We start from the raw sequence: 72,089 nt of genomic DNA on the forward strand, positions 1-72,089 counted from the left end.
TGGGGCAATGTGCTTTCTGTCCACATTGCATGTCCTGCACGAAGGACTAAACTTTGTTGATCCTCTGTCCAGCTAAAGAGATTATATTTCATGGCCAGCTGGTGCCCTGTGAGGCAGAATTTGGCTCCTTAAAAAATATTACTTGTCTAGAGAAATGTTTAAGTTGTTTAACCTAAGACATAAAATCACATTTTCTTGGTAGTTGCTCTTCACTTTTCATTAGTTTAACTGAAATTATTCTTTTATTGTTCCCCCTAAAGAGCAGTATAAAAGGACTTAATATGTATTTCTGAGGAAGAAATTCTTTTATCATCATTCATAACACTTCACTCTTAAGATTGAGAATATTATCATTATAGGTCTGGGTTATTGGTTTTTCAGTCACATACATATTCTCAACTAATTTGGGGATAGACTGTTTCCTTTTTAGTTTATATATTTTTGCTGTTCTGTAGAACTTTTCATACTCATCTTTCTCCCTGTGTACTTAGAATTCAAAAATTTAAATCCTAATAAAAAACCTAAAGAAGTACATCTGCTTCTAAAGACCGATAAACATCTCCCCGAGGCCTGCAGGGAAATCATTTTGTCTATAGCAGGGCCCCGTCCATGATATGCATTCTGTCTTGCTTGTTATTTGAGTGAAAAAGATGTAAATAATTTTGAATTCTCTGCATCAGTATCCTCAATAAAAATGGATCGTCTTACCAATGCTTTTCATAAATCTTTTATTGTGAATTGTTTTGACATTTATGCTGCTCATTTTCACAGAGCCCTAACTCACACTGGGAGCTGAATCCTCACGAATGCAGTGGACTCAGATGTGACGAAGCTTCAGACTGTGTCATTATATCCAGTTTGCCTGGTTTCACATAAAAAGGGAGCTGGGAAGTGCCAGACTCTGAAGATCAGAAAGCAGCCGCCATGCACCAAGCTAAATGAGACATCTCTGATTTTCCAGGCACAGCCGAGCCACATGGGGCCACAGCTGTGCAAGGGGAATACACAGTGGGGTGGTTATGGGAATCTCTGGAGTCAAACTGCCTAGGTCCAGGACCCAGATATTCCCAATTACTTACCATGGACTTCGGGAGAGTCACTTAACATCTCCGAATCTCAGTTTCTTCACTTGTAGAATGGCGATAATAATAGCATCTAACTCAGAGGGTTGATGTGAGGATTACATGAGCTCATGCTATTGGAGTATGCGGGGCAAGGCCTGGCATTGAATAAACACTCAGTGAATGTTAGCTGTTAAGTCCTTCTGTCTGCCACCACTACTCATCAGGTCTGAACTATTAAAGCTCTTGGCATGTGAAATGCTCATTTTGGCACTTGATCACACATTATTTCATTCATCGCCAACTATTGAGGCAATTTTAATATCTCTTAGATTGCTGAATATGGCCTAGTACTTGAGACAGTGGACTGCTCATTTTAGTGGCATTCACAATTAAACAGACCTCTAATAAATATTTATTCAAAGTTCTAGATCAGTACTCAAAAAACTAAATGAATATTTTTTCTCATTAATGAAAAAAGGTGTCCATCTTATAGAAGCTCTGTTTAATTTCTTACTGTTAGAATATTGAGTCATTATGGAAATCAACACCTTAAATTATACCAGTAGCAAAAGGCAACAGGAAAGGATAATTTTTTTCATTGTGATCTTTATATATATATAAAACATTCTTTGAACATATCTACTACCTCCTCTCCATCTCTGATATTAGATGCTGTTGGAAAAGTTTGCACATTTTAGGTTTTGATGTGTATCAAGCTTTAGAATCCCCACGATTCAGTCAGGTGTAGTTGCTACTCCACTTTAGTAGGCCTTACTCTTGCAGCTATTATCGCTTAATTTCTAGGTCAGCTTTATCATTCTTGCCTTTTTTTTTTTGTTTGTTTTTGGTTAAGTGCTTCTTTCAAGAGGCTCCTGAGTCATGACTTGACCTGGCTCATGAAGGTTCAGTACTTCTTACCTGTTTGCCAGAGGGCCCCTTCTCCCAGTCTCAGTAGGCTCTAGATCAAAGGGATAGAACCAGCTGGGACTAGCAAACAATTGATAGCCAAGGCTAGGCCTTGAGGTGATAGTGGGCAGGGGTGCTCTGGGGTGGGGGTAGGGGGGAGGCCAGAGCTGTTTGGGAGCATGCTTTTTGTTTGAAGATTAAATTCCAGTACTTTCCTGCTAACTGTATTGTGTTTTTAGATTGACTCACACTTTGAGGATTCTCCGAAGTGATTTTGCCATTTAGTTCCATTTCAAAAACCAGTGCAAGAAAGGAAATGGTTTATCTACAAAGTAATCTAATGCTGTGTGCTACACTCATCCTGTATTTGCTTTGGGAACTGAGCATATAAATATGCAGATCAAAACTATCAGTGAAAGTGTCCCAAACTGTCTTCTTTCTTCTTTTGTGACCTGATGTTTGGAACTCCAGAACTGTACGTTTAAGAGAACAATCACTTTAATTCTATTTCACTTTTCTTTCTAAAATTGGAGTGAAGTGTCATTCTAGACTGTTACTTGTGGATTTGCTCATCACAATTAGATCCCCTGTAACTTTTTCTTTTGCTTTTTAGCAACAGCTAAAATTCATGCAATTATAGGAAATGTGATGATTTGATGTGCATTTCAATTTGAATACTAACTGGAAAAATATGAAACACCAGGTTTTTAAAGGAGGAGGTGAGAAACTGTTCTAATGTGTAGCTTTGATTTTCACCCATCCCACAGTAATGTTGTTTTGTGTTGTGTAAGACTTTCACTCACGATTATTACTGCAGGTTTCTCTTTCTCCCTCTCTTTCTTTTTTAATCACAACAACTAATGGGTAACAACAGCTGCTAATGTTCTTGGTTGTCAGACATTTTAGGTCGTTTTCTCTTTTGCAAGATGTAGTTGTGTTGAAAACACCAAGCTGTGTATATGTTGAGGTTGCCACCCGCTGGTGAAAACAGAGCATTTCCATTTTAATGAGTTTAAAAAAATTGTTTTCTGTTTTCAGAGAATAAATTTGTATGTTGAGGTTCTTTAAAAATTATGTTTCAAAACCCACTCGAAGCATAAGGAATTTTTTATTAGAAGCCGATTTGAGACTCTGCAGGAAGAATTAAGGAGTCGTCATTATGAAACAAGTGAAAGGGCTCTGATACCACTCTCATGGGCTCCAGAAAGGGCAAAGTGAAAACACGATGTCACAGAACTAAGTGTGCCAAAGCGGTCAGTATCAGTACTGAGGACTGAGCAAAAGGCTTTGAACTAATTTTTTTCTTCTTTATATTTTTATTTAGTTACTTTTTTGGTGCTACAGAAAGCTTGCGTTGCTTTATTATTTATGTTGCTTTTATTAGTACTTATTTGCAACATTCAATAATCACATTCATTGCAAGAGATCGGTCCATGTACAGAACACCTTTTGGTTCCCTTCCTGTCTTCATCTCTTTTCTTTTTTCCAGCATCAGATTAATTTATTTATCTTATAAGACCTTACAAAGCTAATTATTACATGTACAGGTTGAGAATCAGACTAATAGGCCAAAGAACATATAAAAATATAAGACAATTGTACCAAGTCAAGGCTTTTAGGTGCCATTGTCTACACTGGATTACAATATTTTCTCTGTTTTTCCCTATTATGTCTTTTATTTTGACATAAACTTATATATACATATATATAGTTTTTGTATAGATAATATATATTTGCTTTTATATGTGTATAATTTGTATATTATATATAGTTTTTGATATAAGAGAACCACGTGATAGTTAAACTCATGTGTCTGAGTTACTTTACTTAACATTATGGTCTCAAGGTACATCCATTTTCCTATAGATGATTCAGGTTTATTCCTTCTATGGCTTATTCCTTATGGCTTTTATGACTTTTTATTTTAAAGCGAATAAAACCAAGCAAAATGAAACAGAATAAAGCTAATCAAAACAAACCAGTATGACACAGAACTTCACAACAAAACAAAATCCATAAAGGTTACCATAATTCCTCTTGGTGTCTTTGAAATAGCTGCAGATACCTTTAGACATAGCAAAAAATCACACAAAACAACAGAATAGAACCAATAAAAATTAAACAATAAATGCAGTAAAGGACCTCAACACCAAGTAAATCCAAAATGGCTATAATGAAATAGTTGCCTATGCCAATGGATATAACAAAATCAAACAAAGCAAAACAGAATAAAATCCAACCCAACAAAGCAATGAGAATGATGCAGGACTTCAAAACAAGATAATAGGGAATTAACAATGGCTACCACCTTCAGAAGGAGATCCTTCCTAGCTGCCACACTGTGCATTGTTATCCTCTGAATAAATAAACAGACCATTGGCCCTAGACCTACAAAGTCAGTAAAATACCAAACACCATGAGCATCAAATTGCATTTCACCTCAATAGCCATCATCGCAGCCTGTGTTTCTCCAGATCAACCAGTCACTTAGCGGGTGAAGGTGGGATTGGGATGGGTTTTTGGCTCTTCTTCTTTCCCAGCCTGCACACTGAAAAGGCCTGGGATCTGGCTGTCCTTCCAGAGGCCCGTGCATGGTGCTGATTCACAGGGAGGGCTTGCTTCTTGGTGACTTCTTGTTCTCTTCTCCCGTAGTCCATAAACAGCACTGACTCATGCAAAAAAAGTTGGGATCTGGCTGTCCCCTCCAGTGGGGGCGGTCCACACGTTGGCCTGTACTACACTTTTTAATCCATTCATCTGCTGATGGATATGTAGGTTATTTCCAAAATTTCAGTCTTATGAATTGCACTGCTATAAACAGGATATGCACACATCACTCTGATTCCATGTCTTTAACTCTGGGGAGGATAATTGGAAGGAGAATTGTTGGGTCAAGTGGAAATTCTAGTTTTAGCTTTTTGAGGAATCTTCATACTTCATATGATGCCCATAGTGGTTTTATCAGTTTAGAATCCATTGACAAAGGGTAAAGGTTTCTTTCTACCCACAATCACACCGACAGTTGTTATTGGTTGATTTCTTGATGGAAGCCATTCTTTCTGGAGTGAGATGGAATCTCAGTGTTATTTTAGTTTGTGCTTCTCGAATGACCTATGATGCCGAATATCTTTTTTACATATTTATTGGACATTTGTATTTCTTCATTAAAGAAGTATCTATTGATACCTGTTTTTAAGTAGACCTTTAAGTTTGGCGCAGTCTAATTTTTTTGAGTTCTTTGTATATTCTAGATATGAGTCCTTTGTCTGAGGAGGAGCTAGCAAACTTTTTTCCCAGTTTGTAGACTGTCTCTTCACTCTGCTGGTAGTTTCGTTTGCTGTGCAAACAAATTTGATATGATTCCATTAGTATATTCTTGGTGTTATTTCTTGTGCACCTGGGGTTTTGTTCTGAAAGATTTTGCCTATACCTATGTCTTTAAGAGTTTTACCTATTTTGTCTTCCAGCAGATTAATTGTTTTTTTTCTTCTAATCTTTAGATATTTGATCCATTCCAATTTCAGTTTAGTGCATGGTGAGTGATTTGGGTCGAGGCTAAGCTTATATTGTTTTAAAAGAAAACATAAATCTGAAGAGGAAAAGTGTGTGTGTGTGTGTGTGTGTGTGTGTGTGTGTAAACTGAAATGTAAGTGTTTAATGATGGTGCTTAATGGAGTTGAAGAAAAAAGTGCCACTTAGATCAATTGCACATTTAACTGAGCAGCTAGGAAAAGGACAAAAGCCTAAGGATTGCATGCAGCTTTCGTAGCTAGCACAAATGGAACTCACAGGGATAAAGATGCCCTGTCAGACCCACATGGGATGATGCTTTCTCGCTTCCTATTGTATGCCAGTTAAATTCCAAATGTGACATTAAAAATCAAATAAGTTTCAAATACATAAACTAAAGAGTTAAGCTGGGCAAAAATGACAAAACACTTTTAACATCACAGCAGATCAAGTGATGGTTATTTTTTTTAATTTGAAAACAATTTATCTATAAAATTGACCAAGGCTTTAAGTATTTTAATATACCCTTAACATGGAAAATTCCCCTGTCACATTTAGATTAAAATTAGTTTGAGAGGGCCGAAGGTATAGCTCAGTGGCGTAAGCTCCTCTCTGGCAAGCGCAAGATCCTGAGTTTGACTTCCAGAACCGAATAATAATAAATAATTCCATAATGCTGCTTTGTCTATATTTATCTGTTCAGAAGTATTTCATTCGAAGGTTTCAATACATTCCTAGTTATCATTATCAGAGTTTCTTCATCATTTATCTTTTAACTTTTTATGAATAGAAAACTACAAGTATACCATTGCTTATTAAAAAACTTTGAGTACAAAATAATGCATGTATTTTAGTTTTTATTTTACTAAAAATATGTGCGTATACATGTCATTCGTATTTTAAAATTTAAATATGCACGTTAAAAGTAGTGTTACACTTTTAAAGGTAATCACATAGATACTATGGCTATAGTTAGGTGTAGGCTATAGGTGGCTAAGGTGATTATTTTCCTCATCTTTTATTTTTGTAAAGATTTTACTACTAATAAAATGTAATGATTTATGTTACATCTTGAAGACGATTTTTAATTACATGGAAAGAAAGTCATGAGAAATTTAGTTAAACATAGGAGAACAGTGCAACATAATATCTGTAGTTTGTTCATAGTTGTATTTACCATGCATATGAATAGATTTAAAAATTTCAGAGGAGTTTGCTTTAAAATTTTAGTTATGATTTTCCACGGTAATACGAACATGTTAGATTTCTTTATTCATCTCTATCTTCTATCTAGAAACAATTAAGTTCAAACATGCTTTGCGTATAATCATATATGTAACACTTTAAATATGTGCAGCTTATTGTGTTTCAATTACATTTCAGTGAAGCCATTAAAATTTATAAGGTGCTGGCCAATAAAATACAAAACAACCTTTATTTACTCTTTATAAGGAGGAAAATGAATATTTAAAAATGTAGACTGTTTCTTTCTTTCTTACTACTGTTCATTTTTACCCCATTACAGAGTGCTGAAGACATTTAAAGAACTTTCTTGGTTGGCACCAAGCACAATAATAAATAAGCATTTAAAAACACCTCACATAGTTTGCCCCTGTGGATTCTTCCAAGGATGGAGGGAGTGACTCAGCATATTTCTGCTTATCAAGATAAATAAGTCCAGCAAAAGAAATGAATATCATATCCAAGGAGCTGTAAAAAAATTCAGTTATTTATTTTTCAACATGTGATACTTTCTCCTGAATAGAAAACTTTAGCAAGCAAACAAACATGGTATAAAGTTTCAGAAAGAAGTAACTGAGATGTTAGTTCTCCCATGAGCACATGCTGTGCTTTGGCAGTAATTTTATTGATTATGTGACCTGTTAAATAGTCTATCTGCAATGCAAATGTAACTGTGAAATTGAAAAATCCATCAATTTATTTTCCTCAAGCAATTTCAGAACTAAATTAAATAAAACCTTTGATTTGAGGCACTCAGCCTTTTCTGATAAAGCTTTCAAATATCCAGCATGTTAAAAGTGTGTTGCTAGGTACATGAAAGATGATACTTGACAAAGAATGACACTGTCTCAATCATTTTTTAATAAAAGAAAATATAAAGCTTTCTTGCACAGCTGCACCCTGCACGGCTGCTGGGCAATGCTAATATGTGTGCGAGGATCTGATGATGAAGCCGTGTGTCTCCCGGAGCTGTATGGAGCTCTCCTGCACAGATGCTCTGGGTGGCAGCTGGCTGTGCTGGCCTGTCTTTCCTGAGAGGCTCCCAGTCTTGAACACAAGCAGTTAATTTTTAAATACTAATGCATAGCACAAACGTCAAGAATGAACAGAAATACTCACGCCTGAGGCATGTCATGAGTTGATTACAATAAAAATTGCTTAATTATTTATTAGTAGTTGCTTTATAAATTACTCTGTTTTTTCTGAAAAATGTGAACTGTGAGGCAGGAGAAAAAAGCTCTGGACGTTAAAACTGACAGGGGACCCCGTCGTTAGGGTTTCCCAATACCGCACCAACACCTTTTGACTTGATCCTGTAAGGGCTGGGGAAACATATCTTTTAACATAGATTAAAGGGTCAGATTTGTGGTTTGATTTATTTATTACTTATTTATTCTTTCCTTTTTTCCATGAAGTGGAAGAGTTGGTGGAATGGGATGATAAAGAGGCAGATAACAGTTAAGACTATAAAAACTTGAAGTGAAAAGTATCAGGGTGTCTGAAAATGGAGGGAGGAAACCTCCAAATAGTTGCAAAGCAGAACACACAGGAGAATTATCTGGGAGAATTTGGTACATGACGGATGGGAGATGAGGGTCAGCAGGAAAGCAGAGGACCGAGTTAGGTTTCCGCTCTGGAAAGCTGCATGGACAGCAAGCGCCTTCATGAAATCACAGGTGCTGATGCAGATTAAAGGGAAACATAAGTGGCTGATTGACCCACTTTTCTAATGGACACGTTCAGTCACCTAGAAATTTTACAAAAGCAAATTGCATGGACAAACATAATAAACAATGACAGTAAAATTACAAAGTCCTCCAACCAAATCACAAAAGGCCAGGAAAGGATACGAACCATTTCTAAGAAGCTGATGTCAGGGACACAGACAGAAAAGGAACAATTAGACTGTATTAATTGTATTATGTTACAGTGGGAATGGATTTACTCGCTTCACTAATGAGCAGTGCTGCAGTGGGCATTCGCTTTGTGTCTCACCTATTCGTTCATTAGAATGAGGTTTTATTTTTGTGCCTTTTACCAAGTCAGTATGCAATAAGATCAAGTAAATTTTGATGATTGCAAACAGATGGTGAGGGGCTCAACTTCAGGACCATCTGATCTTTTGCTTTTCAATTCTTTCCGGCTGTTCTTTCTACTTAATTACTTTCCCCTCGCTTCCTAAGCCCATCCATGTAATTCTACACCAAGATCGGGTCTAGCACTCTCTATTAATTTTCCACAGCCTACACTGTTTTCTGATAAGGTATTCTTTCTTCGTAGCTGTGTTTCTAGTGGATCTAAACTTGTAGTTATTATGAGTACCAAATTATTATGGCACCAAGTTTCTGAAGACAAATCTGTCAGTATATGGCCAATGATTTAAAAATGTTTATACTTTTGACCAGTTATCATTCCATACCTGGGAAGGTATCCTAGGAACTGAACTCATGATTTTTCTAAAGACTTTTAGACAAAGAGAGTCCTTTGAAGAGTTTTTCATAAAGCTGTAAGGCTCCTAGTTTTCTGTCCATCCTTCAAGTCAGAACAGCAGATAACTACCCAACACAGCGGTTCAGGGCAACCTAAACAGGGAAAGAGAGCTACACAGGTTTGAGCTACAAGCCCTAGAATCACAGAAGTAAACTTTTGGAAAGTGCCATAGCTATTGGCAACACCGAGCCAGGAAGGGACTAACACACAGCACCTCTCCAGCAGTCCTAGCAAATATACTCTGACCAAGTCCAATCTAGCCCTCCAATAAGGGTCATGGCAAAGAATCCACAAAATCACACCGAGAGAGTAGATTAAAAACTCATGTTTTACCACCCCAGTGTAGACTGGTTATTGCAAGTCACTGCTCCTCCTTCCTGTACCCTGTGGGCACTAGAGTGGCACAAGTGCCACAAAGAAAGGTAGGAAAACAGCATCAAGAATATGTGTAAAATCCAGGCATGGTGGTGCACTCCTGTAAACCCAGCACTCAAGAGGCTGAGGCAGGAGGACTGTTGCAAGTTCGAGACCAGTCTGGGCTACAAGGCCAGCCTGAACTGCATAGAGAGAGCCATCTCAAAAATAAAGGTGTAAAAGTAAGGAGCAACTCTCACATCATAACGCAGTACAACAGTTATCATGGCCTTATTTATAAAAAACATTGGAAATTAACCAAATGTCTATTCATAGTAGAGCAAAGTAGACAGGGGACATTCATATGATGGATTGCCATGCAGTTATTTTAAATGTTCTCAAAGTCTACTTAATGATATGTAAAATAATGATAACTGCATATTCAAGTAAACAAGCAGAACGCAGGAGAGTTTCCCCTGCTTGCAGAAGTTAGTTTTAAAAGCAGCCTGGGGCAGAAACTGATTTTATAGGGAGTCAGGGTTACGCTGGCGGATCTCCAGGTTACAGACTAAACACCATAGATTCAATATGATTTTTCTTTTCTGTTATAATGGATAGCTGTTCTGCGAATGAACACCCAAAAGCAGTTGGCTCGAGGTTAGACCACGTAAGAAAATCAGACTCATAGTCACAGAAAGACACAGAAATTGGAATCAAAGGAGGAGGCAGTATGTTCTTGTCTCCCATTTCCTGCTTATTCTTATAAGCAAAATGAAGGGATTTTAAAAATCTACTTAAATTGCCTCTCACACACTCAGAGTGAAATTTACCTAAATTAAAAACGTGTAATGATTGCCCTTTTAAATTATTATATGTCATATGAACTCACTTTTGTTTAAACATAGATATGCATAGAAATCCAGAAAAGATGTATGCAAAAATATACAGAGCTTTCCTCTATAACATGATGGGTACAGTCAGGGTTGAGGGTTTTATTTTTTATCTTTTTGTATTTTTAAGAAAAATTTAAGTAAATATATATTGGCTACATTATCAGAAATAAAAGCTGTTTTTTAAATGACTAAATTATAAGTGTTTTTAAAATTAAGCTTTATTTCATGGCAAATGCTTAACAAATGTAATTTTTGATGTGCAATTTCTCTTTCAAAAGTGGAAGCACTTGTTTAAATTACTATTAAACAGCACAAAATCTGAGCATATATCTATGATGTAGCGTGCTTTGATCAGCAGGATTCCATTGGTCTACCTTGGTAAAGCATGGTTCTTACAGGCTATTGAAATAGCCTCCTTAGGTTGCACTAGACATTAAAATGTACTTGTCAAGGGAAGGAAATATTCTGTCTACACTGGACTATATAAATATACATGCAAAGTCTATAGGAAAGTGCCTTGAAGGGTGCTTTTTGAGCTTCCATAAATTTGCTACCTTGGAGGTGCTTCCCTGAAATATTACTAAAATACAGATTACAGCAATACTTTCTCTCCTCCATTCATAAAAATCATACAGACACATTTATGTAATGAAGAAAATTTCTTACTGAAATGCATATATCACTATAAATCTGTTTTAAAGATTGAAAAAAGATAAATGTCTCATATCCAAAGGATTTAAAAGACAGGTCAGTTAAAATAGTTCTTTGATTATAGAAAATTACTAGTTCTTGAGGCACTGTGTCAGATATAAAATGAGATTAAATTATAAGAGTAAGTTTTAAATTCTCAGCATTAAACTGGATTAATAAATTGAGGAAAGACATGGTTCAAGGAGGATTGAAAGTTACGTGAAAGTGATATTTTGGCTAAATCCTTACCAGCACTGTTATTTTCAAAGGAAGCACAGTCATAAATAAAATGAGACTTTACTCTGTACTTTTATTTACTAATGGAGTTGAGCATAAATATTTTGCATTTCAATGGCCCTTTGTCTTTTGTTATTCATGTTCTTTGTGTTCCCCCACCCATCATAAGCATTTTAAAGCTGTTGCCTAAGAACTCTGTAAATTTATATCTTTATTTAAAGATAATGCTCAAACCCGACGAGGTAAAATGCCTATTTTTAGGAGCCAGAAGATAGGAAAAGTGTGGCAAAGGAAGACAGGCAGCAAACATTCACACAAAAGTCTTTGAATTAAATAATCTTCTGTTTTACCCAGAAGATTGTGGGCTTTTGCTGTGGCTTGTAGGAGGATGTAGCAGCCTCTCCTATGCTCAGCTCCTTTAAAAATTGCTCCACCCAGGGCTTCGGAAGTGAGGTGGCCACTTTTTATACCACAGGACTCTGGGGATGGGATCTCTACCCAAAGGTCACCAGTTAATAGGCTGCCTGGGGATTTAGAACTGTGCCAGAATTTCTCACCAGGAATTAGAATGGGGGGAAAGATGGCCAATTAGTAGCAGGTCTGAAAGAACAAACACACGGAAGGCAGGCAAGTGAGCCAGATTGGGAGTGGAGCGAGGGTTCCACTGCAGAGATCACCGGAGCCATGGCCACCTTAGGCTTTAGTCTCAGGAAACAGAAGCTCTTTCTTGCTCTTACTTTTTTATGTGTGTCTCATTACTTGAGCTTCGGTGAATGGGTCTTTGTTATTTATAATTAAATTAACCAGAACAAACAGGCTGATGGTAAGGAAAAGTACCTAAATTATGGTATTAAAATTATTTTAGTTACTGAAATTCCGTAAAGACCCCAGCAGAACCGTTTTTATAGTTCTTTCATTTAACAATTGCTCAACCTAAAACCAGTGTGTATACAAGTCCTTATTATTTATTGAACTGGGAGTAGCTTTGCAGAGATGAATTCGACAGTCTCCAGAAGCATATAGTTCAATAACAATTCTACATAGCATGGTTGTTCATTACTGCAGCTTGTCAGATCAATGGTGACCAGCTAGTTGCTAGGCAACTTGACAGACAAGGATACAGAATGGATGCGGCTTCATTCTGATATGAATTTCTTTTTTTTTTGAAATATTTGTCAGAAATTGCGAAGTATCTGAAATTTTCTCTACTTTAAAGATGGTAGCCTGCCACAGTTTCATAGATGTTGTTGGCACATGACATGTGATTTCTAGGTCCCAGAGATGAAAGGCTTTATTATAGCAAGGCGAGGAACATAAGCTTTACACCCATAAGCATTGGGTTCCCTTGCCCTTACATCCTGAGCAGGCCATGTGGAGAAATCTGAGTTCATGTGTCATGGTTGGTAACCACCCAGCACAACAAAACCAAACCTTCTAACTTCTGCAAGTGACCCTGCTTGACACTTACCCATGGGGAGACATTATCTTTATTACGAAGGACAGTACCTTGCCCTCTGTTCTGGAGGGGAACAATATTTGTGTTCTCCTAGGTGTTCACCACCATTACACAAACATCCTTGAACAGAAAGTCCCTGGGCAAGCGCTGTCAGTGTGTCCACTTGGAGAATAATTCCCAACAATATTCTCTGCTTGCTTTTTAAAACTTATCATTCACAAATTCGGCTTTTATTTGCTTTGTCTACTTACGCTAAGCTTGTCCTGTGTATCTTCATTTTTGCCGTATCCTGTTTATTGGGTATATTAGTTAGAGCTATTTTAATTTTACTTCATTGACATTGACTTTCTTGAATTTAAACCCAAAGGAAAGTTAGCAGGATAATGGATTATTTCTTAATTCAAAGAACTGCCAAGTACCTAGTACTGTTCTGGAACCTCGCCTACCAAGGTTCATGGCCATTTCAAGAGTGCGGTCTTTGACATGCCTTAAGATTAGGTCCTTTGCACGTTCTCCACTCAAAGTTTAAATTCTCAGATGAGAGAAGTAGAGTAGTCCAGCCTGGCCACAGCTCCTCTAGCTTTCCAGTTAAGCCTAGGAGGGGAGGGTCATAAAGATGCAGATCTAGTAAATCTTGGCTGTCCTTACAGAAAAAGGGATGGTTTGTTGGCAGTTTTGGAGGCCTTCCCAATTGCTTTCAATTTTATCTGGATTCATTTTAATTAATACTCCATTGCTCCTAAAAGAAAAACAGTTGTTTTGACCATTATTTCATTTCATTTTTTAAAAAAAATTAAGCACAGTTTCTGTGTGTGTGTGTGTGTGTGTGTGTGTGTGTGTGTGTGTGTGATTTTCTTGGCCATCTTCTACCACTTTTCATTTTTTTTGGAAAAACATTTTAGAGTTATTTTGTGAACCTATCTTAGCCAATTTAATGACTCAAGAAATATTGGTAAATATAAGTAGCCTCTGGAGGTGGCAGGTAGATAGGGTTGTGGTCTTTTCGTGTCAGTTTTGTTGCTGAGGGGTATGCTACAAGTAGTGTAAGATTTAGCCCAAATTTGCCAATGTTAAATATTTATTAGCTAGCCATATAACTCCAGGAACATTATTTCAACAATGAAAACATTCTAACTTTTTATGCTAATTAGAATACCCACTGAGAAGATTTGAGTAATGCTGCTTTTTTTTATTTAAATTACTTTATTTGTTATTATTAAGAAGAAAAGGTAAAACAAATTTTCACAACAAAATAATGAAAAAGTAACAATTATTGATAAATTACACATCATTATCTTTAGTCACTCAAGTACAAAATATGGGCATAAAAATTACTTCAATCAATATTAGCACAACCTTTCCTATTCAGTGAACTAAGTGACACTAATGGTATAACTAACTTGCATTTTTTTCTTTTTCCTTCTATCCTTTCTCTTTTCCCCTATCTTAGTTTCTTCTTTTTATTGAACAGTTTCCTCCCATTTCACAGTGACTATTGTATATTTTGAACCTTATGGTTTCACATGTGTCACTGTGGTGTGATGTTTTTCAATCCTTCTGGGAAGATACACAGAAGGGGAATACCTGGGTTGAATGGGACCTCTAATCCTAATTTTTAAAGGAATCTCCACACTGATTTCCACAGTGTTTGTACTAGTCTACTCTCTAACCAACAGTTGTAAAGGATTTCTTTTTCCCTACAGATCCAGCAGCATTTTTTATTGGTTGATTTAAAAAAAAAATTAAATAATTTTTTAATGAATAAGGGAGAGGATGAGATAAAAGGGGGCATAACAACATAACAATACAGGTTAAAGCATGACACTTTCAGCAACCTAGTGCTTCGCTGTTTGAAAGGACAGAGTAGCCACCCCTAAAGTTAGGGATTTTCCTAACTGGGATATTTCTAAGTTTAATCAGTCCGGAGTGCAGACTCATATGTCCTTATTTCCCACGAGTCCACACATACATGACAGCTCCTAAAATATTTTTTAAAAGTAAATTACTAGACAGACAATAAAATGAGCCAGAATTTAGGCAGTTAGTCATGCACTCTTGCTAATTTCCATACTCCTTTGTAATTAACATTCCTCCTGACTGGATTAATTGGGTTTGCAATAAGTAATCACATTTGTAATACCGCAACTGTTCCCAAATTAATTGCTCATGTGTTCAATGAGGCATTACATGTTCTTTTTTAAAAGCTGCTTGGAGAGCCCACAATTCGAGTACTATGGTCCTAAACATTTTTGGGGTGTATGACACAGAATCATCCAGGAATGTGATGAAAATGATAAACCATTGGTCCCTAAATATTGAGAATATAGGTAAATCACCTTGATTTACTACTGAAAAATGCAATTATCTTAGTGAATATTAAGTTGGGTCTGGAAAGACTTTGAGAAATACTGTATGTATTGTCTTTCTGGGAAAAAAAAGCACATTGTACATACTTCCTTCTTTTCCAGTGATGTAAAGGAGGCAGGGCTTCCCACAGGAGTAGCAGCTTTTCCTCAGATATGCTGCAAGTTACAATTGCTAAGACAGCTTTCACAGTATTTCAGATCAATTAAATCATAATGTGAGTGGTATAGTGGTCTAGGCTGACTAAACCATCTGCATGATTTCTTTATTTTCCCCAAAACCTAGGATGGAGACTAAAGATCTTTCTCTCAAAATATCAATCTATTTTTACTGAATTAGACTCGAGTGGCAGATACCTTGCAAAAGTGAGAATAAAAAATATCATAATCTTCCATAAATCTTACAAAATACACAATTTAATTCATTTATTGATGAGAAAGCACATCATTTTTGGCACTGATTTTCCTTTCTCTTTAAAGGTTCAAAGGATTTAATGGATTTTGTGCTGTTTGGCAGATAACTTTCCCCAATTTGACAGAAGAAAAGCAGGCTTAAAAGATAATTATATTGGCAGGCTATTTATTGTGATATTTTAGTTGAAGAAACCCGAGAAAATATGTGAAACTTAAAATTGATTCTAGATTAATTATATTTTAATAATATGTTAGCTAGTAATTAAAAGTAAATATTCATTATGAATATCTCAGATAAATTTGTTAAATGAACAATTTTCTAGATGCTATCTGAAGAAAAAATTTAAAAATTTCTTTGATTTGGAAACCTTATCACGATGAGCAAAATAGCAGATGGACAGTTGAGTTACATTATTAAAGTTTTAGAAATTATTTGAAACTTCTATATTATAAGGAAAAAATAGATCTTTAATCAGCCATAGGAAAACTATGCTAAAAATGACTATAATCAAAATGTCCTCTGTTTCTCTGAAGTGGATCCACTTACAATATTACTCATATAAAAGCTCAAAGCACTGGCAATAATAGGTGATTTAAAAGTGTTGAGAACCCTTCAGTAATTCCATACAGCCCAAGGCTTTCTCTGAGGACATGAATTTAGTAATTATGGTTATTGTGCTGATAACTTGTGACAAAATTTTAGAAGCTCAGATTGTAAAAATGAAGTGTCACGAATTTGAAAGCTTCAACCCGGGTGGGTCATTGTCTAGTTGTGTGGAAGAACTGGTTCTTAGTAAGCAAAGCTAAGGAAGTTTTCATTCCAAAACTGGCTATTCTTAATGGCACAAGGTGGTGGCAAGGTAGATGCAATACATTCTTTTTGTCAGTCTTTTGCTTTTTAATTGTGAAGGTGGGATTGTTAGTTTATTTTTGTAGAAAATTGAAAAGATTCCCATTCTTTGAATATCTGTTTCCATCCAGTTGGGCTCACCAAGTGGTGGGAATTTAAAACTTTGCTAGAACCTGGAGCTGAGGGGAACTGAGAGTGATGGACTGGCAGGTGTGTTATCCTGCTAGGCCACTGTGGCTAGAGAAGGTTGTAGTCATGGATCGGCGGCTGAAGGCTTCTAGGAGGGGCCTGCCTTGGGGTGGTGGCAATGGGCCTGATGATGCGGAGGGCCCACTTCCCTCCAACTTTATGAGTTGTTGATAATTTCTATCTCTGATCCTAACAGCCATATAATTAGTAGTGTTAACATCATCATCATTTTACAGATGAGGAAGTCAATGACAGGATTAAAATCTGTGCGGTTTTGCATCTGTAAGCCCTTGTTTTTTCTGTCACATCTTTTATTCTCTGTTCCAGACAGTCTCTCAAACATGCTCACTCACTTTGCTAAAATTCTCAAAGGTTGCTCACTGCGTTTTTGGGTCACCATGAAGACAGCCCTACTTTAAAGACTTTTCTCTGTGGAACTTGTATTTGTGACTTCCATTATCAGCTCCATGGGAGAGAAAGATGGGTCACGGAGGCAAGGAGAAGAGCGCGCCCTGCGTCCACGAGGTATACCACTACATAACCCGGAGAGGAGCCAGTGTGTGGGGGACAGATAGGCAATAAACACAGGGAGCGATTCTATTTTCTCCTCCTAATTGAATTTTCCTTCTCTGTGAGAGCGTGAGTGGCCCCGAAAGCACTGGGGTGTTCTATTATCCAGCCAGCAGGGGGAGCAGTGAACTAGAAGTGACCACCCGGTGGGAGAAAAGGCCATGTGCTCTGGGAGGCCTGAGGGTTCTGACCCTGCAGCGAATAGATTCTATATGAATTCTGTACCTAAAAGATCATTTCTGTCTTTTCACATTCTGTTTATGCTTAATTAAGCCACAGGACTCCAAGAGCAATATGGTCCTAGGAAAAAATATTCACTTTGGTGGTAAAATGCATTTCGTGTTCATGAATTTCACTGTAGTTTTATGTTTATGCAAGAATCTACTAGGATTGTTAATTCTGACCAAAATTATTCTAATTCGGGCTTGGAATAATACATTTGCTTGGGAATACTCAGATGAGGAGACTTGGTTTTATGAGGACATTTAAGATCTATAGGAAGCAATTATTGTCCTTCTAATCTGTTGCTGTGCTGGGTACTGTGGTCCCTTTTAAGTTAAAGCATATTGCTCTTCTTTAAAATTTAAGTAAGAAATTCATATTCTATCTAAAAGAAATTGCTTATTAATTAACCTCCAAGATTTAGTTTGCTTGCTCTTGAGGTTCTCTGGGCAGTTTAAGTGCAGGTCATAAAGTCTGACACCTATTAAGGGATAGTGTAGAGGGCTTGTACTAAACAAGAGGAGAAATTAAAACCAAACCTCTGTTTCATTTTGAGCAGGTGAAGGTTGGTTTTGGGGTATTAAGATGGGGGAAGCAGCATGGTTTCAGTAAGATACTCAAGATCAGTCTTAAAAATCTTAGTTCAGAAGTGAAAGTCTGATAAGAAGCATGTGTTCAGTGGTTCCTAATAAGTTTTTGGGTCATGAAACACTTAATGGTATTTGAAGACAGTTGTGAACCTTCTTCTGAGAAAAAAGAGAACATAAAAATTTTATACAGTGCTTCAGGCAATCATTGATGAAGCCTCTTGAGCTCCAGCATGAACACTTCTTTAGGTCAGTAGTCTTTAAAATTGCAGATGGGGTGGGTAAGGGTGCAGAATAACTCACTGAAGTATGAACTCTTTTATTTGTTTTTATTTTTTCCTTTTGCATTTGTTCCTGTAGAGGTTTTAATATTATACATACTATATTAATACTATAGAAAACCTATAACATCTATACACAGAAAGCTTCAGTTATTTGTCAGAGCTCAAATTTTTATTTACAGGGAGGCACAACTTAAAGTTGATAGACTATCAATTTAAAGCCTCATGCTAATCAAATTCTAGACTTTTTTCCCCTAAATGACAGGGCCATTGGTAGGAAAGTAAAGCAAGAGTTTACTGCCAGTGACTTGACAGTTGAGACTTCACAATACAAAGTCATTTGTGCTTCGCAGTGTGCCCACAGGCATGCCCCATTCCTCCCGCCCCCCAACCCATAGTTCTGGGAGGTAGCTAGAATGGAAATCTCTGAGACCAGGTGTCTTAGTTACCTTTTACTGTTGCTGAGACAAAATACCCGAAGCCCAAAGTTAGGGATGGAAAAGTTTATTTCTTACAGTTTTTGGAGGTTTCAGTCCCTACTCAGTTGGCTCCAAGGCAGCATGGCATGGCAGGGCCGCAGTTCATGGCAGCTGCAAACAGCAAGGTGGAAAGTGGCAAGAGAGAGACAGACACACACCTTCTTCCCACCATTACATCATATCCTGGCTCCACCTAGGTGAAGGTAGCACTCACATCACCAATCTAGGCCCTGGACAATGAACCAATCACAAACACATAATTGCATGAGGCTTGGGGACCACTAACATAAACCATGACACCAGGTATGTTAATCCAATCCATAGATAATTTAGGAGACTTTCTCCAAGACCCTTGTCTAGTCAGTTAATGGTGGAGCTGATGTTGCTAACCACAAATTCTGTGCTCATTTCATTGACCTGCATGGATAATTCAGTGATCATGGGCTGTCAGTGGCTCCCGTGCAGTTACTGGTGTTCTCTGAGGATGCAGAGTTGTTGAACCCCGAATGATCTAGGTACAGGGCTGGGAACATATTTTATCTACATGATCAAAGGGCCATGAGGCTGAGCTAATAGTTCAGTGTTAACTCTCTCCTGTTGGTACTATAATACCAGCATATTTCAAAGCAGATAGAGGGCTTGGGAAGGGTTTAGATACATCTATGTACAAAGAAAATTTACAGTGGGTTATTAAATAGGAGTTCTGAGGCTAGCTTCACTATAAATGCCAAATACTCTTTCTCCCAAATTTTCCCCGATACCACTGTCAAAGGCAAAGTACTCATGTGGATAGATTTTTGTTTTGACCTGGAATGACATTTTCAACTTTTCTTATCTATAATCCAATTTCTGAACTTCTTTTTCAGTGATGTTAAGTGGAACAGCTTTTAAAAGTCCTTTGGAATTAAAGATAATAAATGTGTTCAGCACTGCCCAGGTGTGTTTCCTCTTTGCCAATGCATTACCTGTATTGATTTCAGAACTTTAGGTGACCCTTTTTTAAATCAGATCTGATTACTATCCCCTTATTCCTGCTTCTTCCCCCTTTTGTGGTCCTCTTCCTTCTCATACTCATGCGAGTTAGAGGTGATTGACCTTCACTCAGCCAAGGGTAAGGATCCTCATGTGAAATAATCCTGGTAATTGCCTCAAAGGACACGCCTCAGAGAGGTCAGGTCTTTAGGACATTTCTCTATGTTGATTTTCTGACTGCAGGTCTTGGGAACAGTCACAGAGGACCTCTCAGTTTGGTAAATACTGGACTGTTCTCATGTGTGGCTTCTGGGACAGAAGTGTTTAACCAGACAGAGGATGGCAGAGGAGCTATCCAGAGAGAAAGGCAAGTACAATCCAAATATCCTTGTATTGCACGAGACTAAGGTTAATTTCCTGAGAGTACGTCTAATTAATTAACAGTGTCCTCTGCTGTCCTTGGAGAGTTTTTCTTTAAAATTCTATTCACACATTAGTTTATTCTGTTTTTGAAACTGAACTGTGGGAACCCTGGTGCTGCTGCTGCCTGGCCCAGCTTTATACACCCTGCCCCAAGACTCCTCAGGGCAGCTGGCACACAACCGTGAGATTTTCCTCCTCCTTTAGGGGGTGGGTAGGTGGGAAGCTGAGCAGATTTTCTCCGGAGAGCCACTTTTCCACAAGGATTGCTATCGCTTCTTTTCATTATATTTTGAGTTATTTTGTTGTAAATGACACAAGTAATAAAAATATACTGTAGAAAGTTTGGAAGATTTTATCATAAAAATCATACCTGACAGTACTACATTAGAGTACCTACCCTTAACATCTTTTAAATACAGGTTTAATATATTTCTAATGACACTGTGCTTATTACTTTTTTTTTTTTTTTTGGTATTGGGGATCGAACTCACAACCTCGTGCTTGCCAAGCAGACGCTTATGCTGCTGAGCTAAATCCCTGGCTTGATTATTACATTTTAGAGACTGAATATTCCATTCGAAGCAGTTTTTCTTTTATTCAAAGATGCCATAGTATTACAAGGATATCAATAGTTGATTTCACCATTTACCCTATTGTTATCTATTAGACATCCCACAGTATGTTTTCCTGTTGCTATACAGTGGATATATTGTAGTGTATTTAGCTATTTGCATTTAGCTTGAACCAAGGTCTGATTATTGTTGTAGTGAGGTGTTGGGTTAGCATGTTGTAGTTATTTCCTAAATGATAGTTTTTATCCTTTATACTATCAGCTTGAAGGTATGGTTTATATTTAATCTAGGCAGTCCTAATTGTTTTATCTTACAAGTTCATCCTATTTCAGTTACTAATTTGTAGGGAGTTTTAGCACTCTGATTCCAGAGGTTTGGTTTTCATTATTTTACTCGATTAGCTATATTGATTGATTCAAGTCAGACGAAGAATGTTAGAGCTACACAAGGACCATGGAGATAACCTTATCCAGTGGTTTCCCAATTGGTGCACATCAGACTTTCACAAAGTGTTTTATGAATACCAGTTCTTGAGATATGAATTTGATGGATGAAGGTCTTGGATCTGTATTTTAAACAAGGATTCCAGTGTTCTGATTCTGGTAGTAGAAAGACCATAATTTGAAGTTACCATTTAGTTAGTAGATCTTACTAACTTTTTCTAGTCAGTGTTAGAGTTTCATCATGTTCAGTCATTTGTTTTTAACACTAATTGAATCTTGAGATGACTAATAACAGGAGACAAATATTACAATCACAATTATGTTCAGCAACAGGAAATAAGTTCTAAATGAATCTTAACATTTTACTTGACACATTACTACGTTTAAAAGTATTGAAGATGTCACTGAAAGGTGCAGGGGAGGAAAATGAACTTGATTTGGCAGGTGGGTGTTCATGGTACTATTATCCACAACTGTCTGCACTGATTGACAGCACACACATTACCGCTTAACAGGCATTGTACTCAATTGCATCACATTTAAGTGTGTGGCATTTTTATTGAATATTTGAAACTGTTTTAGTTAATAATATTAATTGCACATGGACCAACTTTCAGCCACAGTTACTAAGTGCTTAAGGGATTAAAAAAAACCCCAAACTTTCTACGGACCTATGCTTATCATAAGCCTAGGTTAACAATGTGACATTATTTCTGTGTTACCCTTTCTCAATAAGACATGTATAATCATGCAGAGAAGAAATCTTGCCCATGTTATAGATCTGGAAACTGAAACACATGACTCACAGGTTAAGATCACTAGAGCCATAAAGGAATCTCAGGTCTCCTGTGCCCTTGTTCTCTGATCTTTCCACTTTAGCAAAACACCATTTGCATAATTTCTGTCTAATGGGCACTTGGTCTTACGGCTGCTGGTAGAGATGCACTTTGACATTTCCAAGGGCACTGAAGCAAGGAATTTTACTCAATAGTTTCTTTTGGAAAACCAAACATGCTTTATTTCATTTGTTCACAATTTATTTAAACATCTCACATATACAAAATAGGTACAATTTAATTTTTCTGCTTGTTTAAGTAACAAGGCTTCTTTGGAACCAAGGAAGAGAATGGAAATTAGACTGGCAGAGAGGAAATGCTGAATCTAAAGAGAACCACTCTGGGCAAATGATCTGCATGTATTTAGTTGGGGATACGATGGCAAATATGGATGTTAGTCTAATTTTTAAAACCACACAATACAACGCAATACAGAAGGGTACTTCTTCTCAAATTATTCCAGCACCATCAACATTCTTCAAGTATCTGAAATACTGCTAGTTAGCACCTTTGTGTTATGAACAAAACAAGTACCTCAGTTCATGTCTGTCTAGGTTAGCACCTAATGAGGCTCACACTCACAGGAAAGTCTTTTGAGGTAGTTTAAACCTTTGGAAGTTCGGGTTTTAAACTTCCCTCTGTGGAAGATATTCAGAAGCCACAAGTGGTGTGAATGTTCATGGTTTTTATTTTATTTTTCAATTTTTATTTTGGTTTTCTTACAAAGTTTGACATGTTCCACAACAGGTGTCTGATTGTTGAAAAGTATTTCCAAATCTTTTGGGAAGGGGTTGCAGGGAGGGAGTTAATTGAACTATATTGCACAATGCTCTGATCAATCTTTTCTCTTTTGCTCACAATTTAAGCAAGTAGATTGTGCAGAAGAAGTGGAAGGATTCAGCTTTCAGTTAAAACGAACAAGAAGAACAGGAAGGAATGGCAAAGAGAGAGTTTGTTCAGGTTTCTTTTTTTGGTTTTTAATTTAGGTTTGAGTTCGTTTATTTGAAACAGACTGGGCCAACATCTACACGGATTTCTTGGTCAGCATCACCGATGTCCAAAGGTGCAATATCAAGGAAGGGCAGGCGAGAAGGCTTGTTTGTTTTGTATTCAATGATCGTCTTCTCCCATTCATTTGTCTTTTTCTGTTTTAAAAAAGGAAGGGAAAAGATACATAAAGTAGCACTATTTCTGAGTCTGATTTAAAGGAACTACTTTTTGGCTTGTTCAAGTCAGTCTGAAAATATGTGTCTCAGATCAACAAATTATCTCTGGATATGAAGTATGAGGGATCTTCAGGGTAACAGCTTCTTGTTTAGTCTCTGTTAAATGTAATTAAGTATACATCCAAGTGGATTATTTCTACAACATTACTTTCAGGATTGGGTGTGTGTTTGTGTGTGTGTGTGTGTGTGTGTGCGTGTGTGTGTGTGTGTGTGAGAGAGAAGAGGGTTTCTGATGGATATGCAATATTGGTGTAAGTGAATGTTAAATTATATTTATAGCATATTAGAGGCACTACATTATATAATTTTCCTTTATAAGGAAAATCATATAAAGAGTTGAGTACATGGCATAATAAAAAATAACAAAATATCTTACAACTATAACTTATATCTTATGACCTTTTTTTTTTTTTTTTGTCTTTTTCATTTTTATCGGTACCAGGGATCGAACTCACGACCGCCTGCTTGCAAGGCAGGTGCTTATGCCGCTGAGCTAAATCCCCAGCCCCCTTATATCTTATGACCTTTAAACTCAAGAAATTTTAAGTTCTTGGCATACGTTACTGTTTATGAAACTCACATTAAAGTAAAAAATATCTAATGCATGGAAAACCAGTCATTTACATATTTAAGTGTACTTCAGAAGGCAATATCTGATAGGAACTCTCTGGATTTAGTACCAAAGTTTAACTAAATATATTTATGCAAAAGGATCAGTAAGTTAGGTCTCTTATTCATCTGCTCATTTAATGGTCTAAACTAGGACTCCACCTGCCCCACTTCCCCCAGTACTTCTCTATTTTACTATTACTTACAGAGCAGCCATCCACAAGAACAGTGTAAGTGAATCTGCTGTTGCCCTCGGGAATGAGTTCGACATCATTAGAGCCTTGAAGAATGACAGCCTTGTTCAGGCTGCCAGTCTCCTCATCCATGTAGGCGATGCTGTTCCTGCAGTGGTAGGTGATGTTCTGGGAAGCGTGGTTGGCCAGCAGGCGCATGAAGGCAAGCTGAGTGGCCATTTCCTTGGAGGTCACTCCTTCCATATTGTATTCAAACTACAGAGCAAACAGTATGGAAATTCTAGTTAAGAGGAGAAGGATTCAGACACCAAACATCCAAACATCTAAACAGTCTGGAATAAGAAGAGATAATGGGCTCATATTCAAGACTTCAGAAAAGGTGCTTTGGAAGGAGCTCAATTCAGGTATGTTTGAAGCCCCACTCATCTGGGTCATCTAAAAACACCCATTTCAGTTAAGTGTTAATGTGCTTTGTCAGAATAAGAGAGCACTGAGATAGAGTCAAGTGTCTTTCTTTTTCTGTCATTCTGTAATGTAATGCATTCTAATAGATATTCAGTAAAATTGGTGAACAGATTTGAGTAGAAATTCAGAAAAACTGCTCAGTTTTTGTAAGGTGCATGGTGTGGAGCTGTGTAGTGGCCAGTAAACTTTCACACTACATGCTGTTAGCTTGTTTTGTCAATAATTATCAAGTAACTCAAATTTGAATAATAACTGGATTATGTGGCTATGTCAAATCACATATTTTCAAGTCGATATATTTTCAAATCAATTCATCTTTTAATGTGCAATCTAGGACACAGCTGAAACCTGAGAAAAGAACAAATTCTTTTTTTAAAAAAAAAATAAGTCCATTTTGGTAAGGGATTAACACACAGATAACTAAAAAGCAAACATTTCTAAGGAAATAACCTGCAGTAGAAACTGGAATGATTGGGATTTCCTCACCTGGCTACCACCATTGATAGTTTCTCCCAACCAGATGTGTTTCTTGGGTTTGGAGTTCTTGTACCAGCTCTTGGGCATGATGGATTCAGGTTGGGCCCGGATACAGGTCTGGCCAGTAGAGAAATCACAGTATACTTTGATAGCATCCATAGTGCATCCTTGGTTAGGGTCGATCCAGTAGTAACCTTTTCAAAAAAAAAAGATCCAGATTATACAACTTCTCAATGAGCACAATACACATTCTAATAATAACTAGTCAATGATGTTGATTCCCATGAGAAGCATTTTGATTACACTGTTGTATTGTCTACTCCACACTTAACAGGAAGTAGGTGGCTATTTTTAAGATTAGACAGTTTTTTTCTCTGTTCTTCATCATTCCAAATCAAACCAAGGTATTCACTGTTACAAAAAGAGCAAAAATACATGTGAAGAACAGCTTGAGGATGGGTGCTGATTGGGAGAAGAAACTGATGTTTCATTAACTGGGTGTGATTTCGTGTAAGGTGAGTTCTGCCCAGAGCCATCTGCATTTGAAATGTCAATGGGAAAGGATTCTGAGACACTCTGTCTGACCGCTTTGACCTACCACTGCTCCACTCTGGGTGGCTGAGCCGAAGATCACGGCATGTGCGAGCGGGGTTCTTCCTAGAGCCTTCAGGGGTGAGAAGGGTCTCAATCTGGTTGTTGAGAGACTTCAGAGTGGCATCGACTTCATAATCCTTCGGTCTGAGAGCAGGTGCTGAGCGGGGCTGGTCAGCCCTGTAGAAGTCCCCATCGAAGCCAAAGTCATAACCACCACCACTTGCACCAGCAGGCCCAGGGGGACCTGGGGGACCAGGAGGGCCCTGAGAAAGTCAAAGAGGAGAGGAGAGACTTGGATTTGGTTACAGGAGAAAGGCATCAATGGCAGCATATTTTCAATTGAACTTCATACACAAGTGTATTTTAATAAGCAGAAAAGAACCAAGTTCATGTGAATGAATGACTTTCTTTCAGGCACCCCTGCAGGATGAGTTTAAAAAGCCCACTGAATACACTTTTCTTGACTTCCTCCCCACCTTCTCTCTCTTTTTATGGTATTGGGAATTGAATCTAGAGCTTTTGCACTGAGCTACATCCTCAGTCCTTTTTAAAATTTTGAGACAGGCGTTTGTCAAGTTGCTAAGTTGCCCAGGCTGGGCTCAAACTGTCAGTCATCTTGCCTCAGTATCCCAAACTTCTGGGGTTACAGGTATGTACCATACCCAGCTTGGATCTCATTAATATACTGAAGTGGGTCACCTATAACCTGTTTTTAACATTGCCTTGTGTGAGTCTGAAGAAAATGTGCCTTCAGTCACTGATATTTTTCATTATTTCCCCAAATCATACTCACAGCAGGTCCTTGGCTACCCTGAGAGCCTCGGACACCAGCAGGTCCAACAGGACCAGGTTGTCCAGCGTGGCCATCTTTGCCTGCAGGACCAGAAGGACCAGCAGGGCCCTAGAGAAGAAAGACACCAAGAGAGTGAGCAAAATCCTGCAAAGTTTGTCAGCCAGAACCCATTTCAGAAATGAGCTGTTTCTTAGCTTTACCTACCCTGGGACCAGCAGGACCCACAGGGCCAGGAGAACCTTGATCACCATGTTGACCCTTAAAAGAGAGAACAGAAAAAAAAAATCACACTTTCAGAATGTGTTGTCAATAAACGATAGACTTCTGTTTTCAAATTAAATAGAAATTTTTAGTTTCAATGGACTCTGGATTAAGAAAATTGAAAATAAACTGGGGGCTCTTTTCTCCCATTACGTCTATTATATTCAGTTAATTTTTTCAAAAGATATTTCCACAGTCATTCATCTAATTGTATTTATTCTAAGTAGAGCTGAAGGACATTGTTGCCAGGGGATTGTAATATATGTATGCTTCTTTCTCCTTTAATCCCTGGCTTTTCATGTTGGGATGAAATAGTGTTATCCTTGGGAAGATGAAGTTGGCCAGAGAATGGGAAATGGATATGAGGTAGGATGTTTTAGGAGAACAGCAGGGAACATCTGCAGAGGGCCCTTCTGAGCTGAACGTTTCTAAGGCCAGTTTGCACATGGGATAGTCACATCTTACTTACAGCGAGACCAGGGAGACCTTGCAATCCATTGTGTCCCTTAATGCCAGGAAGTCCTCTGGGCCCTTTATCACCAACCTCTCCCTTGTCACCTCGGATGCCTTGTGGGCCCTATAAGGAAACAGAAGGACAAAGAGGACTTTTACCTTTTTAAAAATATAACATCCGCTTTTTCACAAATATGATATGATCCATTTAGAAAGATAAAATGAGATATCCAAGGGTCTGCATGGGTTCTCATCATTTCTGGTAATCTGTTTTAGTTGAGCTATTTGTAGATCCTGATGATTATTTAATACAAACTAGCTCAAAGGCTTTAAAACAGACCAAGTAATGTCTACCAATTCTCAGCATGGGCTTTTTTCTTTTTGTTTTTTAAAACAGGATCTCACTATGCCCTCGCACTCACAACAATCCTCCTGTCTCATCCTCCCAAGTACTGGGAATACAGGCAGTATGCACTACCACACTTGTCTCTACCTACTTTTTAATTGATGGTTTGGAGTGATTCTTATATATTAATTTGTATAGAAAACTTCACCATGTACATACACTTGGACCTCTTGGACCAACAGCACCAACAGGACCAACAGACCCAGCAGGACCCTGTGAATCAGAAAAGAAAAACACAACCCATCAGCGAAGTCCAGGATCGTCCTCTGGTGAACCCTCTGTTCCCAAGCCCAAGAAGGAGACAACACGAAGGAGGTGGCATTTATAGACTTACAGGTTCACCGCGGTTTCCATGTTTGCCAGTAGGACCCACGGGGCCGTGAGGGCCAGGTGCACCTGCAGCGCCAACAGGCCCAATGTTGCCAGGGTAACCGCGCTCACCCTACCAAAGACAAAGTGAAGCTTAGCATGTCTGGCTTCTATTCTCACCACTTCAATATGAGAGAGAGATGAAAAGTGTAGTCACCTTGTGTCCAGGTTGACCATCACGACCTGGAGGACCATCGTTGCCAGGATTGCCCTGCAGAGACACCATGTACATGAAGGCTTTTGTTCTGTAGCTACCTTGCCTCCACCGTGCCATGTGAACCCCTTTCAGACTGTTTAACAGTAGAACTTATCAAGCAAGACATTTTGGGAGGTATTTTTAATAGTTGGGTCCAAATTTAAACTGTGTTAGATATATTCCACATCCCAGGTAAATTTGTTATTTTCTATACTCAGGGCATTTCTTGCAAATATTATGGAGAAAGACTGTCTAGATCAGAAACCTGAAGCAACAGGACCTCTGCTTGACACATGAGGTCACACACAGTGGAACTCTGCTTACTTCCATTTTATAAACAAAGTATTGGACTCACATCGCGACCAGCTTCTCCAGGAGGACCGTTGACTCCAGGACTGCCCACATTACCAGGGGGACCACGGGCCCCAGGAGGGCCTGCAAGGCCCAGAGGACCAGGCTCACCCTAAAGAGGTCAAGGAGATAAAATAACAGTGCTCTTACTGGATTGAATGCTAACTCATCCTCCCCAGATGACCATGACCAGGAGTTTCTATTAAGATGAGAGAAGGTCAATTGAATGAAGGTGCCACCAGAAGGTAAGAAGTGTCGTGCATGTCATCCTTGCCTTCCCACTTCGCACTTGCAAGGCCAGTGTTGTGTTGTTTTGGAATGTAACTCTCTGTGTATGGGACGCCTAGCTGCATCCAGCATATCCCAAGTAAAGTGAATTCTTAAGTTGATAAAGTTTATGGAGATGAGATGGTGCCTGGTTGCTGTCACAGAGAAGGTTAAATGAAATGATTCAGAACTTCCAGTATTTCATTCTTCCTGCAGGATAAATGATGCCAGCATTTCATATTGCAGAGGAGTAAATGCAATTAGAGCTTATATCATTCTCAAGCTTGCAGAAAGAACAAAAATCATTCTGCATAATGTTATGCTGTGTCTTTATAGTGTGTGTCTAAGTAAGGTGGTATTAAAGCTTCTTAGATAAGTGACATGTGATCTGTATAAAGAAAATGCCATGAATAAAAATCTTAAGTGGAGTTATTCAGTGATCAATCTGTCACACTGAAGTGGCAGCTTTTAAAATCTTTTATTATGTTAATGAGAATGTCAAACACTTACCGAAGCACCAGCGATACCTGGCAGACCACGTTCACCTCTAGAGCCAGGGAGACCCAGAATACCAGGAGCACCAAGAAGACCCTGAGGACCTGGGGTTCCAGGGGGTCCCTAAACAGGAGAAAAAAAAAGCTGAGTATCACTGAGAAGATCCTAGCTGATGATACTGGTTAGACTGAGAACCTTGAGAGTGAGTGGTGTTTATAAGGTTTTTATTGTAAGACCCCTCCCGTTAGAGACAGATCTTCTTTTCTCTGGTGACAGCAATGAGTTTACATCTTGGCATGAATTCTTTTTTCTTCTTTTTTCACCCGAGACCAATAGTATAACATTTTAAAATATGTTTTAAAATTCATGAAGCCATTTGGGAGAGGGATAGTTTTTATAGATTCTATGCAAAGAAGCACATCTTAACCTTGGCCTTGAAGGTCAGATAAAGGCACATTTTGAGTGCAGCAATCCTACTGGGCAGTCTGTGCTTAAAGGAATTAATAGCTTACTGGGACAGGTTGATTTACAGTAGGACGGCCACAGCAGTGGGATTCTGTTCTAATGCTGGCTACCTGAGTGCTCTCAGTGGGGCCGCTGTGGTAAATAGTGATTCCTTCATCGACTGTCATTTCTATGATGTGCCTTTTTGAACATCTGCTTAGCCTATGGCATCCAATGTGTGCTGGATTTTCTAGATCAACTGAGTTCTACCTCAGAGCCCATAACACTCATCAAAAAATACGTGCCACTGGAGGATTTGTGCAGGGGCTTTCTTTATTCTTTAACTCAGCATAAAGTATTAAGAGAAAGAAGCCTGAAATCACTTACAGCAGTACCAGGCTCTCCAGAAGGACCCTTCTCTCCAGCAAAGCCAGGAGGACCACCTGCCCCTGTATCTCCAGTTCGGCCAACTGGACCTTGGTCACCACGAGGACCTCGGATCCCTTCTTTACCAGCAGGACCAGGGGGACCAGGGGGGCCAGTGATACCCTGTGAAAAAAGTGTACAATGTCTTCTACATCTGCTAACTATCATACACCTAGAAGACAGCAGCAGAGGTTCACATAAACAACAAAGCAATATCTTGGCCATTTTGGGGAAAGAGTTAGGACTTTTTAACATTGTCATGGAAAGGAGCAACTCCTGTCTTACTTCTCCTGAGGAGGTAACAAAGCAAACAGTTGAGTGACTGTCGAGCCTCCGTGAGGAGAGGCAAAGCCTTGCTGCTGGTACTCCGGCACAGTCAGAACTATGTGGAGTTGTGAGCGTGAGATTCAGGTGAGTAAGAGCTGCGTTTTGGAGTACTCTGCCCAGTTCTTTTTGAAGAAAGCCAACACTGGCATTTAGTTCATAATTGAGGAGTCACATATGCTCTCAACTAGGTTTAATTAAATGCCTACGGGGAATGAAGATTTTTGCTACAAACCTGTAAAAGGGTTCCAAGAAGTCAACATCTTTGCTAATTTTTCCCTGAAACTTTAACCAGAAGACTTAATCCTCGGTAATTAATTAAATTCTCTTGAGTCCTGACAGGAGAGTCTAAATCAGAATTAAATTAGAGGCCAACCCACCTTTAAATTCAGGAACAATTGTACCTTAACAACAAAGGCAGAATGCTAGCCATAAAGGGTAATTACATATAGAAATATCTGATATGTGACTAAAATTATTCTTTTTTAAAATTTTGAACAAAGAGATCATGCCCCTTAAAGGGGACTGACATTTGCATAAATAAAAGCCTCTTAAACTGACACTATAAAATATAATTTGTGATGGTTTTGCCTTAATGATTCAGGAAAAAATTGACTGGAAAAGTAACAGCAAATATTAGTGATGTATTTTCATAGGAAGTTTTTTTTCCCACTAGTCTACCAGAGGGCAGGCCTTTTGGTAGGAGGAAATGAAGACTTATGTTTTGAGGGATGAACTTACAGAGGGTCCAGGGGGACCTGTCCGTCCAGCAGCACCAGGGAAACCAGTCATACCCTAAGAATGGAAAATATAAAATTCCACAGTCAAACCAATGCCAAAGATTTGGATAAGACAGGAATTTCTTTCTTTGAAAATCCTTATAAACTGAAGAACAGGCAGCCATGCAACAGCTATCTTTTAACCAAGACCCTGGAGGCTCTCCTTCCCGTCAGCTTCTTTATCTGAGGGCCAACAGCTGCCATGTCTGAGTTTTGCACTAAGGTTTGATAGTCTCCTTTGAAATATTAACATGTCATCTGATGGTTTACGAGCAAGAATACTATACATTTTGTTATTTAGTACACATTATTGTGCATCCATCAGCGACTCTCTGAACCATCTGGCTGGGTGCTAGGGAAATGGGTGCTGGATAAGTGATGGTGTGCACAGAGGAAGGAACAAGTGACCTGGAGCTCAAATCACTGCTCCGTGAATGAGTTGGTGGAGGACCTGCTGGGAAGCTCTGGCTCTCCTGAGAGTCAGGGTAATTGCACTGGATGCAAAGGGGAAGGACCTGGCAACCCAGAAAAAGGGGAGTAGTAAGAAAATGATCAAGGGGGCCAAGGAAATGCTGTACCCATTTCACAGTTAAACTGCTTGAGGCTACTTTGGTTCTTACCTCAGGGGAAGCGGCAGTAACTCAGACTGTGCTGAGTTTTAGAGGGCACTGACAGTCATGTAATGGACTTCAATTCCAATATTGGAATGGCTCTGATCAGAATAAACCTGAATCTCAATGTCTCCTTGTTAGAGTTTGAATTTACCAAAGATGCCAGAACTTTCAAGTTGTCCCTAATAGATTCTGAAGGGTGAAAAGTGATTCAAATCCACCATAAATACTCACAGGGGGACCTCCATCACCACGACTTCCAGCAGGGCCAGGGGGACCATTTGGACCCTAAATGCAAGTAAAAAGATGGGGTCAAATCTCAAAACACAAAACTCTTGTAAGTCATACTCCTTTATTCAGACTCATTCCCATATGTAAAATAAAATTCAGAAATGCAAAATAGTTGTCTATATCCTATGAAATATTTCTATTTTAATATTGTAACATGGATTCTTGAAGAATCAGACAATATTTATAAAATTTTTATATAAGCTGCAAAATGGTATGCAAGTTTTAGCTTTTCCTTTTTTAAGAACATCATCTTCAATCTATATATTCCTTGCTATATAGTAGGTACTTTGCTGATGAATGTTGAACCTTAAAATCTCATGGGTAGCTACACAGGCTGTGTTGACCACCAGGGAAATCAACTTACAGATGGGCCTGCAGCTCCAACAGGGCCAGTGGGGCCAACAACACCATTTTCACCCTTAGGCCCTTTGGCGCCTCTCTCTCCTTTAGCACCAGGTTGCCCAGCAGCACCCTGTGGAGAACAAACAGTTGCAGCTTGGTATTCAGACTCATTCTACTTGCATTGTTTTCAGATTGATCTCCATTATGTGATACTCACAGCAGGACCAGCAAATCCATTAGGGCCAGCAGGACCAACTTCACCACGCTCACCCTGGGTAAAAGAATGGGTTCAAAATACCTTAGCAACTCGAAGTCCATGAACATCTAAAAGTTTCAATGTTTTTGTATCCAGATGACCCAGATTTTTACTTACAGGGCTACCTCGAGGACCAGCAGGGCCTGCAGGGCCAGCAGGACCAGCTTCACCCTGTGATGGGACCAAAGTTGAGTTTATTAAATGCCTCACGTACATGCTCCAGGAAGCAGGAAGGAGCAAGAACATTGGTGGACAGATGTTCTTGGCTATGGTCAGAGTTTGTAGTTGCCTTGAGAGAGATTACACATGCACATCTCAGAGTATCATAAAGTGGATTCTTACTCCACTTAATATTGTATTCATCATAAGGGTCAAAGTGGTATGGGTTTTACACTTGCAAAAATACCACAAATTGGTACCCATTATATTAGGAGGAGGACATTTTAATTTTGAGATGGACACAGGGATGATCTATTTACTGCCAGTTTTGTAATACAATTAACAAGGTCTATTTTTAGTGGGCTGTTTGATGCAAAATGGGCACACTATGTATCTCACTGATTTATTTTTACAAGGCTTTGAGAAGGCTTAGTGCATTAGGATATTGTAATGAGCACCAGAGAAAGTCTTTAAAAGAAATGACAGGGATTAAATTATAAATTAGATCACTGGTACACCTATAAGAAGCGAAAGAGAATCGTAAACACACAGCATTTGTTTTCTGTTACCCTATCAGAATAGTTTTGTTTTTAAATAAGTAGACTTTATTACAAGCTGTGAGATTCCTGGAGTTCTTGGGATTAGGGCAGGTAGAAAAGTTTAGATAGTGCTTTTCACTTAGAAAGGTACAACTCAGTGAAGATGCAAGCTTACCCGGTCACCTGTGGCTCCAGCTGGACCAGGGGCACCTATAGCACCAGGAGCACCCTAATACCAAAAAAGAGACGTGTCTAATGAATAGCACTTCGAACCATTAAAAGTACATGTTGCCATTCCCACCTCAGTGCTTTTACAGTATCAGAACACTTTTAATACACAGTTTGGTTGGACATCAAGGAGACCTTTAATACATTTCAATACATTTCAGTTCTAATTCTGAAGACTACTAGAAGTCACTTTCAGAAGGTACGTGAATTCCGGAAATACAGGTTATGGAAACATCAAGGGCAGATTATGAATTTGGGAAATTTGAACTCTCTGCTCTTGTAAAATTCCCTAGAGAGAAGAAAATGAGTAGCCTCACCAGGAATTGTTAGAACAGTGTCACTGGGGAAAAAGACCATTATTAGTACAGGGCTGCAGTTAGTTAGCAGCTCCCGGGGAGAGGTGAAGAGAAGAAAGTAAGGCAGACTGTGGCTTGGAAGCTCCATGAGGTGGATACCCAAGCAGAGCAATTATTCCATATGGGATTATCTTTGGCATCTGTAGGGCATTAACAGCTAATCTTTGGGGCTGTTCTTTGATAAACTCCTGGAGCACACTTTTACATGACTATAGACCTTGTTATGGGGCCTGGGATCTAACATGTCAGAGGATTATTGTTTTGTTTTTAAAGCCCATCAGCGCTTAACATTCTGCTAAACCTAGACTTTTTTTTGCCTATCATTTGTAGCTGGTATATTTAATATCAGCAAAGGTAGAAAATGCAGGTTATAATTTTCAAGTTGTTTTGAAATTTTCTTTTGGCACATGTAAAATGATGTTACTAGTGATAGGTCCAAAAACAAATCTAATAGTTTTTCACTAACCTTGATTCCTTTCTTCTGGCTCTATTTTGAAAACTTTCTCAATTGAAACTGAGTGAAATGTGAAAACCAAACATCCAAGGACAAACACACATAAAAACAAAATTCTACTTACACGAGCACCATCCCGGCCAGTGTTACCGGGTTCACCTCTGTGACCAGTTTCTCCCTGAAAATGTAAAGCAAGAGCACGTTTTTGTCTTCTGACTAAAGTTTTGAGTCTCTAAGAACCTAAAGTTTTCTTAGAGAAGATATTATACCTTTTGTCCTTTAAGATTTTTAGTAATTTCTACCTTTTTATAAGATGTCGAATGAGGGGAAAAATCAGAGATAAAATTCAGGACTCTTTCCAAACTGTTGTTGAATGCTTGTTTTCTAACGTCCACACACCCCTCTGCCACATAATCAAGCCAGGTACAAATTCACATGGACAGAATGGTAAGGCACCATCCCAATGGGCCGCCGTGCCTGATCACTCGTATGGCATAGCTAATGCGGCAGCACGGTTGACAGCTGTTCGATACAGCTTTTTCCCATTAATTAGGGCAGGATGAGGCATTATTGTTAGTGGCATTAAAATGAGCCTCATGTATTACTCAACACCATCTGTTTCCATGAAATTCCATGGTAGCAAGGAATTTTGCCAGATTAGTGTGAGTTTAGAAGTGCGTAGGTGCTGGGTGGCAGAGGGAAATGTGTGTAGATACATATCAAAATGCTAGCAGACTCCCTGCCAAGAATTGTAAGAAATTGGGCATCCTTGCGCTGTAGAGTTCATCAACAGTGTGCATTAAGGTCCTGTGCTAACGGTAGAGTTTACCTTCTCTCCCTTGCCTCCAGGTATGCCAGCAGCACCTCTCTCTCCCGGGAGGCCTCCAGGACCAGACGCACCAGCAGTGCCAGGAGCACCAACCACACCGGGTTCACCCTTGAATCAAACACACGGGAAGTCAATTATTTCAGTGGCAAAGGAAGAAAATGAAGAACAAGGCCTTGATGGATTCCAATCTAAATGTCTCATAGCTAGTATTTGTGCTTGCTTAGCGACAAAAAGGAAAGCCATTGAAAAGCAGGAGGATGGCCTGGGAGGTGTCACTAAGGATGCCTGAAGAGAAGAGAAGCCAGCTTCCAGTCTTCTCAGGGGTGGTACACGGGTGAAATGCATTTACCTACAAAACTTTCTCAAAGATACAACTCTCCATGGAAAGAGACCTCATCAGCGGAGCACGTGTTTGAGTTTAAAGTTCCGGAAGGATACACACTCTACCTTCCATGTTTACAGAAACCTTTAAAACACTCCACACTTCAGGACCATTGAATGGCTTCCAAAACAACACATCCCTTTGAAAGTATCATCTAACGCGAATGTAGTAGTTCCTGCCTTATTTATTCTCTCCTTCTTACCTTATCCTCATTTTTCTCTTATAATATCTTTCCTCATACTAAAATAGCTTTTACAATTTCTCTCTACATTTTTAAATTTGAAGGTAAGAACAGGAATAATATGAGTTACCTTCTTTTTGCTGTGGTTAAAGTGACCTGTTTTTAGACAAGCATAATTTAATTGATTTTAATCTAAACCCTGTTGTGTTATTTTGGAACAGAAGTTTTCAGATTTATGATTTTGAAGCAAATGTAGTATTCAGCTAATTTTCATTATTATACATTATTCTATAATTAAAGTTTATTTTAAGAAATTTTACTCTCTGAAGGGTGTTAACAAGGTAAACATTTGTAAACAAAAATGTCCAAAATGTATAGGATAGTTCTCAGTTCAAACAAAAGTATAAACAACTTGATAAAAAAAACTTGACACCGATTCTTTACTATGTATATAACACTGAGATCCCTCTACTTCCAGTTTTGTTCTGGAATTATTCAGATCCACTAGAAAAACTGAGATGAAAACTGTCATAGACCTGAATATAAATAAAAATGTGGAAAAAATTATTCTCTTGTAAGGGTTCTATTTGTTGAGGGACAGATTGAGGTGTACTGGCAATCCATAAAACAGAGTTTTACCTTGTTTCCATCAGGTCCTGGGGGTCCAGAAGGACCTCTGTTGCCAATGGGACCGGCGGGACCCACAGCACCGCTCTCGCCTGGGGGACCACGTTCCCCCTGAAAAACAGCAGTTAGATGATTGTCACTTTCATAGATACTGATTTACACACCATAGATTTAGATTTTTAGTCTGGGTTTGGCCACTTTTTAGGGAGTTAAAAAAGTTTTTTTTGTTCTTAATTTTTATTTTTTTGTTCTTAATTTCCACTCACAAAATGAAGGGGTGGCATGAGATAATCTCCAAAGTTTCATTTGGTTCTAATGCTCTGAGACTACAGTTTCAAAATTTGTTGTTTATAGACTGCGATATTTAATCTTCAGCATTTACTTTCTTGTTTATTATTTACTTGTGGGATAATCTTGTTTATTAATTATTTACTTTTCTGGGATAGGTTTATATGGACAAAACACACATGCCAATTCTTTATAATAATAAGGAAATGGCTGTAGCATTTTAGTTAAATAGTAATGTCAGGCGCAGATAAGTAAACTTATATATTTTTATAATGTCTCCTTTTATAAATTTGTGCAATAATGGTATAATGGTTATAATATTTAACACATATGATATGTATATGTGTGTGTTTCTAATTTATCTATTGTATATCCAAATATCTCCCAGCTTCCATATAAGTATTTATTGCACAGGTCCACACTGCTGGTCCACATTGCAGGTCCACATGATATCAAAAGAATTTAAAATAATGATTCTATGCTATTATGGTTTTTTAAACACTAATTTGGGGCTTCCTATGCGTATGATACCTTTGTAACATAATGGGATATGTTAGTAGTAAACTAACATTCCAGTTATATCCACAAACTAATTTTTTTCTTTTTTGTGATTTCTTCAATGATTTTTTTCTTTTTTTCAATTTTTAACTTTTTCCTAGTATATGTTTACAGTACATAAGGATTACATTTCTTGTGGGGAGTTGGTACTTGTACATGACACAGTTTAATTCTTTTTTCACCCGTTTCCCCTCTTGATTTCCCCCTCCTCCATTTTTAACTTCTATTTAGAAAATTAGGCTCATGAGTTCAGTTTTAGAATTTAAACATCAAAGAAAGTTAAAAAGGCATTATAGTCTCAGTAAGGTATTATATTTCTTTTGGCTCAAATTAAGCCACTGTCGTAAATATATCATGTCTGTATAAATTATTAACTGTGATATATATTAGTTCATATATCTGTCATATAACTTTGTGGTTATTGAAAAGGAAATACGAACAACTAAACAAAGTTCATTGTCAGATGAGACTGGGCATGTTCAGGGTGTCGTGGATGTACAGTAAAGTCCATTAACAATTTAGGTATCTTCATGGTCTCTGCAGATCACATTTGACTACAGAAGAGAGTCCACAACTTGGTGTGAGGAAGACCATCAGTGACTTTGGAAAATGCACTACTTTTCAGAAAGCACACTGCCAAGGTTTTATGAAAGTTAACTAAATAACACTTACTCTTGCACCAGCAGGACCAGGGAGACCGAATTCACCAGGGAGACCCTAGGCAAAACATGAAAATAAATTAACTGCGAAATGTACACACACTCTTTAAATTCATGGAAGAAAAGGATGCCCGAGAGGTTCTAATAGAGTGAAATAAAGCTGCCTGTGCTCCACCTACAAAGAAGCCTCAGTGTACAGACCGAGAAGTGCAATAGAATCTCCCATTGTCTATGGAAAAGTACACACAAAGAGAGAATTCAATGGTTATCAAAGGTAAATCTATCTTAGAATTTGGCATCAGAAAATTTAAGTTTCCCGTTTGGTTTATGGCTTTTAAAAAAGTGACAAAGCAGATTATCATCTTCGATAATATGAAAAATAATAATGAACACTATCAGACATTGCTTATTTTTAGCTATATAACAGGCTGGCTTCTTAATAGAAATTATCATATTTTGTACATTATTTAGTTAATTGTACACCCAAGTGTATCTCTTTTATTACTGACCAGCTGTCTCCTTAATGTGCCCCGCTGTTGACAAAGGAGACGAGGCCACAGAATGTAACTAAATTGAGGTGCATTCATCACAATTACAGAGAAAATGACTCAGAACTCATGCTCTGATTGTGGATAGCAGTGTCATGTCTGAATGCCAAGAAAAACATTAAAAGCAATTTTTCAGGGTCTAGTTTGATGGGAAATCAGTGCATTTGCGTTTTCACTATGGAGAAGAAAATAATTTGTATTTTAACACTACCAAGAACAAAACAAAAAGTAAGCTATTACATGAAATATTCATTGATAGATTTTACTTTTATAATGTGATGTTCCACTCAATCCATAAAGCAAAGTAGTCTGAACTAAAATAAATGACTTTGTTCATTCACTCAGCATCAACGTAAGTAGAACACTATCATTAACACAAGAAATAGGAAATTTCCTTTTCTATATTGTGATTGTGCTGTCCCAGGGCATTGAGCAGAGGGAAATTCATGAGTTGGAGTGGATGTATTCCCACTCATTTCACTTACCCTTTCTCCTGGTTTGCCGACTTCACCAGCTGGACCTGAAGGGCCAGGCAGACCCTGGATGAAGAGAAATACTGATCTCAATTCGATGGTTATATTGAGGGAATTTGCTAATCCTTGGTGAAGGGGGACTGATGTAAAATCAACATGAGCAGTATTAAAGCCATTAAAGCATTTACTGTGAAAAAGATATACCCTGTGCTTCTGCTGTGAAGCTGTGTTCCATGTGGACACAAGGAGATGGAGGTGGATAGTCTGGCAAAAGGCCATATTTCATGTATTTGTTGACTCACCTGGAACCCTGGAGGACCAGCGGGACCCTGTTCACCTTTACCACCTTGGACACCCTGAAAAAAACAGAATAAACAGCATGAATAGCAACGTTTGCGACCCTTGCTGTCTATTTATTTAACTTCTGAACTGGAAAATGGAGATGATTGTTTTTTGGGACTGGTACATTCCAGGGCAGAAAAGCATAGGAGTTGGAGAGATACTGACCTGGGGTCCAGGAGGTCCCTGAGCACCATTGTTTCCATCAGGACCGGGAGCACCCTAAAAATGTTGAGTAGAAATGCTGATGGTTAGCTGCAACCCTTGCAGTTGAAGATGTCTCAAAGCTTCTATTAAAGTTAGTGCCTCAGTAAACATTTGTCCTTTTGGCATGAATTAAACTCATTGTGGGTTTTTGCCCATGCCAGGATGCTGCCTACAAAATTTCAATCTGGTGTAAGGGAACTCCACAGATAAAAGGCAATTTGTAAATGCTAAAGAGTATAACTACATACTCAAGCTGCTTTAATCACAAGGTGAGTGAAATAAAGACAAGGGCTTCTGTAAGTATCTTTCACTGAACATATATTCTGATTTGTTATAGATCACTGCCTTATATGTGTGGTTAAGAGAAAGAAGACATTTTATGATGATAAAGGATCCCTGGGGACAGAATAATATCACATAGCCTCAAGGGATGTATATTTCTGGATAAATTCTATGCAAATAGGTTGGACAGAAGGTGGCACTTACCCGAGCACCAGCAAGACCAGGATGACCTTTATCACCACTTTTGCCAGGATCACCCTATAATGAAAATGTAAGACAAAACAAGACAGAAAATTTTATGTATTTAATGTCCAATTAGTTATGACAAATTTGAAATTTCTTGCTGATTCCCAGTCCTGGAATTCTATTATCCAATGTACAATCCATCATCATGTAGGCTCTTGTCTCAGGAGACTGATTTTCAACACGTATTTAAGGGTATGTGGGGGGAAACTATAGAAGCCCAGAGTTTTCCTAGGTTTAAAGGATCCTTCTTCCCCCTTGAAGTAGACTGGACTGATAAGCAGACAATGCTTGTTTTGGTGAAGTGTGGCACTACATTGCTAAGGGGAGGGAGTCATGGCAATTCTTACAGTGGGGCCTTTGGGTCCAGGGAATCCGATGTTACCAGCTTCTCCTCTTGGACCAGCTGGGCCAATTGGACCAGGTCTGCCATCGATGCCAGGGAGACCCTGAAATCAGAGTACATTAAAATTTTCTCAGCATTAACATGGTCTCCAAACCTCAAGCTTAAGATGCTGCCTTGGGATGAAACAATAATTTTCTGCATACCCAGAGTTTCTTGTATAAGGTGTCAGTAAATTACGAATTCATTTTCCTTTGCTAAATGGGATGTCAATATACAAACAGCCAATCCAATATCATATGTATGCAATTTCCCCTTCTCCCCTCCTTGTCACCTCTTTAATTTTCCCTGCCATATTTTTCTTTGCCTTTCTCTGTGTTCGTTTGGATCCATAATTACAACCTATTACTTTGTGTTCCCAGATGATGTAGGTGGCTGATATTTATTTTCAATGTATTCATGTATACATAAGCCACAAAATAGACTTGATAAGGGTGCAATAAGTGTTCTTGAACATATAATGGAAAATGAGCAATACTTACCATAGGGCCTTCTTTACCAGCTGGGCCAGCATTTCCAGGGGAACCAGGAAGACCCTGTAAAACAAATGAGGATGTTTCATATTAGCACTTCAACTCACACGCAAGTCTCAAATTAATTGGAATCTCACAGAAGCGTTTTCCTCTACTTTATTAGCCATTAGTCAGGAGGTGTGAAAAGAGACCAGCAATTTTTCCTCTATTTTTTTTTGTGCATTTCCTTTTGTTGAATTTTAGTGCAGTGGATCTAGTTACAGCTATCACAAGAAACTGTTAAGCCACATGATACACAGGCAAAACGCGTCATGCTATCTGTCTCATAATGGAAAACTAATACTTTTAGTAAGCAATTTCCAAAGTGGTTTTTTTATTGCTATATTTGGTGTCTCTATTACTTGTTTATGATACAATTACAGTGATACTCACCCATAAGAGATAATGGAGCAAAAAATTACTCTATTGCTATGGATTAGAGTGTCTACAGATCTAAAGGTCATTTCCCCCTAGCTTGTGTGATGCTGAATACATTATACACCTTTCGATTGCTGGAAAACTGATTTCATTTATGAATCTAATAAACTAATAATGTATAGCGCTGATATATTTCATGAACACCTTATATAAAACTCACAAATTTAGATAAAAGATTCATGCTGATAGGAGAACCAACTTAATTTGGATATATTAAAATAAATCTATTCTTCCAAAGAATAGATCAAGTCATTGTATCAAGTAATAAATAGGAAATATATGAACTAACTAAATACATGAAAAATATCTATGGAGCCTTGATGAAGTTAAATTAAAAAGGCAACTGTCAGCAAGTATACTAACAAATTTACTTCAGGTGTTTTTATTGTTATCATTAACATTAAGCAACCCATTAAAGAAGAAAACAGTGTCAGATGTGACTTGCTTGGAGTCCACCTGAAACTTACTCTGGGTCCCATGAGACCAGGCTCTCCTGGGCGACCTGTATCTCCATTGGGGCCTCGGACTCCAGCAGGGCCGGTTGCACCTCGGCTACCAGGAGGACCCTGTTAGAAAGAAAGAGTGAGGAGGACGATGCCAAAGCCCATGACCAATGCACCAGAAAGAGGGTCACATTCCTTCCAGGGACATGAGTAACAGACAACATACCATGACGCCAGATCTGCCATCAGCTCCAGGAAGACCACGAGAACCAGGAGAACCCTGCAAGAAACAACATGGAACAGAAGAACATTAGAGAAAACCTATGAAAGTTGTAAGGTAGATTTTATTAAAACATGGCACAGATAGAGCCAAAACACTTCACTCAAATCCCAGCGGAATGTGTGGCTGAGCATCCTGCCAAAGTAGATCAGCATTGTTTCCAGACCAATTTTATAACCTACCAAATTGAGTCACCGATTTAAGAAAAACAGATGGAAAGCAGATGCTTCTTTCATCCAGAAATGCATGCAGTGATTTTGAACAATCCCCAGTGAAGTGGTGGCACCGTTGCCTCTAGTGTGTCTGGGTCTGTCCGGGGCAATTAGAACCTACTCTCAGCCCAGGAGGTCCCGGGGGTCCGGCAGATCCAACTTCACCATTAGGGCCTCTCTTTCCTTCTTCACCACTGGGACCAGGAGGACCTTGGGCTCCAGCAGAGCCCTGTGTCACAAGAAGAACAAGAGAGGAAAAGGAAAAAACGATGTTATATCCTACCTTGCTCCAGAAACTGGATTAAGGATACAAACTCCCCGAAATTGTGATTATAGAACTACTTACAGGCTCACCCTTGTTTCCACTTTCTCCTTTGGAACCAGCTGGGCCAGGATCACCCTAAGATCCCAGATAAAACTGTGGTCAAATGACAAATGTTTGGCAGAATTCTCTAGTGGACAAACCTCTTGGAACTTCTATGGGTTATGGTAAAGACAACCTCAAGTTCTCCAAGAAATCTACATTTCATACTTCATACTTAAATGGCTTGCTTGGGAATGGTGGTGGTGGAAAGGCAGAACTTAGATTTTAGAGCTTTGTCCCATTCATCTTTGCACAAGCTCCTGAGCTAGCAGGAGAAACACATCTGTGTGCTTGTGAGAATGTGGGGAATGGCATTCATATACACACACTTACATAGGAAACACAAGCTAAAAAAGCTAAGGAAACAAAAGTAGAAAAAGAACAAAAACTGCAAGAAGACTAGACAATGATGAAATGATGGTAGGAATAACATTCTGGGGCACTCAAAGCCATTGTTTTGACTACTTACAACGAGTCCCCTGGCACCAGTAGCACCGGCAGCACCAACGGGTCCAGGAATACCTCGGGGACCAGGGAGGCCAGGAGCTCCAGCCACACCAGGAAGACCCTGGGAAGGAGCACAGGGTGGTCCATCTCAAGGTCATGGGCTACAGAGGCAGCACTCATTAAAGGCCTTTGCCCCCATAGAAGCATAGGTTGGCAACCCGGGTCTCTACTCACAGTAGCACCCTTAGAACCAGGAAGGCCATTTGCACCAGGGTTGCCCTACGAGGAAAAAGAAACGAGAAAGTCACCTGTTAACTGGGATAATTCTGGTCTCTTTTGACCCTAACTTGTTCTTTCACCTCTTTCCCCAGCACTCTGTTCCATGAGGTTAATGACCATAGTTACTTACAGGAGGTCCAACAGGGCCAGACAGACCTGGAAGACCGACTTCACCACGGGGACCCGCAGGGCCAGAAGGACCTGGGTTACCCACAGGGCCAATTTCACCCTGAAAAAGGAAATGACCCAGAGGAATCACACAGTAAATAATGCAAGTCTATGTCTGTTGTTATGACACCAAGTTTTAAAAAATTCTCTTCAAAATAACAATCATTTTTCATATCTGGTTTGCGTCAAGATTTGGGGTTGGTTTGTGACTTTTCTAGCTTTGTCCACCATTGTGATTACTATGGCCATCTCCTCTCTAGCTCTGTCACTCTGCAGCTGACACTGGTTCTCAGTCATTGCTTACTAGTTAGGGACTTTATCCCACAGGAGTCCACAGAATCAGCTTTCTGCTGCTATACTTATGCTGCTGGTGCACAAGTGCAGAGATACACTCTGTTTTAAAGGTGGAGTGAGAACAGGTCTTACTCCAGGGACTAAATAAAATATTTTTTCTGTAATTATCTTTTTCCTGCAAATACAATTTTTTTTTTGCAAATACAATTTTAATCTTCACATGACTATAAAAAGTTCATCAGGGAAATGACAAATTCCCCGGTGTTTTTACCTTGGCACCAGGGGCTCCTGGGAAGCCTGGAGGGCCAGCAGCTCCAATGGGACCCTGAAAATAGTAAAAAATTTTCTCTGTGTAAATTAAGACGACAACCATAGAAGATGAAAGTAGCTAAGAATGTCACCATCTTACTGGATACTGACAATGGAAGCACTGACAGGTAGCACACTGACATTAATGTCTTACCAAAGAAAACATTCAAAGTATCTTAAGATAGGATGGTCTTGATCTTATATTGCAGTCTACAGCCCCAAATCCTTACAAGCCCCTATAATACTTATAAGCAGTAACTTCAAAAGACCTCAGAAAATGAAGTAAAGTATCTGAAATGATGCTATTTTACAGGAAAGTAGTGAAGGAGGTGGCTCCCACCCGCACTCTTGAGTCCTCTCAAGTCCCCCAGTGTCAGAACTTACGGCAGGACCCACAGGACCGACACTGCCATCGCTGCCACGGGCACCCTATGCAGAAAAAAAAAGGGGAATTAATTGACAGTAAGCAGAAACATTTTAAAAGGACAAAAAGGAGCAAAAATTTAGATGCTTACAGTTGGACCAGGGGCACCAACACGTCCTCTCTCACCAGGAAGTCCACGAGCTCCCTGGAAGCAGAAATATGTTCATTAGAATCTATAACGCTAATTTAAAAATTGTCACAAGCATCATTTGGTTTGTCCAATTTCCAATATATGCAAGAGTCCACTAAAAATAAAGAGATCTTGTTCTAATACCAACTGAAAGGTAGTGAAGTTCAATTAAACATGCAAAAGGCTAGCTATTAGAAGAATATCAAAGAGCACAGGGCTGAGGAAGATGATACTAATTTGCAAAAACATTAAAGAAGCTCCAGCTTGCAAAGAGTGTACACATTTAGATTTATCTTAATGTACTTACTGCTTGACCTGGAGTTCCATTTTCACCAGGGGCACCTGGCTCACCCTATATGGGGAAGAAAGTTGGAAAGTTGGAATCCTTGTTCGTTACATAAGTCTATCAATTACTTTCTTTTGATAAGATGATTTTTTATGCCACTATTTCAATTTGAACTATGCATGCATTTTATAACATTTCTTATACATATAGACTGTTTTTCTTTCTTTTTTATTTTTAAATAGAATAGAAAGAAAAAAGAGATAGCAAAGAAACAGTTTCAAAACAGGTTAGTAAGACAGTTACAATAGTTGATACATTGCATATTGTTGTCTTTATAGTAGTTACTCAGAGTACAAAATATAGGCATGATATCTTTGTCCAATTAGCACAAAATTTTCTTTTCAATAAACTAAGAGAAACTAGCTGTTCACTATCTTAACTATCTTGTGTGTGTGTATATATATATATATATATATATATATATATATTGTTTCTTAATTATTTCAGATACCCAAGCTTTAAAAAATTGCTAAAATCTGAGTTTTTAATTAAACTTATCAAGTGTCAAGGTACTAAGAAGATGTTATTTGACTGTACAGTTTCTCAAATTTCCATTTTATATTATGGATATAATTTAGACTAGACATATATTAAAGGATGATAGCATGAAAAGAGATGGCAAGTGACAAATCTGTCGTCAAAGAACCATACTTTAAAGTTATTGTGAGCATTCGATGTTATCAATTTAATAAGTATGTATGAAGGTTTTGAGCCTCATAATATTTCTTACAGCTGTCATATTTACTTCCAACTCACATCTTTAAGCTTTCCTTCAAAATAGTCTGATTTATGTATAGAAAAAACATGGTATTGAAGGCCACATAAACACCCTTTACTTTTAAGGTTCTAGGTGACCTGTGTTTGTTGGGGAGAATATGGAGTGGGCATCAGAATTTCCAGCCTAGGTCCTTCTAACCACTAAATGTGTTACTTTGGGCAAGTCACTAGCTCTTGCTAAGCCTCAGTTTCTCTCATCTGCAAACTGAGGGTGCCCACAAATATTTTATGATAGTATAATTAGTAGTCTGAGTTGTTATATGGGGCTCTGGGGAGAATGAGTTTGACCTTATCCATTTGTGTGGCAGCTGGAGAGTAGGAACAGATTCTCCATATTCATGTTCATTTCTGGTCCCGCTAGTATTCATTACTCATTAATTTGTAATTACGTTGGTATTCACTTTAATATCACATTATCTCCTTAATAGGAAAGAGAACATTTTATAGTTGAAAACGCTGTCAGAGAAGAGGCTGGCCAAGAGATAACGCACTTCTGAGACTTTAATTACCTAATTAAAAATTTTTTGAGTGTGCACAGATAAATCACAGCAAAGAGGTTGAAAAGTGTGTTGTGACATGAATGTACCTATCTAATTAGTGCATGGCAAAGGAGAACTCACAGTTTAAAATAACAAAGTGTCCTAATACCTGGTTACATGTTTATTTACTTCTATTTTGGCTTCAGAGACTGACTGAAATTATAGGAGGAAGAAAGGAATGGGAGTAGGAAATTATTGACATTACGTGTGTCTTAATTGTTTAATAGATATTAAATGAAATAAATATTAATAAGTAGCTTTTTGTCACAGGACCTGATAGATCTCTCCATTGAGGGATTTGAAATATGGAAGAGAAAACAAGATCTTTTTAGAATGTGCATGGCATCCAATAAAAATATGCTTTTTGATGGTGATGGAAAAATTTAGTCAATTATTGACAATAATGCTTCTAGCAGCATTTACCTTCACACCTGGAGCACCAGCCTGTCCCTTCAGTCCATCCATACCATTGTGTCCCTGGAAAACAATTCTTACTGTTAAAATACCATTCCATTACAGTGCTTGGTCCTAACCAAATCTTCTACCTTGGCAGTTACTATCTCTTGGGGGAAGCCTATGTCCACTGCTTTAGAACAGAGACAAAAGTTCCAGCTTTAGGTGAGCTGTGTGCATTGCCCCAGCTAAGGCCACCTACCCATGCTCTTGAGACGGCAAAGACTAGATGCTCTCACATCCCCGCCATAGTTCATACTTTTATGATTTTCAGATGGTTGTCAGTACTCAGACGTAATATGTATCCTATACAATTTCTTGGTAGCAGCCTTGTTTCTTGGTGGCTGTGAATTGACTGAAAAACTCACTCCACTTTCAGGCTTACTGTTCAATTTTACCTCCCTTTGGTAGACTCTTGGAACCTGGGAGCTGGGATGTGTCATCCAGGGGCTAAATACAGTTGAGTTACTTTTGGAAAAATAATCCACATTTTCTCTCAACTGGATAAAGAATGTGCTCACCCTAGGGCCTTTGAAGCCAGGAAGTCCAGGAGTTCCAGGGAATCCACGAGCACCCTAGAGAGAAATTTAGAAGAAGGTGAATGCTTTTTGTCATAATGAAAAGTACAATGATTTTTTTCCTTTTGTAGTAATTATTCTCAATGAAGTTCAAGTTTAGAATCAAAGACTAACATGTTTTAAAGTTCAGAACCACAAATTAATTGCACTAATGTGAATATCCAAGACTATGATTTTTGTAGAACACATAGCTTAATTGCCCACAGTATATGTGGTGTTACTACCTCACATTATTTGCATTAATAAAAATATATGCATCATGTCCTAGGTTCCTTTGTCAGATGCCTCCAGTAAGTATTACAAGTGTGAATGACATCCATTTGCCATTTAGGTGGGTGCTTGATTTAGCAATTATCTTATATCTAAGAAGCCTCTACTATTTGGATTGCATACTATTATAAAATGCCTCACCTGTGGGCCAACGACTCCTCTCTCACCAGGTCGTCCAGGTTTTCCAGGGTGACCCTAAGCATGAAAACATCATAGGATCAGACTTGACTTGGGAAATGATCAGACAAAAGTGGAGGCATCTTGTCTTCACAACAGAAGAGAAAGGTATCGCACAAAAATATGGATCCAAATACGTATTTAATTAATAATCTCATTTCCCTAAACACAAGCAAGTTAATTAATATTTCATTAAAAATAATACTTCCCATATGGAGAGAGTTATGTCAGGCATACTCAGCTTTGGCAGAACACTTAATTTGGGTCTAGAAATTCTTGTTGAGGCAAGAATATGGAATACTTACATCTTCACCAGCCTTGCCAGGAGGGCCAGCTGGACCACGGGAACCTGCGGGACCCTGAGAGAAACATACCAGTCATTTGGCAAAGGCTGTCTTCATAAACTTCTTGAATAAACAACAAACCCAAAGGGAGAAAAGCTGTACTCACAGTTTGACCAGGCTCACCAGGCTCACCAGCAGGTCCTTGAAAACCTTGAGGTCCCTAAGAGAGAAGGGAGAGAAAAATCTCACTCCAAGCCTTTCTTTTTAATCTTCTCTTTTTTTTACATGAAAGAAATTACATGTCTTCCATACTTACAGGGGCACCAACAGCACCAGGAGGGCCTCTGGGTCCCATTAAACCCTGTAAAGAGGAAAGATATGGTCAGCACTGATGATTGTCATGGGTTTGGTTGGGTAAAATGTGTCAGTTGGAGTTAGATAAATTAGTTTAGGTAAGCTGAAGTTAGCAAGGCATAACTGTGCTTTGGACATTTGGTGCTGGATGGATCTGTCCTGCTTTTATTTCACAGTTTTTGTCTTCCCTGAGGAATCATCTGAGACCCCAAGTTTCCCCCACTATTATCTCTGTGTTTTTCCTTCTTTTCCAGCTCAAATCAGCACTCAGTGAGAACTAAATAGGTTTGTCAGAGTCTCCTTAAAGTTGGACACAATTGGCCATATCGAGATTGTTCTAATGCAAAGCAATTGATCTGCTGCCACCGAAGTTCAGGTTGTACAATGGGCTTTGGTGCAGCTCACAAAGCATTCCATTTGGATCTCTTCGATCATATGTCATTTCCCCATGCCATATTTAGCTAAGAAATTGATTATTTTTATTGCCACAAAGGTGGCAAATTGAAAAAGATCAAAGGTCCCTCTTAATGATTGGAGAGTGAAGCTTGCTAGAACCTTACGGCTCCTTTAAGGGCTGTTGTTGACTGATGAAAATGTCAAACAAAAGTGGATCTAATGAGGTGTGGAGGAAAAATAAGATATTACTGAAACAGCCTATTGAGGAGTCCACATATGATATTATTTAAAATGTGGCCCAAATGACAGCACATTATTTTCCCTTTTGTTCTTTATATTGGAACATGAAAGTATACAACAGAATGTTACTAGTTTGCAAGCTAAATACAGGTTCTTCTTTTTTCAGCAGTGATACCTATGTAAGCTAGTCTGTAGGCTCCATTGCTCACAATGCTGAAGGTATTTCACATACATGTCCTAAGTAATGTGCTAATGGTGCATCTGCAGACAAGAATATCTCACCATATGAATGCCTATCCTGAAACACTATGGATTTTATTTGAAATGCACATCATGTTAATCATAGGAATTATTTCTTTGGTTTCAGATACTGCTTTGACATTAAAGGAAGCTGTCACTTTTCAATAAACATATTTTTAGGTATACATTAAAAATAACATTCATTGACATCATGAATTTTTAATTTATTTATTCATTTTCCATGCCTTCACAACCATTTTATTTACATAAAAGGTAGTTTATTTTGTGGGGACTGTGAGGCAAACTATAATTACTCATTAATTCAGAAAAGAACCCTAGGGGTTTTAGACTTATTCATTTTCCAACATGGAAAATTACTTTAATACCTTATTTTTGCCTATCTTCCTGTTTATGAAATACACATCTGTGGAATTACATATGTCTATGCATATATGTGGATGTGCACACTTAAAATATATTTCATTGATATTGAAATATAAAAGATTCTACTTTATGCCCCCCAGAGAGATGGTCCAAAGACAGAAGAATCTCAAATCCATATTAATTTTCCCAGGTTACATGTGCTTTAAAAAAAATGACATTTACTAACAACTTACTTTATTTCTCCTTTTGCTGCTTCTTGAGGAATAGGTGCTGCTTTAGAGCTGACTAATGTCTGACATTAGCAGGAGCAGCTGGCTTCAAATATCCAATATAAACAAAACCAAAGACCCTTCACCCACTTTCCCATTTCAATATGAGCATTTTAAATTACCAGGAAAAATCAGAAAATTGGAAATCATCAATTAAACGTACATTACTTCTCAAGTGAGAGTTTCAATTTACAGAAAGTATTATCTTGCCCTTATAGTGTATTAGTTTATTGTGGACCATTAACTCTAGCAGAAGACAGAGGATTGAATGATCAGGCCAGGTAAAATTTCTATTTTAAAGATTACTTTAACTTTGGGTAGATAAATACTTTTGGAAACAAGTAATCATATCATCAAATTGTGCATTCATGCATATTAAATTCTATAGCTCTTAACCAACCCAATAGTTTTACTTACAGTAATGTTTTTCATTTTTTTCATATAGTAGTACACATTTTGCAAGATTTTATCAGTTTTTTCCTAGCACATTACTTACATTTAGTAGAAGTCCCACTTTTGTGACAGGTCATCACCATCATCATCACAAGCACATACATAATTTTTATAGCTTCTTACTCAAAAGATAGGACTTGTTCCTAAATATGTGCATTGCGTGATGTAAATGCTGAATTTTACACACATTTTCTTTTATAATAATTTATAATCAGTAGACTGAAAAAGGAATTTTTATAATGAAAATAGAGCATTGTTAACTCCTTGGGGGAACACAGGAGGTGTCACCTTCTTTCACCACTGTCTCCTGAAGTACATAATATAGGGGCTCCATTAAAGTCAGCTAGCAAATATTTGTGACTAAATGAATGTTCTTTTCAAGAACCATGTAGGCTCGAATGTCAACTCTCACTCATCTGGCCCAGTGACTTGTTCTAGTTCTGCCCTTAACTACCCGCAGAACCTTGGGAAAAGGCCTGAAATTCCCCAGTTAAAAAACAAAAGGGCTACATTACAACTTGTTGATCCTTTCTGATACCCTCCAGGTACTTAATAAACACTTCCATGGTTCTAAGTGTTGCTTAACCTTCTAAGCCATGTTAAAGAATGTAAAAATATTAACTAGTGTCAATATTTCCATTTAGACTGATTCACCTAGTTTATGGTTACTATGTCCAATGAGTACTTCTTTAGGCATGACTATCTGACTTATCATAATGAGGCATATTTGTAAAGAAAATTGAAGTTCTAAGCAAGGCTTAGGTTTTTGATAGATCTTAATAGTTTAATCCAAATATTAAGTATTAACTTGAGTAGCTAAATAGATGACACTGTAAACTTTAACATAAATATTCTGGGTAGTACATATTTTGGATAAAATCAAAAGAGATAAGCATACCATTGGTCCAGGGCCAAGTCCAACTCCTTTGCCATCATACTGAGCAGCAAAGTTCTGGAAAGTTAAAGAAAAATACATAAATATTTAACCTATGCTTACTTGTCTTGTAGTTCATGTTTCCATTTTGCTTAAAAATTTTTATTGCTATTTAAAAGAGAGCAATAGTTTTACATTTAGTTTATAATTCTATACTGAGATAAACTCCTAAAATGTCAAGAGACATTTAAGTTTAAAATGCTAGACCACACCTAGTTTGAAGTGGTGAAATTTCCTGTCTTGCTGTTTTTTTTTTTTTTTTTTGTCTTTTTATCAGTACCGAGGATCGAACTCACGACTGCCTGCTTGCAAGGCAGGTGCTTATGCCGCTGAGCTAAATCTCCAGCCCTCTGTCTTGCTTTTTAAAGACTTTTCTTTTGCCCTGTCTACTCTGTTCCTTCCTTTAGACTCCTTGGTTCTGCAGAGAGGGTGGGAAGTTTCCAAAATGTTCAATGTCACAGAGAACTCCTCACAAACTAAGCACAGATCAGAAAGATAGCTACATTTCACCTGTCACCCTTGCTCATCAGAACTACACAAAATGATTAAGAGACCTTTTCATGGTGGAGTTTCAGGAAGGCTATGATGATTTTTAAGTTTAGAGGAAAATTAAATGAAAATGCCCCTTGCAGGATTAAAGTTTCAAAAAATAGTTCACAGTAATAACTTTACTGTTAAAGATCTCTCTTAGAGTGGTAACTCTATTAAAGAAGGTGCTTTTTAATGCACTTGGTAGATAAGCAATCATAATAAGATCTTTGGGGGAGAAAGGTTTTATGTTACTGGCATACAGTTGGATATTAGAATCAGGGTTCTGATTCATCGTACTAACCAATTAAGCAAATATGTTTTCCTTCCTGCAGCGAGACCATTTGGCACTCATAGCATTGTTAAAGACATAAACCTCAAAGAAGATATTAATGAAAAAGGAAAATGTACTTTTCTCAAATTAGTTTTAAGAAAATTAAACCCAAAACCACTTTGAATGTTGGTTCAGCAGACTCCAAAGCAAGGAGAATAAAAAGGGTAGGATGTTTGTGAAATTGCTTAAGATCAGGGATTTCACTTCTGCATGACAATCAAATCAAACTCTTTAATAATACAGCACCTCTTATTTGTGCCTTACTGATAAAAATGATCAAATCCGTAAATTAGATAATGATGCTGATGGCTATATTAACATAGGGACCAGTAATAAAATTGACAAGGCCTTACAAAGAGATCAGGAAAATCAGAACCTAGAATGAAGAAACTAAAGAAATGAAATATACTAATCTCCCCTCCCATAAAAGCAAATTCCCCCCTAAGTGCTAAAAATAAACTCCACCATGAATCTTTTTCCAAGGGAAGAATACTAAAGAAACTAAGTCCAATAAAAGTTAAAAATATTTAAGACACCTTACCCCGCCCAAACCAGGGGGTCCAGGAGGGCCAGGTGGCCCAGGAGGGCCAGGGGGACCATCTTCACCATCTAGGCCTGGGCTGCCTGGTGGACCCTATTAGACACAAGCCAATGAAAGTGGGGTTAGACAGGGTAGACGGAAACTGTATGACACTACAAAATGAGACCCACGAATACATTATTCAGGCTTCTCATCATGCATGAAGGGTGGAAATTAATACACACATTTGACATCACACTCACTTGTGACATGGCTCTATTTTTAAAGGAGTTCTAGTAACTGACATTTTCTCAGAAGAATATCTTAGCTATTGAATATTAACTCGCAATGGAGCCCCGGTATTCAAACACAGCTGGACATGACAGCTAGGTGATTCTATGACCTTCCCATGTTTTTCAGTACAGAAATGTGCTATGCATGTGGATCTTTAGTTTCCGACTTGGAGGAACGTTTTGGTATGTTGTGTGTGATCGATAGATTGATAAAGTCAGTTTATCACAGAATAAAAAAAGCATGTCGATTTCCTACCCGTAGCATCATTTACATTAAGATAATCAACTCTTATAAAACTACCTCTAATCTGCATTTCAATGTATACATGAGCTATGTATTTTAATACTGGTAAAAGTGTTATATAATGAAAATACACAACCTGTACTTATAAATGTCAATTAAGTGTTCACTTTGGCCGCACCTATAATAAATGTCAATTAAGCTCAGCAGGGAGACCTAAGAATGCCTAAAAAAAATATAAGCCTGACTCGGACACGTATGCACTTAGAAAGAGACATATGTTACTGCTTGCTGCTTCATTATTATTTTCAAGCCTTAGAAGAGAACTTTCTTATTTCAAAAGCAAACAAAACATGTTTAAAAGAAGGACTCTGATGATACTTTTCTATTATGGTTATGTTGGAAAACTCAACTGAAAACAAAGAAAGATAGACTATGCAAAGAATCTGGCTGTCTGTAACAGACTTTTTCTTTTTAAAAGGATAGTGTTGACCAAAAAAATATTGATTGTATATAATAATGTTCATTCACTTCTTCTGTAAGGCTTTATCTATTTAAAAGGTGGCACAATTATCTAGATATATGATTGTCAATCTCCTGTAGTTTCTAATATGTAGTTTTTCAAATATGGGCCAACATCTTTTAAGAATTTGAAAATCACATACCCTTTCTCCACGTGGTCCTCTATCTCCAGTGGGGCCCTACAAGGAAGGTACAGACAGCACAGTCATAAATGTCAAAGTAATTTCCAGTCAACACACCAGTCATTCTTGATAATAATTAGTTGTTAAAGCTGATCTAACCACAATGATATTATACAGTAGCTAAAAATATTGGCACTATCCCATAGATAAACGTATATTATTTTATTATAATCACATGCAAATTTTTTTTACAGTGGAGGACTGCAAATTGTTTTAAAGTTCAGCAATTAGTCCCAAATTATATACATTTTTAGTAAGATGATACTGTGGATAAAATGATCATTCCATACATATTTACCAGCACATTTATATACGTAGTCCAAGTCATTTAAAATAAACTTTCATTTACTACCTACAATTGAAATATTATAAATATATTTCCAGAATAAAACTAAGGTTTTTTCTTTAGAATGTAAATAGACATTTGAAGTAAATGTAATTAGAGATGATTCAGGAAGATAATAAAAACTTTATCTCAAACAGCAAAGTTATTTTATCTCATGTATTTTTGAGGGGAAAATCCTGACAAAGTATTTTCCTTATTGTTTTTGTAAACTTAGTTAGGGTTGGGGATATAGCTCAGCGGGCACAGCACCTGTGTGGCAAGTGCGAGGTTGTGAGTTCAGTTACCAATACAAAAAAAAAAAAATAATCTTAGGACAAAAGTTTAGTTAACTGAAACTTATCTTTGATAATGTCAGATAATGATAAAAAGTTAAACTCTTACTTTTTTCAGAGTTTCCTAGAAAACAATAAATGAAAGTTATTATATTACAAGGAAAATTGTATATATTATTCATTTTGCTGTCTACAGACTACAGAATGTTGTCCATTTTCTGCTATCTTAATTTAATATTTCAAAAGGCAATGTGAAATTTTTATCAATAAGTTACATAAAATATGCTATGTGCAAAACCAAATATATGTATACTTATCTGTACTTATGTTTGAAGTTCAATTCACGAGCTAAGACTTTGTTCCTAATACTTTTGCAAATGATTCCAAGAGAAGGACATTGTTTTCTAGCTTAGTGAAGTTTTGTGTCCACGGTAGCTGATGTTAAAATCCTTCCTCTTAATTTCCTATGCATACTTTATGGGGCTGGCCTTACTCATTAGCACCGCCCACTTTGGAAAATGGGGTGGGTGCTGTCTATGGCAGCCAGGACATTTCTGATTACCATTTCTCTTTATGATTGTCTTGGAAAGCAAGGTTGGTAAACACCAGTGGAGCATCACATTCCCTCTCCACAAAAGACATGATGGGGAACAAAGAAGTCCAGGCTTTAACTTTTTTCTAAAAATAATTTTACTCACCAATTGTAAAGCTGAAAAGAAAAGAGCAAAAAAAAAAAAAAAAAAAAAAAAAAAAAAAAAAAAAAAGAGGAAACGATTATTAGCATCATTCCATTGATTAATATGAATAATGACAAATGTATAAAATTGAGTTACACAGTTAAAGAAAAAAATATATTTTTTAAGAATATTCAAATAACCTGGAAATTATGCAGGTTAAAAATATGATAGGGATAAGTAAGGTGCTTTTTTTGCAGTAATGATATGTAAATATATTATGAATTAAATAGTTAATTATTTACTACTTTATAAATGCTCTGAAATATTAATGTATCTGAAGATTATGTCTAGTGCTTAGCAACTAGCCTGGAAATTATACAGATATAAGATAATCCTATAAGACAATACTAGTAGACTGATGAAAAAAATTATGGTTTAGATTCATTTTTAACATCTAAAAGGCAAAAAGAAGTAAAATTTAGGGTAGTATGTTACCAAAAGAGGACTTTTTAAATAAAATATTGAAGTTAGTGCTCCACTGAGTTTCTACCATTCATAATGTCCTTTTTCAAAAGGTTTAATTTGCATAGTAGCAACTATAAAAATGGATTAATTTGGATATGTGAACTTTTGCTTTAGTTTGCTTAAATTAGGTAAGATCAATTTATGAACATGAGTCAATTTTGCTTCTGATAAATGACTGCTTTGTGCAAATAGAAAGACTTTTCATTATATGAAATATAATGAGAAAAATAAACTGAGGTAGTAGCTCCCCCTTTTACTAAAATAGTATAAATCCTTAAAGACTAACTCCTTTCTTGTACTATAAAATTACAGGTTAACATGGTATACAAGTGTGGCCAAGCTTGCAATTGGATGAATCAGACTTTAAAAACTGTTTCAATTGGGTGGCCAAGGGGTGTATCATTTGGAGGGAGAACATCTGTTTCAACAGTCATAATTCAGAAGGGTGGACCACGGCCAGCGTTGACATTAAAGGGTAATTTATGAAAATTACTGTTAAATCAGAAAAATGATGTTTACTTTCTTGTGTCCATCGGTAGAAAGAATCATTCTTGACCTCATTAACGGAAGCCCATTAGATTTTGGATATTTGCCTTTTAATTACTCAGATGTGAGCCATTTTGAGGAAGCCTATTTGGTAATGTTAATTCCGGGCCATGGTGGCTGCTGATGAGAGGAGTTGCTCTGTGTAACTTTAGACTTCTCTAGGTCTGTTTTCAGTTTTTCTTGTAGGAGTTAACTCTTTCTTTACACTCTTAGGTCTCACTAAACACTAACTTGACAATGTGAATTTATTCAGTATAATTGGTTCTTAGCATCTACTGTGTATATCCTAAAAGTGGATGGCGGGAAAGCACAGGCACACACCCACCCACACACACCACACTGGCACACACCAATCATTATGCAACTGTGGACACCGTGGCACGGGGTGGAGCGAGTTTTTGAAGGGTTGGGCGTGGCCGGATGCCAGGAGTCATCTCTCATCAAATCAGGATCTTTGTCTAGTAACTAAGCAGCCATATTTAAGATGAAAATGGACTCATTTCCTTCATTCTATCTTGACATGTAAGTCTGTCATAAAACCTAGAACTAAGAAGTAGCCTTGGAGTCCATTTAATTTCTGCCCCACATTTTAGAAAAGGGCCAAGTCGACTTGCCCAAGGTCACATTTAGTGTTAAACTCGTAGGAAAAAACCCTAATCTCGCAGGGAGTGCCAGGCCCAGGTGGATACTTTCCAAATTGTAGGGTTCAGCATGTCTGGTTATCACTGGGCACATGTGGAAGGGTAACTCTAAGGCTCAGCAAAGCATAAAGCAAATTTTATTTCAGCGAGTCACCATTTCCATGATCAGATTATGACTTATGGAGGTTTTAGTTTCAGTAGGATGCCTTCCCAGGATACATCGACTAGCCAGGGGAGTGACTCCAATCAGACAGGCAAAGCACCCCTGGGTGAAACCCTTGAGTCCTTTACTGGGATTCCATTGCCCTGGGGCCCGGTCCCCTGTGGTTTCGTCTTCCTCCCTCTAGAGGGCGCCTTTCCATCATCGCGGTCCTGCTCATCGTGATTAGGACAGCATCCTTTAGACCAATTTTGCGACGCCCAGAAGATCAAAGTCGAGGAGGCCAGTTTCACAAAGCCGAGTTAATGGACTTTCTAACGCGGGCTTCGACATAGACGAGGCGGGCACGAGGCCAGCTGTTGGTCCTCCGCCTCGGGGAGAAGCCCTTGCGTTCCTTGGGGACACCACTAACTTGAGCATCCAGAGCAAGTCAGCTCTCTTCCAAAGAAAAGAATTCCCTAACTTTTGGCGAGAGTCCCCTCTTTTCGTGTTTTCACTTTTAAAATACTTTTCGGTGCCGGAGAGCCTTCGCTCCGAGCCGCTCCTGGCCCTCGGGGCTGGGATCTCCTCTCCCAGCCCGGGTGCCCACCCGTCTGACCTCAGCCCTCTCCCCCGCAGCGGAGGCACTTACTTTGACATGTTGCTAGGCACGAGGTGACTGCGAGCAGCAACACAGTCCGCGTATCCACAAAGCTGAGCATGTCTACCACTTAGACATGCAGACTCCTTGTGTCGCAGGCCTGGGTCACAGAGGACGATCACCTGGCGAGCACAGGCATGCAGCGGCGGCCGGCACCTCCAACTCAGCCGAAACCTCCTGCCGCCCTGGTGCTAAAATAATAAAGCCCGGATCTGCCCTATTTATATGGCAAAAGTTTCCCCGGCCCGAGGGCGCCTCCAAAAGCGCCTCGGCCAATGGGCGTGCCGGGCCCAGGGAGGAGACTGCGGGGGCGCAGGGGAGGGAGCGGGGGATGGGACGTGGCCACGGGGCTGGCCTCTTAAATTGGTTCCATTCTTTTTGAGGACGTGGACACTTTTGAGGGTTTCGAGGGGAAAGTCTGACTCGCTGTCTGGGTGCCTCCGCCCTCCCCACGCTCCCGCCCCTCCTGCGCCCTTTCCAAGTTGGGAAGCGCTCGGGACACGTCGGAGGGCCCTGCAGACTCCGACGTGGGCATTGTGCAGGGAGCCGGGCTGGGCTGCAGGAAGGGACCCGAAGCCCAGAGATCAAAGCAGGAGCTGTCCAGTCCTGCCGCCCTGCGTGTCCCGCGGGCCACCGGCTGGGAGCAGAGGGCTGGGCGCGCGGGCGGGGCCCGGACAGCGACAGCGTGGCCTGGCTCAAGGCCGCCTCTACCCTGACCCCTCCGCCAGCCTTGGGGACGTGCACGTGCTCGCTCTGCCAGCAGCCTCTCTCTCCCCTCCGAGACCGGAGAGGGCAGGGTGTCCCGCCCTCGACGCCTCCGGTTGGGTGTGGGGTGGGGCGCCGGAGCAGCAGCGTGGCACCCAACACCAGGAGGTCTGGTGTGCAGAAGACCAGGCCTAGCCACCTGGGAAGTCCTTCTCCCTCCTGCTCTGACCCTGCTAAGGCTCACTGTAGACAGGATTTAGGGGGATTTATCTGATTGCAAAAAGACTGCAACTGGGTACTAAGGTCCTGGCTTCCTCAGTTTCTCCTTTCGGAGGTTACCGTGGAGAATCTGCCTCTTCCACTTCATGTTTGCAATCTTCACCAGGATTCTGCATTTTCCAGCTGCACCCCAAGCCTAGACCCAGATGACCTCAGGCCAGCCACCCCCAGTGCCTGACCCGCTGCCCGTCCATGGCCCCCTCTTACAGCCAGCCTCAGCCTCTCTTCCTCCCGCCTCAAGCATTAGTGGACCACTAATTTGAGTCTTCCCAGTTGACACACCAGCCAGGGGCCCCTCTGGTGTGGATTTTAGTTCTCTCCCTCCACACTCATGGCCTGCCTTGCCTTGCCTTCCCTCCACTGAACTGTCTTCCCCTCCTACAGTGAGATGAGATGGAACCTTGACTCCAGGCACTGGAGGCGGAGGCCCATGTCCTGAGAACTGAAATAACTGATACTGTCTTCCAGAGCCTCTTGGGAAGGCCGTGCTTCAGGCTCCTCCGGGCCTACTGGGCATTCCCGCTGGATGAAATGGTGGTGGATTAGTCAGTGGCCTTCTGTCCATTCTGTCATCTCCAGAGGAGCAGCTTTAGGTCAATGTGTTGCCTCAAGACAAAAGTGGACGGGATCTTTGGGAATCTTTTTCTTTCTCTCATCTCTCCATTTTCTTTTGTTTTGCTATAAGGAAGACTTTCTGTGTAAGTTAACTCTTCAATAGCTGACTTAAACCACAGGAGCTGGCTATTCTTAAACTGGTTGCTTTTTGAGAATGAGGAAGATAGCAGTTCAAGCACAGGTATGTCAGCAGAGAAGAGAAACGTCTCTGCTAGCCCAGAGGAGTGAACTGGGTTAAAAAGCATTCCTGGAAACTGATGCAAATACCAAGTGCTGCTGGGCTCCCTCCCTGCTGATGTGGCAGGGTGTGCGGCAGACAGCAGTCAGCGTTTGGTGGGAGGCCCTGGAGCTGGAGGGAATAATGAAAACGGAGAAGGCGGAAGGGGAGTTTTTCTTTTTTTTAAGTGGAAGACAGATTCCAATTCCAGAGGTTTTTATGTATAATTTCAGCACTCAGTCACTTTTGGGGACGCTAGTTCACTAGGTGCTTGTTTTAAAAGATAAATTTACCAGTGCTTACATTTAGATCTGTTAATTATTTTATGCCTGCAAACAACAAAAAGTTTTTGTGTGGTTGGGGGTGGGACTGAGGGATCTGGAGAGCAGACTCCAAGCCTGAAGGAATGTCTTGATTAGGCCTGAACGGAATGTGGGGGAGGGGAGCAGAAGGAGAGTAGCAGAAAAAGCAGTGGGGGCAGGGTGGGGTAGGGGCCGAGCCAGCCAGAAGGGGTGGAGAAAGGGAGCAGAGGACCCTGAGAGTCTAGGTTTCACTGTTAGACGGTGAATGCTTCTTTCTCTCCCATTTTATTCTCCAAGGTGATCAAAACACTATCCCTTAGTTTCCAGCAATGCACGGAGTACAGGCGGGAGCCACCTTCAAAGATGGCAAAGAGGATGGATGACTTTGGCAGGTGGGAGGACAGACTGAGCAGGCTGGGGTCTTACACTTCAACTCCTTTCTTTGATTAAAATTATACAGCTGACAGATGCAGCTTCTTCTAAACATTTATCAAGAAGGCCCTCTGAGGACCCTCTGAGAGAAAAGCACAAATGCTACACTTGTGTTTTCATTCAGGGTAGAGGCAGGTTGTGTGTCAAGCAACTGTAAGAAGCCATTTGCTGATAATTAAGGTGATAGATAAAAAAATCTGAGGATCTGCTTTGATTTATTTGAAATTCTTGCTCTACATCATACCAAATAGGATACTGAATTCTCATTGGTTAGGTACACTGAACCAAGTAGTATTTAGTACTCCCTAAATTGGTGGGGAGAATTGTGGAGCAGAATGATACGGTCATTGCCCGCAGGGTGATATTCCGTTAGAAGATAGAGAAGAGTATGACAAGTACTTTTGAGTTAATGGGGATCTAAGAGAGACACCTCATCTAGATTTAGGTGGTACAGTCCAGGAGGGCTTCTTGGAGTCTGCAACATTTTTGTTCAAATCTTAAACATAAATAGGGTTCTAAACAGGAAGGAGCCGTCTGGGTACCCAGGCACCTGAAAATCTGGTATCTGAGAAGTGGAAAGCTTTGACCTAGTGAGACTGTACAAAGAGGATAGTAAAAAGGAAGGAACTAGCAAAGATATTGGTGGATTATGAGGCCGTATTAAAAAGGATCTTGTATCTGGTGTCTGTGTTTTGTTAACTGTGCTGTGGGAGTGTTTGGGTGACTGTAAGTGGAGAAAGTATGCAATCAGAGAGTGCTTTTAAAACGACAACTTGGCTGCAATCTGGAAAAATGATTAGAGGGAGAAAATGGAGGAGCGTGGACAGCAGGGTGTGGTGGTAATTCTGAGAGATAATGTGGTAGCAATTCTGAGAGATAATGTGGTGGCCTGAACCAAAGTTTGAGAGAAGTCAATGAACTTTATATATATTTTAAAGTAGAAGCAAGACACTGATGTTTGATTATGGAATCTGAAAGGAAGGGAGAACCCCAAGAGCCACTGCCAGAACTGGCTGCTTGGAAGTACCATCACGGAGTCAGGTGACATCTGAATGAGAGCTCACAGAATAAAAGGGTCAACTCATACTTAGTTTGAGGTTATTAAGGACCCTCCAAGAGCACAGGTCTCATGCGTAATATCTAGGGCTGACGTATATAATTTATATTTGATCTCGATTTATGGGTAAGGAAGTGAATGAGGTTATTGATATCATGGGAATGGGTGAAATGTCTAAGTCACATACATGTATGGAAATGGGCAAACCCTGGAGAACACTAGCATGTAAAGATGGAGAGAATAGGAAAACCCTCAAGAAGACCGAGGAAGAGCAATCAAGTCCGATGGGGGGAACACTGTGAAGTCCACATCATTGAAGGAAGGGTCAGGTTGTTCTGGAGGAAGCACAATTTTCTGGCGGCTGAAAAATTCTACATTTTTCTTGTGGTCAAGTAACGGCTGCAAAGATTACCCAGCTTAGCAATTGGATGCCACCTGTGGCACGGGTGGAGGTGGTTTCAGTAACATGGAGTCCAGGGCTGAGAAGATGGAATACACTCAGGGAGCATAGGGTTTTAGTGAGTATAGTTCAGAGATGATGTTGGGATTCATATGAACGAGAATTCTGCATGTGTGGAATGCCATTGCACAAAGTAGCTGCTTAATTTTAACACTAAACTCCATTTTAAAGCTTCCACTCAATCATTCTTCTTCCGGTTTCTTATGGTTCACCTTTCTTCAACTGCTTTTCAGTACTGAATCAAGGAGCATATAATTCCGTGTAGAGATTTTTTTCTTTTAGATCCAGGTAGTGAACCATCATTTTTTATTTGAAGTTTTTTCTGTGTGTATGTGTGTGTGTGTGTGTGTGTGTGTGGTATCAGGGATCAAACTCAGGACCTCGCACTTGCTAGGCAGGTGCTTATGCCACTAAGCTAATCCCTAGCACCAATGAATGACCATTTTTAAAATGAGGCCCTTTTAAAATGTGTAGACAAAAGTCAACTTATCTTGTATTGTATAAATCTTAGCTTAATCTTCGGTGCCCCAGTTTTCAAGTTTATAAACCAGATAGACAACTTTTTTTTAATTCCCCATGATTCTGTGTGTTCTTGTGCCCAAAAATATGAAAACAGTTGTTTTGTGTACTTTGTTATTGACTATTCCAACTCCCATTATTCAGAGGGATTTCCTGGGACATCCAGATCTCAGCTTTCAATTAAGTGTACGATTTTCTTTGAGAAGATGCTAATCACATTTATTCAGCTGGTTTCCAATCCATCCTTAAACTGAGGTGCACCAGAATCTTGATACATTCTAAAAATCCACTTTGACTTATTATAACTGATTGGTTTGGCTTTCAGTTCTGTAATTTTTTTTTCATTCTTTTCAAACAACTGGGGAAAATAAGTTTTACCTCAGTTTCCAGAAAAAAAACCTGGGTGTTAGTGATTGATTGATTCCCTCATAAACTTGAATTAGCATACCTACTCTTTGAATCATGCATTACAGATAGAAAAAAGAATTACAAAGATTTAATTCTACGTGACACCATGTTCAGAATTAATATAATTTATATTTCATTTAAAAATAACTAGCAAATTAAGTTAATGATATTACCAATGAACTCCTTAAAGTTTAAAATTTTAATTTTGACCTTTGTAAGTCTTTACTTGTATGGATAATCTTCCAATTAATAAAGGTGATGTATTAACTACCTATTATAGTGTGCTAAGTACTGTGGTAGGAATTTTACACACATTTTCTTGAACCATTAACAATCATTATCTAAATCTTGGTGTAGTATGTTTCTTATTTTCAATTTTATAAGAAAAAAACCTGAGGCTCAGAGACGCGCCTCCTGAATTAATGATGCCCAAAAATATTTACTCAGTAACCAAAGCCTGATGCGACATAACTGGAGAATAAGGAACCTAAGTTTTTTCTTCAGTGATGGGCTATATAGTAATGTGGGTTACTATTTAACCTATGCATTAAAAGTTTTGATTGATAGAGTGGCAATTAATACCTGAAATTTACTCGAATAATACATAAACAGTATATTTTGGGCAGTTCACCCATAAGTAGCACCTTAATGTTACCTGAGATCTCATGAACATTTTACTTTATTGAAGAACAATAGTTTGATGAACAGAAAAAATTTAATTTTGTTAATTATAAAATTTTAGAGCTGAAAGATAGCTCAGATATACAAATCACACTAAATATGAATGGATGGTACCAATAGGTATTCAGTAAGTGCTAGCTTAATGAATTGATGAATTTATAAGTGCAAAAATTTGGCTAAAGAAGCTATGTGACTAACCAGCTCATGGTATACCTGTAACCAGAAGACTGATCTGTTAATTTCCTATTTCTTACTCTTTTCCTTTAAAATCACTTCTACCATTTGCCTGAAATATTTAAAAATTCTTAACCCTTAAACAATTTGAGGAATAGCTGTTATTTCATAAGAATATTGAGGCTCCTTAAAGGTAAAGGTTTTCTCCAGATATGTGGCTCTTAAACAGAGGTCCCTGGACCAGTCGTATTAGCATCATCTTAGAACTTGTTGGAAACACAGGTGCTCATCTTAGACTCCCTGGATTAGAAACTCTGAGGGGTGGGTTATCAGCAAGCTGTGTTCAACAAGGCCTCCAGGTGATTCTGAGTATGCTGCAGGGCTGAACAATTCGAGGGTTTTGATTTAACTTTAGTTTGGATGAATCACCCTAGTGGCATGATAGAGAGTGGACTTGCACAAGACCAGATGGGACCTGGGGAGCCTGTGAGGAGGGGCACTCTTTCTCTTCATGCCCAGCCTCCTTCACATTTATTTCTGACTTCTTCTCTATACATTTACTGACTTATGTCTTCTTTTTCTTAAAGTTTTATTTAATTTTAAATTGAGACATAATAATTGTATAAGACTGAGGGAATAATAATTGTATAGGACAGTGATTGCCGGGTGTGCTTAGCATGCACAAGGTACTAGACTCCATCCCCAGTACCACACGTTATCTACTTTTGGAGCATAATGTTAAAATATATTGTGACATGACTAAACTGTATTAGTCAACATATCCATCACCTTTAACATTTATCATTTTTTTGTGTGAGGGCTTTGAACAACCTCTTTTTGTTATTTTGAAATATACATTATTAACTGTAGCTAGCATGCTATGCAATAGACCATTAGAACTTATTCCCCTAAAGAAAACTTTTTATTTTTGACCAATGTTTTTCTTTTCTCATGCATCCCTCACATCTTTTCTTGATTTTGTTTTCTAGGAATAGGTGCCTGAATTCTAAATGGCTAATAATTGTTCTTTGTTAATAATATTCATAACATTTTAATCTTTTTTTTTTTTTTGGTGGTGGTAATCAAACTCATGAGCTTGTGCTTGCCAGGCAGGCACTTGTGCTGCTGAGCTATATCCCTAGCCATTTTAAATCTTTTTTTGGTTGATCCCAATTCTATTTAAAATTGTTTGGGTAACATGATATTTATATGGGAAAATGCATATGCTGAATACAATTCAAGGAAGCTGGGAAGGGGATCTGTGAATTTTGAGAAAGAGAGAAGAGGCAAAGGAGGGAGAAGTAAAATGAATCAAGAACATACATATATTCTCTATAACAAATGTCTTGATTAGGTGTTACATACATGCACTAATAAAAAATGAAAAAAAATCTGAATAAGATTGGACTGGTGCTATTGAAATCGGAGCCATAGCCTCCATTCCTCCAGGAATCAATTAACTTCTTGTTACCGGACCTTGGAATTTACCCCTGTAGATCTGGAGTGTAAATCCCTTGGTAGGAACAAAGATCAGGTGAGGAAAGCAAGATTCATGGCTTACTGTAAATCCATTACGCATTCCAGAAATAGGCCCACTTGATATTTTGAAACATTTTATTTATATATTGATATTATAGACTGATTTATTCTCTGTAGTTTCTATGTCATATTTTGGTAATTGAGTAAAAATACCACGCCAGAGTGTTAAAATGAACTTCCTTTTGAAGTGATCAAGAAAAAAATAAAAATTCTTACTCGGAATTTCAGAATGCGCAAGACATGGAACTCAATAGTTACAAAAAGTCATTGCTTGCTCCTGTGAGTTCCTGTAGGTTTTCTGACACGGACTTCATTTTACAAGTGTGGTCATTCACGGACACCTGCAGACACAGGCCTGCCCAGGCTTTGGGAATAAGCTCTGTCCTTGTATAAGATGAATGTAAGGAGTTCTGGCTCTAGCATCTTCTGAAGTTGTTCATTGTTTTTGACTCTGCTGTCCAGATCTTCTACCTGAACACTGGGTCTGAACCCCAGACTAAATTGTATGCCCATTCTTGCATCGTGTCTTCTTCCTCTCCTTCCAGGTGACTCTCACTTTGGCAAAGGTACCTGGTTCCTGTAAGACAGGTAAAACCAATCACTCCATTCGTTTGTTTGTTCATCAATGAACCTACTACTGTCTGTGCAAGACACAGTTCTAAAAACTGGGCACAAGGTGTGGTCTCAGCAACCTTGCTACTGTCCCTCCCTCTACTCTGGACTCCAGGATGCCGTGTCTCCCTGATCTTTTCCGTTGCTCTCGCTTGTCTTCGTTGCCCACTGGACCTCCCCAGGGCTCTGTATTCTAGCATGCGCTGGTTGCCATGCTTCTCGCTGCAGGACCCTTCTGAAAGCAGTCCTGGCTTATTGTCTCCGTGTCTCCCTGTACATCTACCTTCCAGCTGTAGCCTCAGCTTAGCTTATTTCTGTTGTGCCTGCCTTCAATCCATTTTTTCTTTGGAATCTCCGTTTGGGAGAAGAGGATATGGTCTGCCAGTTTCTTTTGCCACACTCTGTTTGAATTGAATTCAACAGACAAGGATGGGGTTCTCATTACGTGTCTGGTGTAGATGCAGGAGCATATAGAGGAATAAGAAAGATATTCTAATCTTAGGAAACTGTTACACAGATAGCAGATTCTGCCCAGTTTTGTGTGGATAAGGAGTCTTTTGCAGTTTGAGGAACTTAAGATTTTAGGAAGACAATAAATTATAAAGGGATTCAGTGAAGCCCTTGTAAAGTCTTCTTTGAATCATCTCTAAAATAGAAGCATCAAGATAGAATGTGGGAGAAAGAAAGCATCAGCAACGCTTTACATGTCTTCAATTACTAATAATGGTTACGGTACAATTGCTTTCCATTTAATATCTCTTGCTCAGTGGAAATTTCTCAGGGTCTTTTTCCCCTGCCATTTCAATGAAATACCCATAAATTTGCTTTGCTTTGCTGAAGATAATATGCATATGAAAAGATCTTTTCCCTTGTATCTGGTTCTCCATCCAAATGTGCAGTGCCTTTCTGATTTTGTGATTTGCCATTGTTGACTCCTGCATCTTTGATCCCAGATAACTCCCCAGTGCACAATCCACTAGGCTCCTCTTATACAAATATCACTTCCTTCCTTCCTTGCAGCTGCAGGAGTGCCATTTTAAGGTCTTGGCTTACTTTTCCTCAGATTCTCTTATTTCCTAAATCCTCAAGGCAAAAACGTCTGTTACAGCCATGCCATCTGCTTTACTTTTTTATTCCCAACATCCAATTTCCTTTTTTTCTTCTAATCATCCCCAATAGGAGTGACTCACAATCTACACTGGGTCTGAAATTCTTGTGGTTGGGAAAAAGTACACAAAACTTGATTTCCATATACTGAAATCCCTTGTTTACTAAAATTTGAAGTAAAGGTAGAGAATTTACTTTATGTAACTTGAGAAAATAAAGTATTAGCTTTTGAAAACAAAGAGGTTTTGTATTTATACAATGAACAATGTATTAATAAGGTCTAAAGGAGTTCATTATAGGAAAACAAGAGAGCAAGAAGTAACTAGTCTAGCTTGTAAAAACTGAGGAGGTTTCCAAGAGAAAGGGGACATTGGAACTGAATTTTGGAGAAATTCACCAGCCAGAAAGAAGAAAATTCTGGGAAGCTGGTACAATGTTAGCAGAGAGAGGTGACATTGGTTATAATTTGTGCTATTTAAATAATTAAATTTATAACAATCTCCTTCTAGAACGAGGTTCTCAGCCTAAGGTAATTTTGTGCCCTGGGGAATATTTGTTATTATTTGACAGTATTTGGTAGTATTTGACAGTTGTGGCTGGGAGAAGGTGTGTGTGTGCCACTCACTGGTAGTTAATGGATAGAGGACCTGGATGCTGTTAAAAGCCCTGCAACACACAAGACAGACTCCATAGCAAAGAACTGTCTACTTCAAATATTGTGGCTCTTGTATGAGGTAAGTCTCATAAGGGATGTCATTCACCACTGTGTCTATAGAATCTAGCACGGATGGAGTCAGAGCTGGTATTCATTTGACAGTTGTTGAGAGAACGGATGCAAGAAAGAGAAGGCACATTTAGGAAAGAGCATTATGTATTCCGAATTAGTAGTTTGAATCTAACTGAAAGGCAGTTGGAAATTATTGGTATGACATAAATCATGAAGAACATCTTATAAAATGTTCAGTCTCTTTTTAATATAGAGCCTGTAATGGGCCACTGGAGATTATTGGAGGAGAATGATTCTATCTCATTTATGTTTTAGTGAGATGACCAAGCAGTAGTGGAAGATCCAAAGACTGGACAGTCACTTAGGAAAATACTGTAATAGTACATGCCAAAGAAGGTAGAAAGAAGTGGACACATGCAGAGATACTTAGCAGTTACAATTGATGATCCATAGTAGCAGTTAAATATGGAAGATGGAGTGAGACCTTTGCCTTGGATATTGCTATTATTACTAGGGATGAAAAACACAGAAGAAGAGGAAGAAGAAGAAGGAGGAGGAGGAGGAAGAGAAGAAGAAGAAGAAGAAGAAGAAGAAGAAGAAGAAGAAGAAGAAGAAGAAGAAGAAGAAGAAGAAGAAGAAGAAAAATTGTGAGTGAGCTGTGTTTGTGTGTGTGTCCTTGAATTTTTGTTAAAATACCAAGTTAGGTCATTATACTGAACAGACTTAACTAACCATTCCTCAGGCACTAAGGATACTAAGATAAATCATTCCAGTGCTTAAAATATTGCCAAGTTCATTGCAGTGTTGTTCAAAACAAAGAAAAGTTGGAAACAATAGGTGAATGGATAAAGAAAATATGATATATCCATTTCATAAATTTTATTCAACTATAAAAAAGAATAAAGAAAATACAAGCTACAACATGGTTCCATCTTTAAAATATTGTGCTAAGTGAAGGCAGGTAGACACAGTGTGTCTTACTCCACTTACATGAAATATCCAAAGTAGGTAAATTCATAGAAACAGAAAACATGTTAGTGCTGTCCAGAGGCCTGGGGAGGAGAACAATGCACAGTAACTCTTTACTGCATAAAAGGAAGGTCTCTTTTGAAGGCCATGGAAATGTCCTGACCCTAGGTAGTGTGTGATTGTACAGCAATGTGAATGTACTAAATGCCAGTAAATTTTACACATTAACATGGATAACTAGACTTTAAGGTGGTGAATTCACATGGTTTATGTTATGCAAATTGAAACTAAATTTTTTATAAAAGAAAGAAGTCTTATGAAAAAAATTAGCAAAAAATATGGCAGATGGATGGAAGCCATCTATAACTGTTTCTAGTAATACACAATGTTCTTCAAGCTGTAGAAGTTATACAGACAAAAGCCTCAGCGCGAATGAAAACCCATAGCATGAGCAGAGGGAGAGTAGGGAGTTAAGAGACCATTTGCTCTATTTTTATAGCCCTGATTGCTACACTTCATGTGAGGCTTAAGGGAGTTATTCTACAGTCATAAGTGGTTCCATCAATGTCTTGTGACCAGTCAGTGGTAGAAATCTGAAATACAGAAGTTCACCAGTTCTTAAAAATTCAATACTTTCCTTCTCATCTTTGTTTCTATAGTACTGGCCAAAAGCAAAGCCAGAGAGTGGCAGTGATAATTAGAAAAATTACAGATAGCAAGTAAATGTTTTTTTTTTTAAATAAACTCATGATACAAATTAAAATTGTATGGTCTTTAATGTTTTAGATGATCTCCCAATGAATCTTCACTACTTGAATCGTTTTTTTAAAAATAAAGGATGGGCTGCAAATGCAATGTAAGGTAATAAAGACCAGGGAGGGTAGGCTTATAATTAACTGTGGGTGTCTATCTTCCTTGTATAAAATGACTACATGCAACTTTTTAAAAGTAAAATGTTTTTAGTGTGCTTGTAATGCCTTTCAAATACAGGAGTGAAAAGCTGGAAATGCTGAATAATTAGAAGAGCCCCATCCCTCAGAAATAGAAGAAATATCACTTAACCTACCTCTTTTTCAGAGAGTGAATCATTTATTCCTTCCTTCAGCAATCACAGGTACCATGACTGGAAGAATGCTTATGATGATAATTGCCTTTGAGTTGCTCATAATTTAGTGGAGATGTGTGAGAGATAAACAATGTGAAAAGATTAGCAAGAGAGATCTTTCTGTGGGAAAACAGAAGTGAAGTATCTAACCTTGCCTTAGACTAGGAAAGTAGTTCCCACTGGGGGATGATAGTCTTGATAGGTTAAGATTGGTCAGGTTGGCACTCCAGGAATAAACAAGAATATACTAAACCAAGGTGGCACAGTGCAATCAAGTTATTCACTTTTTCATTTATTAAATGCATTTTTTTAACACTTACAATGTCTCAGGCACTGTAATCAGTGCTGGGGATGTAAGGCCTTCATGACCTGGGCTGGCAGAACACACAGGTATTTAACCATCTACACAGCAAACTGAGATGAGTCAAACTGAGGTGGCAAGGGCTATGACCTAGACATGGCACACAAGAAAGAACTCTAGAGAAGCGACAAACTTGAAATTACAATGGTGCCGTAGGCAGTGCAAGCTGCTAGGATCATACCCCATGCACTGGTAGTGTAGATGGTAGATGTTTATTTCTCACATTTGCAGCGACTGGGAGGTCTAAGATCAAGATACAGGCAAGTTTGATTCCCAGTGGCGGCGCCTCCTCTTCCTGGCTTGCAGATCACCACAACCTTGTTCAGTCTTCACATGGGAGACAGGCAGGGAAAAAGGGCAGAATGCTTTAGCATGGTTCCTCTTGCAAGTGTAACAGTTCTATTACAGGGAGCTAATAACCTCTCAAAGTTCCCCCTCTACGTAGCATCCCATGGGGCTTACAGTTTAAATATAAAAATTTGGGTGAAAACATTCATCCCTTGATAAATAGGTAAAGATGAAATAAAGGAAAATAAATGGGGTGTGGGGCGCGGGGAAAGACTGAGTCCTTAGAGGTGGCTGGGGATAACCACGGGGGCCTTGAAAGATGTATTAAGAGATTTATCCCGATAGCAGTGAGAATCCAGAGGTGTGTTAATTCCTAGCCCAAATATCACCCCTAAATCTCACTCCAGTTCTAAACCTGATCAGAATTGTGACTAGAAAGGTAGCTCTGTCTGTGGTCTAGAGAATGGATCAGACTTTTCCAGAGAGAGATAACTAGTGCTGGAGTTTGGGTTGGAAATGTTGGAGATGAAAGGAATTAAGTGGATCTGAGATGTGAGTATCAGGACCAAGAAGAAATCAAATATGACTTCTCGGTTTCCGCCTTAATATTTCTGAAGTAAGGAATTCAGACAGAGAAGGGTTGAGGGCATGCAAAATAATGAGTCCTCTTTTAGATATGTTGTGTTTGAAATATCTGCACATAGTTTCCCATGCTTGGAACATGGTCTGTACACAGTAAAGACTTGAAAATGGAAGAGAGGGGAGTGGCAGCCCTGTCATGGCTGTGAAGGCGTACACGGAAGGGGAGAGCACCTTTGAGAAGTTCTTGGTAGGGCATTTCTGTGGTTTGGTTTGTGTTTCAGAATAATTATCCTGGAAGTGGGAAGGATGAGTGATAGGAGCTGATACTGGAGGCAGCTGATCAGAAAGCAATCCATGGAACTTGGTAGTAGTGCAAGGTTGCACAAGAGGAGGAGGATAAGCATTATATTTCATGGATAGAGTCGTGGACTTTGTTAGGAGGCTACCAGGATGAAAGGAAAAGTTGAAAATGACTCCTATATTTCTTTAGAACACTGAGCAGGTGACAATGTCATTAGCAGAGATGGGGAAAGCATAGGGAAAGGCAGATTTCTGAATGTGAATTTAGATTTAAATGCGGTGTGTTTTGCAGGACATTCAACTGTGGTTGGTTTCTGTGGGATCATCATTGGCTTGTTCCAATGTCTCTTTATAACTTCTTTCCTACTCTGGATCCCTAAAAACGGTCTTTCTTTTTTCTGTCTGTGCACTGTCTCTCAAAGAAGACCCTCCCTTTTGTAAAATCAAGGAGATAATGAGTTCTCATTTTAATGTACGCATTAAAACTAAAGTCTCATTCTTGTTCTATGAACTTAATGTTAACTGTACGTGCATAACTCTCTGGAGTTGCCTATTTTAATGTTTTGCCATTTTCCAATACCACATATTTACACCTCAGCCTTTCAGAATTCCATTATGTCCAATATTTATCAGTTTTGCTGACTCTTTTGATGCATACATGTGAAACCTCAGAACTATCTCTGATTCTCCCATGGCCTTTGTTCTTCAAATATAATTCATCATAAAGTCTTGTTTTTTCCCCTTTATGAGATCTCCATTTGAATTCTTCCTATATTGCTACCACTATAGTTACTAAAAAGAA

At 38.7% G+C, this 72,089-nt stretch overlaps 1 protein-coding gene across 1 annotated transcript; it reads right to left on the reverse strand.

Annotated features, from left to right (window-relative positions):
- Positions 1 to 22,713: 22,713 nt before the first annotated feature.
- Positions 22,714 to 58,095, reverse strand: Col1a2 (collagen type I alpha 2 chain). The gene is made up of 52 exons (XM_005006037.4): positions 57,840 to 58,095; positions 55,358 to 55,368; positions 54,769 to 54,783; positions 54,003 to 54,038; positions 52,825 to 52,917; positions 51,386 to 51,439; positions 48,468 to 48,512; positions 48,318 to 48,371; positions 48,173 to 48,226; positions 47,832 to 47,885; positions 47,364 to 47,417; positions 46,813 to 46,866; positions 45,035 to 45,079; positions 44,689 to 44,742; positions 44,558 to 44,602; positions 44,136 to 44,189; positions 43,533 to 43,631; positions 43,358 to 43,402; positions 43,146 to 43,244; positions 42,659 to 42,712; positions 42,434 to 42,541; positions 42,047 to 42,100; positions 41,845 to 41,943; positions 40,910 to 40,963; positions 40,375 to 40,473; positions 39,986 to 40,039; positions 39,461 to 39,514; positions 39,256 to 39,309; positions 38,966 to 39,019; positions 37,946 to 37,990; positions 36,440 to 36,538; positions 35,238 to 35,345; positions 34,533 to 34,586; positions 33,546 to 33,599; positions 32,790 to 32,843; positions 32,634 to 32,687; positions 32,439 to 32,546; positions 32,018 to 32,071; positions 31,135 to 31,188; positions 30,031 to 30,192; positions 29,215 to 29,322; positions 28,442 to 28,549; positions 28,048 to 28,101; positions 27,856 to 27,963; positions 27,681 to 27,734; positions 27,132 to 27,239; positions 26,606 to 26,659; positions 26,402 to 26,509; positions 25,613 to 25,871; positions 25,024 to 25,208; positions 24,085 to 24,327; positions 22,714 to 23,188 (listed from the first exon to the last, which is right to left on the reverse strand). Exons 1-52 carry the CDS (start codon positions 57,907 to 57,909, stop codon positions 23,042 to 23,044), a joined length of 4,101 nt encoding a protein of 1,366 aa, XP_005006094.1. The 5' UTR covers positions 57,910 to 58,095; the 3' UTR covers positions 22,714 to 23,041.
- Between the last annotated feature and the right edge of the window lie 13,994 nt (positions 58,096 to 72,089).

Source organism: Cavia porcellus, unplaced genomic scaffold (assembly GCF_034190915.1).
Source record: "Cavia porcellus strain 051 isolate PalLab524CR breed Dunkin Hartley unplaced genomic scaffold, mCavPor4.1 scaffold_2, whole genome shotgun sequence".
Taxonomy (NCBI): domain Eukaryota; kingdom Metazoa; phylum Chordata; class Mammalia; order Rodentia; family Caviidae; genus Cavia; species Cavia porcellus.

What these genes read in the sequence shown, in the direction of transcription:
- Col1a2 (XM_005006037.4), bottom strand. Translation starts at nt 57,909, where the DNA reads ATGCTCAGCTTTGTGGATACGCGGACTGTGTTGCTGCTCGCAGTCACC. An exon ending in TTGGTGCCCCTGGTCCAACT is followed by an intron (nt 44,603 to 44,688) that starts GTAAGCATCTAA and finishes TTTTCTGCATAG; the next exon opens with GGTGCCCGTGGCAGCGATGG. An exon ending in ATGGCAGATCTGGCGTCATG is followed by an intron (nt 41,944 to 42,046) that starts GTATGTTGTCTG and finishes TCTTTCTAACAG; the next exon opens with GGTCCTCCTGGTAGCCGAGG.